The 72089-nt window shown below is 37.4% G+C and overlaps 1 protein-coding gene across 1 annotated transcript; it reads right to left on the bottom strand.

Annotated features, from left to right (window-relative positions):
- Positions 1 to 19416: 19416 nt before the first annotated feature.
- PI15 (peptidase inhibitor 15) lies at positions 19417 to 54823 on the bottom strand. The gene is made up of 6 exons (XM_043483653.1): positions 54647 to 54823; positions 53782 to 54094; positions 29729 to 29847; positions 28599 to 28731; positions 28363 to 28478; positions 19417 to 25549 (listed from the first exon to the last, which is right to left on the bottom strand). Exons 2-6 carry the CDS (start codon positions 54052 to 54054, stop codon positions 25414 to 25416), a joined length of 777 nt encoding a protein of 258 aa, XP_043339588.1. The 5' UTR covers positions 54055 to 54094; positions 54647 to 54823; the 3' UTR covers positions 19417 to 25413.
- Between the last annotated feature and the right edge of the window lie 17266 nt (positions 54824 to 72089).

Raw genomic sequence — 72089 nt, 5'->3', positions numbered from 1 at the left:
AGAATACTGTTTAAAACATGAAAAAAGTTGTCACACTTTTTTAGATAAATCGCACCAATACTTCTTACAGTTCAAGTTCACTAAATTCATTAATGGTGATCTTGTTTTTAAAAATTTTGCCTCCTAGAACCTATAAAAACAATAAAATGCAATAGTCAAAATTTTCACTATTATATATGAGCAAACATGCATCCAGATGACAAAACCTCAGTCCAATTTATGGCTCATTTTTGAGCCATACCTACCATCTGAACCAATATGGAAGCCATTGCTAATTGTAGCAATACTTTGGAAAACATTTTTCAAGAACAAGATTTAAATGTTGAATGAAATAATCTAAGTTAAAAAAAAAAATGTGTCCGGTAGCTCTATGTAAAGTAACTATGTCATAATGGTAGTTAAGTACTATTTTTCACTGTTCCTTCTCAGCTGTGATAATGGAATTATCATAGCATATTTAGTATATATTTTAGTTATCTTTTTGGTGTATGTAAATTGGCTCAAACAGTAAAAAATCTGCCTGCAGTGCAGGAGACCCAGGTTTGATCCCTGGGTTGGGAAGATCCCTTGGAGAGGGGAGTGGCAACCCACTCCAGTATTCTTGCCTGGAGAATTCCGTGGACAGAGACGCCTCGTAGGTTACAGTCCATGGAGTTGCAAAGAGCTGGACAAGAGTGTGCGACTACTGACACTGCTAAACTTCTATTAGATTCTATCCTTGTAAAGTGCAGGGCGTGGGCGCTCAGTCACTTCATTGTGTCCCATTCTGTGCTACCTGATTTACTGTAGTCTACCAGGCTCCACTGTTCATGGGATTCTCCAGGCAAGAATACTGGAGTGGATTGCTGTTTCCTTCTCCTTTGGATCTTCCCAACCCAGGGATTGAACCTGCATCTTCTGCAGCTCTTGCATTGCAGAATTCTTAACCACTGAACCATCAAGCAAGTCCCTTATGCTTGCTGTGCATGTGTGCAGAATTGCTTCAGTCTTGTTCGACTCTTTGTGCCCCATGGACGCAGTCCATGGGATTTTCCAAGCAAGAATACTGAAGTCGGTAGCCTTTTCCTTCTCCGTGGAAGCTCCCCAATGAGATGAGTGTAGAAACGAGGTGCATTTCCACACTTAGGGAAGAACTTGCATTGATTATAGTCTGACACCATTGATCCCAATTTTTCCTGGGTCAGGAGTAGAAGTTCATTTGACAGTGGATCATATTCTATGTAGTGACTTAGGTCCACTGCAATGTGACATTGAATTTAAGTTCAAGCTGAAGTGTAACAAAGAATTTGAATTTCAAAAAATCAACAAGATCATCAAATATTGAATCAGTATAGAGCTATTTGAGAAAAGGCAGATTAAACAGTGTTCTGAGGTTTTTCTGAATATCTACATTTCTCCAATTTCCCTCAAAGAAGCAAGTATAACATGGATGTTTCTGTTTGAAATTTCTGATGGTCTTGCAGTATGTCAATCTTCACTCAATATATATCAATATCTATCTGTCTGAAACTTAGTGTCCATTCTCATTAAATTTGCTATCCTGGGGAGGAAATAGACAAAAAAAAAGTTAACTAACAAATTACTAAAATAGTAGTAAATTGTGCTGTGAAGGAAAAATAAGAGCAAATATAGAAAGTAGGCAGAAACAGCTTTAGAAAGCATGGCCAAGAAAGGTCTAGTTGACGAGGTACTGTTTAAGTGGGGTTCTGAACGATAAATGGTAATTCATGCAAAAGTCTGGGAAAAGAGTTCCAAGCTGAGGAGAATAGGTAAAGAGTTGAGGATGGAAAGTCCTGAAAAAACTTTTTGGACTATTGTTAGTTTAGGGTGTGATATGAGATGGGCAGATCTACCCAAGAAACAGCCAAAACCTCTTGAGAGATTTCTATGGGTCAGACACTTCTTGAAGTCCTTTGTGCATAACATTCTTAATCATCCCAGCAATTCTATGAGGTTGTTATTACCCTCATTTTATAGATAAGGAAACTGAGACACAATGAGGACAAATAGCTTCCCAAAGTCTCAAAGTTAGGTTCAAGGAAGGCTTTTGTCTTTAGAGTCCATGCTGCATACTGTGTGCTAACTTGCTTTAGTCATGTCTGACTCTTGGTGACCGTATGGACTGTAGCCCACCAGGCTCCTCTGTTCATGGGATTCACCAGGCAAGAATACTGGAGTGGGCTGCCATGCACTCCTCCAGGGGATCTTCCCAACCCAGGGATCAAACCTGCATCTCTTATGTCTTCTTTATTGGCTGTGAGGTTCTTTAACCACTAGCACCACTTGGGAGCGCTTTAGGCTATTTTGCATCCTCTATGGTCTGGGGCTTTCAGAAAGCTAATATGAAAATATCATAATCAAGTTTGTTTGGACAGTAATGGGATAGGTCAGAAGAGGATGTGATGGGAAGAACTAAATTCCATAGATGCCTCTCTCTCATATACCTCCCTCCCTTACTTAACTCCCTTCAGAACTGAGAGTAAAAATAATTGGAGCATCAGGGTTAGTCCATTAGTTCACTTGATACAAATACAAAGGGAGATATAAAGCCAGCATACCAATTAAAAGAGAAATACACAGGTATATACAGAAACTGTGAATATTTCACATTCTGGTGCTTAGAAGTCCGTCTATTTATTAGTGGTTGCTTGAGCCAAAAAGAGTACAGAATCAACCTGAGAGTTCAATTTTGACTGTATGCATGTGGTTTCACATATTTTTTTCCAATTGATGATAGCTATAGTCATAAAATGGCTAGAGTTCAGAGATAGGATGTTTTTCAGAGGGAGAATTAGAAGAACCAATCAGGAACCTAGTCAAAGGGGACCTAAGAGCAAAGGGACAACCCATGAGAATAGATGAGCTCAGATACTAGAGAACTGGACTACCAAGGTCCTAGACTAATCAGTAGTATTATGGAAGTTAACCTATTACAGGCCTAAGTTTCTTTATTGTCTTCTTGCCTAGGTAGAAGACCTCACACTTTGAGTATTAGTCTGTGTGTTAACTGACCAAATCTGAGAATCATGAAGTTTTTAAAGACTAAAGAGCAGTTAACAGTCAGTATAGGGTACCAATGAAGAGGTTAGTCAATGTGTAAACATATTTTGAGACCCAGCATGTGCCAGGTAATGGATTACTTCCTTTGTGGGTATCTCCTCAGATAAGCCAGTGGAGGGACAAAGGTATCCTTTAGACTCTTCTTGACTATTCCCCCCACCCCCCACCCCAAACTGGGCTCTTATAAATAGGAAGATAAGTAGGCACAGAAAATACTTTACTTGCAAATAAACTACAACATTGTACACAACCTGTGCTTTCTGTTAGTTAGATACTCCTGAATGGATCTAAGCCAAAATTTTCAGAGTATAGAACAGTGAAAGAACCAAGATACATAAGAGCATTTGATATTGCCAGAACAAGAGCTCATCACGATGTCTCATACATCTTTCTCTTAACTCATCTCAACTCATATTCCAGAAATCTCCAGTCTGTTCTGCTATCACCTTGTCCTGCCGTAGGGGTTGAATCTATGTGGAAAAAAGGACAATACATTCAAGAAGACAGCTTTTCCCACTTATTCTCATAGAGAAAATAAGTGTGGCTGACCCCTCTGGAAACACTGCCCTGATTCTTCTCTATCCACAACATCCAAAGAGGCTATGTTTTGTGCTGTTATAAGCTAAAATTGCCGAAAGTGCCACAAAGATGTCCCTGAGATAGTTGAATGTGCAAAAAGACAGACTATGAGGACAGGATATTATTTGTAGTGTGTGGAAAATCTCATGTATGTACTCCTTAGGAACAATTTGCCAAGACTGACAATAACACCAAATGAAAAATGGAGATTGGGATAATCAAAACAATACTCCACTAAGGGCCTGAGCTTCACTTCAGCATCACATTTAAGCTTGGAAACAGAGCAAATCATTTATGCACTGAAACCCTTTTCCAGTCACTGTTTGAATAAAGTAAATGTCTCCTTAAAGAATACGAAGAGCTCATGGAATTTTAGAGAGTAAATTTTGTCCAGTTTTCCATTGACTGATACAGAAAGTGAGGAAAAGGGGGCTAATATATTAAAATCAAGTGAGCCCACAGACATAGTTGCCATGGGAGGCTGAGGGAAAGTCCCTTGCTCTTTATGTTCTCAAATAATTAAGGGACTACCAATTTGAATGCAGACAAGCATTATATGCAGGGAAAAGAAAGTGAAAACTTTCCCCCTCTAAGCTAGAAGCTGGTTTTCTACCTTTTGAAAAATTACTGAGTATGAACAGGCACTAAGACCTCTGCTCAGGAACCAGCCAAACTGCCGGCCGTGGTTAGTAGAAATGCTTATTTGTTCTGGGAAGCAAAACTAGTGGGAGGAAAAAAGGCAACTTTTAAACAAAATACTAAAAAGAAACAGATCTGAGGAATCTGGTAAAACTGAAAGTTTAAGTCCAAAAAAGATAATAATGACTGAATGGAAAATAATCTTCATACTATCATATTTTAATTTCAAACATTGGAAATTCTTTTATGGTCTAAGATTGCTGCCATTGTAGTGTATGATTGTGTTCCATAGACAGCTGTTTCTTGGGGTTTTTTCTTCTCTTAACCTCAGGTTAACTGATCACAGCAAAAGAATTAGTTGAGGGAATTTACTTCAAAGATCATTGTTTCGAATGAGAGGCTGTCAATTCATAATGGTCTCCTTTTGGCTTCCAGTGGCAGAAGATCCTGTTATAAAGTAAGGAAGAAAGCTAAGCATAGGCATGAAGTGTCAGTTGCTCAGTTGTGTCCAACTCTTTGCAGCCCCGTGGACTGTAGCCTGCCAGGCTCCTCTGTCCATGGAATTCTCCAGGCAGGAATATCAGAGTGGGTGTCATTCCCTTCTTCAGAAGATCTTCCTGGCCGAGGGCTTGAACTCAGGTCTCCCTCATTGCAGACAGATTAACTGTCTCTGCCACCAGGGAAGTCCAAGCACAGGCAGGGCTACTTTCTAATATCAGCAGCTGAGCCCTGCTCACGAGCGTCTGTCTCAGCTACTGATGGGGTCTTACTAATGAACACACTGGCTACGTTTTAGGGGAAATATCAGTGTAAATATGTGTCCACTCATAATCCATGTCCAAAAGTGCCATGTTGTTCTCGTTTTGGAAAATCCAGGTGGGAAAAAGATATATACTATGAATTAAAACTAAAAAGATAGACTTTCTAGCCTGTTGCTCATACCTGATGGTGATTCCTTGGTTGGATGTTTTAAAACACCACGATGTGGTTATATATGTTAAGCATGAATTTTAATTTTTATCTAAAGCTCTCTCAATCCTCTATAGAAACCTCACAGACATTTTTTTTTTTGTCAAAGTGAAAACCATAGTTGAAAGCATAATTAAAATTAGATCCACATTTTAAAGTGAATTAATGTTTTATAACTTGAAGTAATGGCAATAAGGGCTTCCCTGGTAAAGAATCTGCCTGCAGTGTAGGAGACCCAGGTTCAATCCAAGGGTCTGGAAGATCCGCTGGAAAAGAGAATGGCTACCCACTCCAGTATTCTTGCTAATAGTAATAAAGGTATCTTGTGTGATTTCCTTTCATTGTTTCACGAACTATTTGCTTTATCAAAGTATTTATTTGATACTCATCAATATAAAATGTAATATCTCTAGTGCCTGTGCGCCTGTGTGCTGTGTGTCTTACACTTTGCAATCGTATGGACTGTAGCCCACCAGGCTCCTCTGTTCATGGGATTTTCCAGGCTCAAGAACACTGGACAGGGTTGCCAGTTCCTTCTCCATGGAATCTTTCCCACCCAGGGAACGCACCAGAATCTCCTGCATCTCCTGATTGGCGGGTGGAGTGTCTCTAAGGCAAGCCTCAAATTCAACTCTTTCTTTAAGAAAGGGTGAGTCTGAGATAACCGGTAGAAAAATTATATTTCATCATGAAACAACAACAATAAGGTATTCTAGAAAGAATGTTAACCCATTTGGTAGAATGGGAGTAATTATAATAGCTTTTTATTATAAAAATCTTACCTTACACATTTTTTGACTTTAATATTCCCCAACTTTGTCTACCCTTTGCCCAACAGCAGACGTCCAGTTAGTCTTTTGGAATATCAATATAGCATTTAGCCAAAAAAACCTAAAACCACCTAAATTTTATGCTGTTGTACTTAAATTAGGTATTATTTCCATTTCTATGTTCTTATTGAAATTTGGTTAGTTTCAGCATTTACAGTTGTAGATTGGGCAACTGTTTCTACTCTCAGAATTTTAGAATCAAAAAATATGTTCAAAAGAACTGAAACCAAATTTTAGTTATGTGCTAAAGGTTTTTAAACTGACACAGATGCACTTTAATTATCATATTAAAGTATTGTGTATTGGGATTTTTTTCTCTACCATCAGTCCATGAAAGCTCAAATTACTGGAACATATAGTACTCTTTTAACCAGTGGAGAAAATCTCTCCTTGACAAGACTATTAAAAATTTGATGAGCTCTCTAAAAGGGAAAAGTGTGAACAGTAGAATTACCTACCAATATTGAAATGGAGAATGTAGGCAAGTTTTGGTAATTTCATAAATGTTTTACAAAATTCAAATTGTAAAAATGGAAAATTTAGTTTGACTTAGGAGGAGGAAAGTCAAAATGTAAAAGACATTTTATTCTACAAATAATATGAGTATGTAAGAAGTTAAATTATACCCAGTGCCTAGTTTCAGGGAAGGATCAAAAACATATCAATGCATGAGTATTTGATGATTTACTGTCAGATGGTGGATCCAAAAGCAAGATCATTTCTCTTGATGCAGTTTTGGGTGAACACATGCAAAATCCATCTAAGACATAGTTCCTTGATTTTCTTCACATGCTTTCACATCTATAATCACTTGCATGTTTTTACTTATGATAATTATTGCTATTATTTATAGCCAGTTATTTGATCTTTATTAGGAATAATGCCATTGTTCAATATTTATCAACTTTCCACTAATTCATGTCAAGAAATCTGTATACAAAATTGAGTAGTGGTTGAGAACAAGTCTGGAGTTAGCTTGTCTGGGGGTTCAAATCCTGGCTTTTCCACTTACTGGCTGACGATCCCCTTGCTCATGTTGTGTAACGATTGGTTCAAACCCTATTCAGATTATGCAGAGTTACAACTCTGTTTCTAATAGTGTGGTAAAAGACATGCTTTGAAAACCCCTCATACTTGAAATTATTAAAATCCTGCATAGAATGTTTATTTGTCTTAATTCATTACTGAGCTGACACAAAAGGAAAAAATATGAGGAATGTTATAATAAAAGAGGAAGCAGGTTGTCTCATAGGGGACTCCACATAAAGCTGGACCCTATAGGTCGGTGTAAGAAAGAAGTGAGAAATGAACCCACCACACAGGAGGGGACAGCTGAAAAACTTGCCTGACTTGATCTTGGCACTAGGTGGTAAGCAAATAAAATCCTCCTTGAGAATTTGTAACCACAACCTAGCCCTTACATGACAGATGTTTCTAGTCCAAATCCACTCTGTCTTTGTGGTCTGAAAAATCTGAATCAAGGAACTTTATTTAAAGTAGTTTCAGATTGGTAGTATCCCTGTGGGACTAACTGGAGTAAAGAAACTCATCTTAGTGGGACTGGGCTTCAGCCCAGGCGTCAGTAATCTGCAGATAACCTTCCTGGTTGTGTGAGGTGGGGGGAAGGGAAAGAGAGCTTTGGCAACATCACTGCAAAAGCAAACCAGTACGAAATTCAGATATTCGAATTAGCAGGTATAGAGTCTAAGATAACTACATTTAATTTCTTTAAGAAATAAAAGCCTATAAATATATAAATGGAATAAAATGTTATAAACAGTGACTAAGCAACTTTGAATAAAAACCAATTACATCTTGAAAAACAAAAATACAAAATATATCATCATTTTTTAGTATTATGTCTGTCTTTTTCTAATTGATTTCTGGATATAAAAACTTTCAGAAGTGCATTATAGACTGTTTCTTCCAGTTCATGCTTTGCCTTTTCTTTTTTTAATAATTGAAGTTGATTTACAATATTATATTAGTTTCAGGTATAAAACATAGTGGTTCAATATTTTAGATTATACTCCATTTAAAGTTTTTACAATATAATAGCTGTATTTCCCTATGCTATACAATATATCCCCATAAGTTATATATTTGATACCTAGTAGTTTGTACCCCTAAATCCCCAATAGCTATTTTGCCCCTCCCTCATTTCCTGTCTCCACTGGTAATCACTAGTTGTTCTCCATAAGTCTCTTTCTGTTTTGTTATATATGTGTGTGTTAGTCACTCAGTCATGTCTGACTCTTTGTGACCCCATGGACTGTAGCCCATCGGGCTCCTCTGTCCATGGAATTCTCCAGGCAAGAATACCAGAGTGGGTTGCCATTTCCTTCTCCAGGGGATCTTTCCAATCTAGGGATTGAAGCCCTGTCTCCTGCATTGCCGACAGATTCTTTACCATCTGAGCCATCTTGTTTTGTATCTATCTATCTATCTATATATGTTTGTTTTATTTTTTAGTTCCCACATATAAATGATAACGTACCATATTTGTCTTCCTTTGTCTGACATTTCACTAAGCATAGTATCTTCCAGGTCCTTCTGTGCTGTTTGTTGCAAGTGGGAAAATTTCATTCTTTTTTACAGTTGAGTGTTATTCCATATTAAATACATACATATATATTGAATAATAATATATAATAATTGAATAATAACTGAATAATATGTTATATATTTTTAATATATATTTAATTCTTTATTCATTCATTTATTGATGGACCCTTGGCTTGTTTCTATATCTTGGCTATTATAAATAATGCATTAGGGTGCATGTATCTTTTCAAAGTAGTGTTTTTGCTTTTTTGAGATGTATACCCGGGGTGGAATCACTGGATCATACGGTAGTTCTATTTTTAGCTTTTTGAGGAACTTCCATGGTGGATTCATCAATTTGTTGTACATTGCCATCAATAGTGTACAAAGGTTCCCATTCTCTACATCCTTCCCAACATTTGTTATTTGTAGACTTCTTGCTGATAGCCATCCTGACAGCTGTGAAGTGGTATCTCATGGCTTTGATTTTCAGGCCTCTAATCGTTAGTCATGTCGAGCATCTTTTCATGTGCTTTTAGCCATCTGTATGTCTTCCTTGGAAAAGATGTCTATCCAAGGCTTTTGTCCATTTTTTAGTTGGATTGCTTGGTTTTTGATATTAAATTGTATGAGCTATTTATAATTTTGGTTTTAAACTTTTGATATCATTTGTAAATATTTTCTCCCATTTCATAGGTTAACTTTTCATCTTGTCGGTGATTCCATTGTGATGCAAAATATTTTAAGTTTAATTATGTCCCACTTGTTTAACTTTTATTTCTTTTGCTTTACAAGACAGATCCAAAAAAAATCTGACTGTGGTTTATGTCAGAGTGTTCTGCATATGTTCTCCTCTAGGAGCTTACTAGTTTCAGTCCTTACATTTAGGTCTTTAATCCATTTTGAATTTATTTTCTATGTGGTATGAGGAAGTGTTCTAATGCCATTCTTTCATGTGTAGCTGTCCACCTTTTCCAGCACAATTTATAGAAGAGACTGTCTTTGTGTTTTGCCTTTTCATTCTCTTGATGCCATCTTTTGATAAGTAGGTCTTACTTTTAATGAAATTCAGTTTATTAATCTATCATTTTAGGTTTAACATTTATTGTGCCATGTTTAAGAAATGTTTGTCTACCCCAAAGTCATGAGGGATACTGTCTTAGATTTCCTTCTAGAAAGTTTATTGTTATACTTTCCACTTATGTATCTGTGAATCTATCTCAAATAATTTTTGTATATTGTGTAAGGTCGGGTTTAGTATGTTTTCAAATGGATTTCAGTTTGACAAGGAGCCACTTATAGAAAATATCAACCTTTCCCTAGTGAACTACAGTGGTGCCTATGTCATAAATCAGGAACCATACATGTAGGAATTTATTTCTGGACACTCCATTCATTTTGATTTGTGTATCCTTATGCCAAAATCACTCTGACTTTAGAGTAGTTGTAAAATTAGTCCTGAGATTTGGTAACGTATTTCCTCCATGTCATTGCTCTTGCATGCATTCAAGATTTTCTTGAGTATTCTGCATTTTTTTCTTTTTCATATAAATTTTCAATTCAGCTGATAGACTTTCACAGAAAAACACACTGGAACTTTAATAGGGATTGCATTGAATTTGTAGATAAATTTGGAGGGTATCGGCATCTTTAAAACATTAAGTTTTCCAATACATGAAAAAGATATGTACATTTCAATCAATGATTGAATCAAACTTTGTTCAACATTTGTTTTTTGTATTTTTTTTTTACAGTAAAGGTCTTACACATGTTTCATTAAATATATAGCTACATACTAGTATTTTGGTACAATTATAAGTAACTTTTTAAAATTGCATTTAGTTTTTGTTGCTAATAAGAAATTCTCACTGGCATTAATATATATTATAATATGTTACATTATACTATAATGGTATTTAATGGTATGTTGTTGTTGTTGTCCTCAATGGTATTTAAATACTACAGTTGAATAGGATCTAGTTGTTTACATTATGAAGTTATATTTTGCCAAAAATCATTAAATTTACTTAAGGGGACCAACTCTTACATTACAATCAATTTCTAAATTTTTACTAAATAAAAATAAACCTGTAGCTGATTCAGCTTTAAAAATACCTCTTAGTAAACATAAAGTATAGCAGGGATCACATATGGTTGTAAGAGCTGAACATTAAGAAGGCAGAATGCCAGGGAATTGATGCCTTTGAACTGTGATACTGGAGAAGATCCCTGAGAGCCCCTTGGACAGCAAGGAGATCAAACCAGTCAATCCTAAGGGAAATCAACCTTGAGTACTCAATGGAACGACTGATGCTGTAGCTGAAGCTCCAGTATTTTGGTCATCTAATGTGAACAGATGGCTCATTGGAAAAGTTCCTGATGCTGGGGAAGATTGAGGGCAGAAGGAGAAGAGGGCATCAGAGGATGAGATGGCTGGATGGCATCGCTGATGCAATGGACATGACCTTTGGCAAACTTCGGGAGATGGTGAGGGACAGGGAGGCCCGGTGTGCTGCCGTCCATGGGGTTGCAAAGAGTCAGACATGACTGGGTGACTGAACAACACAGCATTGAACCATTTTTAATATTCACAATTCTATGTCAGTTATTCAAACTCTTAGTGTTTCTCTTCAACTTTATTCTGAAATATCTTTCAGAAAATTGCCACCCACTTGCCAGTACACCTGAAGAATGAATTAATTGCATTACTTTCTCAAAGGTTGGGAAATCGAAAATCATTCACATAGTCTCTGTAACATACGCTATCACTTCTGTATTTAATATAAGTAATGCAAAGGAAACACTAATTGTTCCTCTGATATAAGTCTTCTAAGTTCCTCTAAGTTTTCAACAGAAGTGTGCTGCTACAGATAGTTACGAGAGTGGCCTCTGTTGGTCGCTCATGTGGCTGCAGATCTGTGACTACAGCAGAAATCCTGTGGCAGTTGACTGGACCACAGCCTTGCCTAAAAGCATTGACTACTGCGTGAGTGAATGCAGAGGTGACCCTAGCATAGACCTTGGAGTGAAATGAAAAGGTTTTTAGAAGGTTTATAAATATACAGCAAGGGAGGGTAGGAGGTAAGTGCAACAACAGAAATACAGATCAAGTGCTATTGGTGCTCAATAGAGACAGTACAGGTTTCAACTGTGGGAAACCAAAGATCTCCAAACGAGGTAAAATTAAAGCCATGTGAGAAGAGTTTTTGTTATGAAGGACACACATGTAACACATATGCATACACATCCAGACAATGTAAATCACCTAAGACCAGAAAGAAATGTTGGCAAGTGTTGGTTAGGGTATGAGTGATGTCCGTCAGAAAAGTCGTGTAAAACATAGCAGGAGAAAACTGTAAATATAAGCCTTCTCCTCTGCATAAGAGAAGTTAAGTGAAGGAAATGTTGTTTGCATTTATTTGATAATAGGCAAGATGCAAAGGAAAGTATTCTAACAAGGGAGTTACATGTCAAGGCTGGCCTCAGAAAGACTCATTTAGTAATAAATGTAATTTTATAAACTCGGTTAAGAACTTCATTATTTCTCAACTGAACCATTGAACATCCCATTCTGTACTCTCCTTGGCCATTCTGTACTTCTCTTCTGGCCTCAGAACCCAAGGATAAGAGTTTTAAAAAATGGAATGAATTATTGTTTTGGATGCAGCAGAAAGGTTGAAGAAAATAAATGCTAGCTATTTTTCAATAACTGTATCACAGAAATCTTCCCCAGGCAGTTTTGTCTGATGAAGAACAACAAACATCATTATTGTATTTCCTCACGTTTCACCTCCTCAGTGAGATCTTTCCTGACCATCATATCTAAAAACACCTCCATCCTCTCCCTCCTTCCTCTGTTTATTTTTCTTAATAATAATTATCTCCACTGGGATTTTAATTATGTATTTAGTGGTTTGTTTATTTTTCCCCTTGTCACTGCAATGTAAGCTTCTGGTGGGTGGTACTTAGTCTGAAATTTATTTTAATAGTACCTGACATGTAAAATGTGCCTGATAAATATTTGTGGACTAAATGTATTAATAGACCTCAAGGATTAAGTCTAGGCTTTTCCTGGTGACTCAGATGGTAAAAGAATCTGCCTGCAATGCAGGAGACTTGGGTTCGATCCCTGGGTTGGGAAGGTCCCATGGAGAAGGGACTGACTACCTACTCCAGTATTCTTGCCTGAAGAATTCCATGGACAGAGGAGCCTGGTGGGCTACAATACATGGGGTTGCAAAGAGTTGAACACGACTGCCGGACTAACACTTTTCTTTCAAGGATTAAGTGGATAACCAGGATCTGAAGTCAGTGAATATAAATGGCAAATTTATGATTCTGAGTAGTGAGGGTCTAAAAAGTGATAAGACAGTGACTATTTGTTGTGTTATCCTGGGCTTGGAAGAAGGACAAAAATACAAGAGAAAGAAAGGATGAATGACAGAACTGGGTCTTAATGAAAATGGTCTCTCTGACTCTGTATGGCCTATTCAAACATAGTAGCCAGAGAAGTCCTTCTGAATGTGTCAGATTATAACACTGTCAATGACTTTCCATTTCATTCAGAATAAAAACTAAAGCCCTTGCAATGGTCTGGCCCACCTAACCAGGGATTCCATGACCTCTTTGCCCTCCTTCCAATACTGCTTTCTTTCCTCACTCCACTGAATCTGTGGACACAGCAGGCCTCAGGGCTCCCTTCTTCTTCTGCCTGGAAACTTTTCACCCAGAGGTCCACATGGTATGTGCCCAGGAATAGATTCCACATGGCTATCTCCCTCAAATCTTTCACATCTTTGCTTAAATGTTACCATAGTTGGGCCTTTCCAGACCCCATATGTGAAACTGAGTCCCCTCCCTTCCCACAGTTTCCATGCCTCATCCTGCCTGCTCTTTTCTCCATAGCATCTATTAACCTCTGATAGCATTCCATGTCTTATGTATTTGCTCATTATTGATCTTCCTCTCCAGAATGTAAACTCCGTGAGGCATGAATTTTTATCTTTTGTTCAGTGCATAGCTCCCAAAGAGTATGATACATAGTTGAAAATAAAATATACCATGAAGAAAATGTGTGACTGTGCATAATTACAACAATATACAAGAATGCGCAGCCTTTATGGGAGTTTGATGCATCAGTCAGACTTGTTTGGTTTTGATTTTCCACTCATGAATGTCTCTATCAATGATTCTTACTTAGTGGTATTACTCCACCCTTACGCCTCCAGGAAGGTGCTTAAGAATGTATACAGGTAATTTGCTTGTCACATTTTGTGGAAACTGGAGAAGATTCTATAAGGCATTTTGTGTTTTGAGGATTCAGGCATGATAAATACCTATTGGGAATGGGAGTCCGTCACAACAAAATATTTTCCCACCCAAATGTCAACATCATTCCTATTGAGAAGCACCACTGAAAAGATCATGTTTCCTTATCCATAAAGATAACAAAGGTCTACCTGTTACTATTATGAGGCTACTTATTAATAACTAGAAAAATATTAAAAATACATAGACATTATATTTTATTTTAGGAATTATTTATAATTTACCTGACAGCATTAATATAAATATTATTTATATCATAATTATACTATGTAATATGATTTGTCATTTTGTTTTCCATCTCCAAAAAGGTATCTCATGTTCTTAGACTTTTTTTTCTATGTGACTGTTTAAATTGGTTTACTGTCTTAAGTTCATGAATCTAGTTGAAATAGAATTCTTACTTCCTCTGTGTTATGTGTTCAGCACCTCACTAAAGCTACAGGGAAAAGACCCAGATTTCAAACATAGCAATCAATTCTATTATTTCCTGATTTGATTCAAATGGAATCAGTGAGCAAATGCAGCCCTTCACATACTTCTCAGTTTTTCTTTTTTTTCTCTCTGGCCTATTCTCATTCTTCAGCACAAATGGTGGAGGAAAGGCTGAAGAACTCCTTGCTCTTCTCTCAAAACCTGCATAATTTGCCTCATTCTTCTTCAAATAAAAATGAAGTCTTATCTATTTCTGCAGTGTAGTGGTTGCCACATTCATTTGACATATGAGGGTGAAATCAGGGGCCAACATAAAAATGTCTCTTGAAGCAATCCATGTCTTCAGTTCAGTTCAGTTCAGTCGCTCAGTCATGTCTGACTCTTTGCGACCCCATGAATCGCAGCACACCAGGCCTCCCTGTGCCTCACCAACTCCCGGAGATTACTCAAACTCATGTCCATTGAGTGGGTGATGCCATCCAGCCATCTCATCCTCTGTCGTCCCCTTCTCATCTTGCCTCCAATCCCTCCCAGCATCAGGGTCTTTTCCAATGAGTGACCTCTTTGCATGAGGTGGCCAAAGTATTGGAATTTCAGCTTCAGCATCAGTCCTTCCAGTGACACCCAGGACTGATCTCCTTTAGGATGGATGGACTAGTTGGATCTCCTTGCAGTCCAAGGGACTCTCAAGACTCTTCTCCAACACCACAGTTCCAAAGCATCAATTTTTCAGTACTCAGCTTTCTTCACAGTCCAACTCTCACATCCATACATGACCACTGGAAAAACCATAGCCTTGACCAGACGTACCTTTGTTGGCAAAGTAAAATGTCTCTGCTTTTTAATATGCTGTCTAGCTTGGTCGTAACTTTCCTTCCAAGGAGTAAGCGTCTTTTAATTTCTTGGCTGCAATTACCATCTGCAGGGATTTTGGAGCCCCCAAAAATAAAACCTGACACTGTTTCCACTGTTTCCCCATCTATTTCCCATGAAGTGATGGGACCAGATGCCATGATCTTACTTTTCTGAATGTTGAGCTTTAAGCCAACTTTTTCACTCTCCTCTTTCACTTTCATCAAGAGGCTCTTTAGTCCCTCTTCACTTTCTGTCATAAGGGTGGTGTCATCTGCATACCTGAGGTTATTGATATTTCTCCCAGAAATCTTGATTCCAGCTTCTTCCAGCCCAGTATTTCTCATGATGTACTCTGCATAGAAGTTAAATAAGTAGGGTGACAATATACAGCCTTGACGTACTCCTTTTCCTATTTGGAACCAGTCTGTTTTTCCATGTCCAGTTCTAACTGTTGCTTCCTGACTGCATACAGGTTTCTCAAGAGGCAGTTCAGGTGTTCTGGTATTCCCATCTTTTTCAGAATTTTCCACAGTTTATTGTGATCCACACAGTCAAAGGCTTTGGCATAGTCAATGAAGCAGAAACATGTTTTTCTGGAACTCTCTTGCTTTTTCAATGATCCAGAAGATGTTGGCAATTTGATCTCTGGTTCCTCTGCCTTTTCTAAAACCAGCTTGAACATCTGGAAGTTCATGGTTCACATAGTGTTGAAGCCTGGCTTGGAGAATTTTGAGCATTACTTTACTAGCATGTGAGATGAGTGCAATTGTGCGGTAGTTTGAGCATTCTTTGGGATTGCCTTTCTTTGGGATTGGAATGAAAACTGACCTTTTCTAGTCCTGTGGCAACTGATGAGTTTTCCAAATTTGCTGGCATATTGAGTGCAGCACTTTCACAGCATCATCTTTCAGAATTTGAGATAGCTCAACTGGAATTCCATCACCTCCACTAGCTTTGTTCATAGTGATGCTTTCTAAGGCCCACTTGACTTCACATTCCAGGATTGCCAAATTCAGACTTAAATTGAAGAAAGTAGGGAAAACCACTAGACCATTCAGGTATGACCTAAATCAAATCCCTTATGACTATACGATGGACGTGAGAAATAGATTTAAGGGACTAGATCTGATAGACAGAGTGCCTGATGAACTATGGATGGGGTTCATGACATTGTACAGGAGACAGGGTTCAAGACCATTCCCATGGAAAAGAAATGCAAAAAGGCAAGATGGTTGTCTGAGGAGGCCTTACAAATAGCTGTGAAAAGAAGAGAAGCAAAAAGCAAAGGAGAAAAGGAAAGATATTTCCATTTGAATTCAGAGTTCCAAAGAATAGCAAGGAGAGATAAGAAAGCCTTCCTCAGCAATCAATGCAAAGAAATAGAGGAAAACAACAGAATGGGAAAGACTAGAGATCTCTTCAAGAAAATTAGAGATACCAAGGGAACATTTCATGCAAAGATGGGCACAAATAAGGACAGAAATGGTATGGACCTAACAGAAGCAGAAGATATTAAGAAGAGGTGGCAAGAATACACAGAAGAACTGTACAAAAAAGATCCATATCTTAAGTTAACCATTTAGACTGCATGGATCTGTTCCCCAAAAGACATTAATTTAATTCTGATTTTAGCTTCAGATTTTTTAAAGTCATTTAAGAGATAAAATATATTGCTTTTCTGAGACAATGGGGTTGATTAATTGCTTTTGTGGTAAACTAATAATGTTAGCACATACTCAGTAGGGATAGAGAACCCACAGATATTTTGTCATGTTTAAGAACACCATGAAAAAATTATAGTGATGGTTAAAATAATGATTTTTTTTGTTTATTCCTTATCAGGAAGAGTGTGCATGCAGTTCTTTACATAATTACTTCATTTAACCTTTACAACTGCATTCGTTCATTGGTCTGCCTAACAAATATTTATCGGACACTTACCTAGGGTCTGGACATACATCAATAAATATAGCAATAAACAAGCAAGTTTCCTTCCTTCAGGAGGCTTACATTCTGTTGGGAGAGATATGGAGGGCAGAAAAGTGTCAACTGGGAGGGGCCCCATATTGACGTGAGAGAGAAAGAAACCCTTGTGACTGTCTGGGAGAATAATGTCCCAGTCTGTTGGTAGAACAAGAGAAGAGTCTGAGGTGGGGATGAACTTGGCAAAAGGGAAGAAGAGAAGTCAGTGCAGAGTGAGCTGCAGGGAGAATAGGAGAGAAGGATGTTGGAGAATGAGGTAGAAGCCAGCCAAGTCAGAAGTGGTGATAAAGCACTGTGTTTTATTAAATGCCTGGGATGTCTTTGGAAGGTGTTGTGTAGGAAAGTCATTAGATGTTCTTTATTTTCAAAAAGAGCAATGCAGATGCCACATTGTGGTGGGCTATCAGAGAGAAAGGTAGAAGCAGAGAAACATGCTGAGAAGCTGCCAGCCTTTAGACCTGGTTCCTCCAAACTGTTTGGTTGTGCACCCTTATTTGTAGAAAGTTCTGGATCTTGCACTCCCACTATATACAATATAAATATACCGCATGCTAGTAGATACTAGACAGTTTTCTATGCACTAGTATGTGTGCACTATGAAATAGAGATAAGTAAAATATTTAACAAATGTAGGGACCAGAAATCAAATTGCCAACATTCGCTGTATCATGGAGAAAGCAAAGGAATTCCAGAAAAACATCTACTTCTGCTTTGTTGACTACACTAAAGCCTTTGACTGTGTGGATCACAACAAACTGTGGAAAATTCTTAAAGAGAATGGGAATGCCTGATCACCTTACCTGTCTCCTGAGAAACTTATATGTGGATCAAGAAGCAACAGAACTGAACATGGAACAACTGGTTCAAAATTGGGAAAGAGTACAACAAGGTTGTATACTGTCACTCTGCTTATTTATTAATAACTTATATGCAGAGTACATCATGTAAAATGCTGGGCTGGATGAATCATGAACCACAAGCTGCAATTAAGATTGCTGGGAGGAATAACCACCTCAGATATGCAGATTGTACCACTCTAATGGCAGAAAGTGAAGAGGACCTAAAGAGCCTCTTCATGAGGGTGAAAGAGGGAAGTGAAAAACCTGGCTTAAAATTCATCATTCAAAAAACTAAGATCATGGCATCTGGTCCCACCACTTCAAAGCAAATAGAAGGGGAAAAAGTGGAAGCAGTGACAGATTTTATTTTCTTAGACTCTGAAATCTCTGTGGATGTTGACTGTGACCATAAAATTAACACACTTGCTCCTTGGAAGGAAAGCTAGGACAAACCTAGAGAGCATACTAAAAAGCAGAAATATCACTTTGCTGACAGAGGTCCAAATAGTCAAAGCTATGGTTTTCCCAGTAGTCATATATGGATGTGAGTGTTGGACCATAAAGAAGGTTGAGTGCTGAAAAATTGATGCCTTCAAACTGTGGTGCTGGAGAAGACTCCTGAGAGTCCCTTGGACTGCAAGGAGATCAAACCAGTCAATCCTAAAGGAAATCAACCTGAATAATCATTGAAAGGACTGATGCTGAAACCTAAGCTCAAATATTTTGACCACCTGATGAGAAGAGCCAACTCATTGGAAAGAGTCTGATGCTGGGAAAGATTGAGGGCAAGAGGAGAAGGGGGCAGCAGAGGATGAGATGAGTAGATAGCGTCACTGACTTGATGAATCTGAGTTAGAGCAAACTCCGGGAGACAGTGAAGGGCAGGGAAGCCTGGCATGCTACAGTTGAGGCTGCAGACTTAGCAACTGAACATCAGTGGTGAACTGGCCTGGGAGCTCTCCCGTCTCACCAGAGGGAAAATTTGCCTGCTGCAAGGCAGAACCATCTGTAAAACACTGGCCTTCTTGGTCAACTAGTGACCAGACATGGTGCATCCCCCCGCAGGAATGCCTATGCTTTCTCTTCTTGCCCTCAGTATGAAACATGGAAATATTTATGTTCAACTACTGCAGTTTTTCTCAGCCAGAACTTCTTAACATAGTGTTGTTCTCCTCTTTCTCCATGAAAATGTCTTTTACATTGGGATCTCAAAATATTTTGTGGAATTAAATACAAAAAGAATGGAAGAAGGAAGGAAGGAGGCAGGGAAGGCAAGGAAGTTTACTATTGTAAAACTATTGAAAATCAGGAAATAATTAAATTCGTCATTATTAATTGAAATCTTAAACACAAAACAATTAATTATAATATTTTATTGAAGGAAAAATAATATAGTGGGGCTTAAAAAGCTACATTTGTTATGCTTTATAAAGTCAGAGGTTTACACAGGCTTTATGTATGTACATATTCATGACATTATATCACAACATCAAAGGCACCTTCTACTGCCACAGTATTAGGTAATGAATAAAAAATATGAAATTAATCTTTTAAAAAATCTAAAATGATACAATATTTTAGGATTATGTACATATTTGAAACATTCAGATATTTTTAAACACGTTCTATGTGCATCACAATTATCTCTAATTCTTAAAATATTATGGTACCAAAATTCTGTTTGTCAAATAACAAAGCACAAGATACTGTAATCTATAACCAAGCACCAGTTAAAATCAGTGTTAAATGCTCCATCAATTAGTTTGACTTCTAACACATGCAAAGTGAAGTGAGTGATTAATAATTTAGATAACCATTGCAAAACTTTTAGGGTCTCCATTTTTTTGTCTTTAATTAGTTGATTTCTTTTGAGAAAATGGGGAGAACTGGATGACTTTCATCAATGTTTTCCTAGTGGTTTTATGGAATCCTAGGGCTCTTAGAAGAAACTTCCAAGGCACTGGAGAAGGTTTAGTCCATGTTATGCATATTATATATCGGAGCTTTGTATAGGATTGAGATCATACAAAGGGTTTATTGCTTTAATATAAATTTGAAAATACTAATATGGGAAACTGCTTTAAAGTATATTTCATTTGGTTATGCTAACACAGTTTAAGAAATATCTTTGTCGAAACAGATTATCACACTTAGTCAGCTGCACAACTCAAGTGAAAAGTTATCTAAAAATGTTGCCTTCATTAGTTAACAAGGGATATAATCCTAAGTTTTTAGGTATATTTTTAAGTCCAGAAGGAATTTGAATGGAACAATAAAATGTAATCATTAGCTCAACAGTATGACCAAAGAGCATTATCAAATTATAGATCAACAAGTAAAAGTGGAGAGAGAATCTTTTGATATATGAAATTGTTTTAATATATAAAAATAAATGATCACTTCTGAAAGTGAAACACAGAGTTCTGTTCACTAGTTTTACCTATTATCATATTTATGATGTAAACACAATTAAAAATATATTTTATTAATACCTAGTTTAAAAAAAGAACACTGTAATAAGCACCTCAGGACTAGAATGCCATAAAAAATTATTATTATTTAGGAAAATGGATGTCAATATATATGTATTACTCTCCTAGAAAATTATGTAAATAGAATCAAGCATCTTTAATGCCATCAGAGTTACAGAGTATCCAAGAATTTAATATTATGCAACTTAAATTTTAATTGAACTGAAGAAATGGTTTTATTGGCAGGCCAAGTTGCCATCAAGAATTTGTTCTTATGACCACCAGAGGGCGCCAGTGCCTGAAGCACGCTTGGTGTAGGTGTAATCTAACCTTTAGTTGATAACTTGAATTTTACATTCCAAGGTTAAAAATGCTTTTTAAAAAGATGGATAACTTCTAAGAAATATATTTACATTCTTTAACACCCAAATAATGTTGGATTATTATATAAAAACAGAGCGCACTGGCTTATTTTGTTTAAGATTCATTTAACAGGACGTTATTAATATTTCTAAATCAGGAATTGAAAGGACAACATTTGTAACTATGAATAAAAAGAAACTTCTTAACCTACTAACACTAACAATTCATTTAGCACCACATATATAGCACCAGAGTAGATACTGATAGTTCACACTTATTAAAAACTTGAATTGCAAAGAAACTTCAAAATTAAAGCAAGTATATGGTGGTTGTAATGACTTTTCAGCACCATTAACCAGTGAACTGTGTAACTTTCTAAGTTGTTGACTGACCTCTCATAAGTCAAAGTTAGAAGATGAAATAATTTTTAAAAATTATTTTGCATGTGTTTAAATGTCTTCCCTCACACATATAACAATACAAAAATATGCAAGTATAAAACAAAGATATTAGACGTTGATAGAAATCTAATTTTACTCTCCCTAAACACTTCCGTGGGAAACAGCTTCCTCCCATCCAAGATTGGCGTCCTATGCTCCTGTAGAACATTGGGAATGTTGTTATACAAGGGGAGAAAACAGACCCCGGTGTAAGCATGACTGTTCCTTCCTGAACACACTCAGATGATCTGTTTAACTTATGTGTTCACTTAATAAGCAGGATGTGAACACAGAACACTTGAACTGGCCTAAATATGTTTTCGATTGCTTATGTAGATAAGTTGATCTAACACAAGCATATACTAATGAGAAAAATATATATTGCTTCAATTCAAATATTCTGAGTAAATTATAATGATTGAATTTTCCCTACTGTTTGGTCAGCTCTGTGCTAAAACTTCATGGAACTTTCAAATGAGTATTTCCACAAAAGTTTCAGATGAACTGCCAAGTGAACTTGGTAGGGAAGTCCTAACGGACTGCGGAAGTGATGCTTCTTAGACTACTGGACAGGAAAAAAAACAACAAAACATGATAACAATGAAAATTGTTTCTGCCACATTTTAAAAGCAAACTTACCTACCATAACCAGGAACATTAAGAGTGTGCCTACACAACTCAAATACAATTCTGTAAAGGAATCCATCAGTTTAACAGCTCAACTCGTAATTTTTCCAGTCTTTTGATGACATGGAAGCCAAAAAAACTGATGTTATGACAGATTTTTTAAAAATTTTTCTACTGAATAAAGGATGTAATGAAAAATCCATACCAAAAATAAATATCAATGCTGTAGAATATGTATGCCAATCACCATTTCGAATGAAACGTATTGAAATGAAAACCTCCATACTATTTAAAGCTGCTCTTATGAAATAGCTTATGCCCAGACCCTTTTTCCCTCTGGGAGTTACAGTGAGAAATAGCTATCCTAGCACCATTGTTGCATGCTGTGAAAAGTATGACACTCTGGGTTGATTCAAGCAAATGTTCATTTGCTTTAGCCTAGCAAATAAAACATTTCACATGGCCACTTTATATTACTAACTTTAAGAAGCACAGATAGAATAACAAATATACCCGTTACATTTTCAGCTGAGTTGTTAAGTTATAAATAAACTTATATTTGGAAAGGACTGTTGTGTACAAGTTTATGAGTATGTGGTTCCTAGTCTTAATCTGTTATATTTGGTGCTTTATCTGGATTGTTGATGCACTCAAAGCTTTGTATCTAAGACATTTTTGTCTTAATGAAACATGGAAAGGTGAGGTTCTTCTAATTCTTGCAATACTAGACTGTTGTGTTAATTCTAAAAACCCATTCATATAAAAACTTATTACACTATAGCCATTATATATAAGAAGCTGGTATAAACACACAAAGATAAGACAGAATTTCTGCCAAAGAGGAGCTCATGAAAGACTTAATTTTATCGCAAATAAAACTTCACAACATTAATGATAATTTTAATATTCATGATTTTCTACTAATATGGTAATTTTACCTTCAAATGAACTTCTGTGAATCATGTGGCAAATATCATCATTCTTTTTGAGACCTGAGAAATCAAGCCACGCAGGTAAACCAGCAATAGGATGGAACTGATCATAGCCTTTTTTTGGTTTAATAGTTATTTTACTACTTCTGTAGAACTAGTTTAGGAAACTCAAGAAATACTATCTAGATAAAGCAAACAAATATCCCACTAATGAGCTTTCTCTCCAATTGCCTGTATATATTAGCTAAAAGCTGATTTGAGACCTGACTCTTCCTGTTGTTTCTGTTCTTCACATTAGTCTCCAAAAATACTTATTTTTAATAAAATCTATATATGTTACCACAAAAGCAAAGTCGTTTGATAGGAAAACATTTGGTCAGATTCAGTGTGTGAAAGAAATCTGGCCAATTATTTGTCATCATGAAAACCTGAACTCCAGATGCTGGATAATCCCCCATTGGATTTAATTAACTATCTGTCATCTTTCAATGAATCTACACTAAGCAACTGCAAATGTGTATGGAATTTTAAACAAGTAGCTTCCTTCTGTTATTTGTACTCTGGAACTAACTGTGTTTACTGATTCTGTAATTCTACTGCAGCATTTTATAACTTGAACCACACACGCACATGCATGCACATGTAAAATGTAATGTGTTAAGTGTCTTGATCCATGTGTTGAATTTCTCCTCTCTGAAAGTGATTTGGAAATAAGCATTTCCAAAATCACATGAGTGAAATTTTCACAGTGACTTTGACTTGCTTTCCACCATGCTTCACTTTTGGGGCTTCCCAGGTGGTTCAATGGTAAAGAATCCACCTGCCAATGCAGGAGACACAGGAGATGCAAGTTCAATCCCTAAGTCAGGAAGATCCCCTGAAAAAGGAAATGGCAGCCCACTCCAGTATTCTTGCCTGGAGAATCCTATGGACAGAGGAGGCCGGTGGGCTACAGTCCATAGCGTTGCAAAGAGTCAGACAGTACTGAAGCGACTGAGCATGCACACATGCAAACTTAATGGAGAACTGAAAAATATTCTTCTACTTAGATATGGTAATAAAATTTGGTAATTAGTGCTTAGAAAATCATCTGAAGAGGCCCCCTTTCACAAAATCATAGCTGTTTGTGGTGTGTACATGAGATTTTCCACATGATGCTCAAGGACCACCATGCTGAATAGACTGATTCTCATCAAATAAGGACAAGCAGAACGATGGAGAGCAGAAGATATCCTTGGAACCTGCACTGTTTCTTTCTGGTATCCCTCACCTCCTGCTCACAGGCTTCAAGGTATATTAAACCTTCAGGATATGCCTTTCTGAGGCTCTCCGTGTGTGTGTGTGTGTGTGTGTGTGTGTGCGCGTGCTTGTGTGGTAATGCTATTTCCGTGGGTTTGCATGCCTGTCTCCTGAATCTTACTTCTCTTGGACCTTGTCAGTTCACTTAGGTCTTGCTTTCCACCTCCCAAAACAACTATTTACACTCACAGTTGTTCATTCTTCCCTGCCTCATTTAGTTCCAAGCACTATAGCTACATTTCATGCTAACCAGGAGAACCTACATATTACATGGCATGGCCTATCACCTATTCCGCCTACATGTGAACATCGTTGGGTTCCCTTCCTCAAATTTACATGAAAAATCAACTTGTTAACAAATAACATTTTTACAGCAAGATATTGAGTTGGCCAAAAAGTTCACTTGTTTCCCCGTAACATCACAGAAAAACCCGAACAAACTTTTTGGACAACCCAATAATTAGGCTGCATTATTTCCTGAATATTTTTGTGAGCTTCTTGAAGACAGGAATTATGTCTTATTATCCTTGCATGATCAGAACATAACTAGCAGAGTTCCTTGCCCATCATAACCACTCCACACATGATTACTGGTTCAATAAAAGAGGTTAAGCAAAATAAATGCGTTCAACCTTACAAAAATTGAGAATATCTTTTGGTGGACCCAAATAAAACAAAATATTTCCAGAATGAAATCTGTGGTTCTTAATTAAATTATTATATCTAGGTATCATGGAGTTTTATTAGTAGTTTGCAAATGATCAGTTTGGGGTTATTAAAGAAATGGGTGCAGGAGATGTCCTACAACCTAACATATTGTTTAGAATAAGATTTTAAAAAAATTCCTCCAAGATAACTACAAAATCATATTATCTATGTATTACATCATCTATGTATGTGTATTTATAGGCCAAATATATGTTCTATTTGTTAGAAACATAACATAATTTCTTTGGAAAACAAGCTTTGGAATTGGATGCATCAACTAAGTCAATACTACATACACAGTATTTTAATTTAGACTTAGAGGTCAGAAAATAGACATGGATGTTTGATTACCTTAAAGGATTAAACAAACATACAAGATAAACACTAATCTTTACAATGAATAATAAAAGGAAAACAAGATTATGATAAAATATGTATAATATGTGCAAAACTCAATATATATATATGCCTATGATTCCCAGAAACCATTGTATTTCCTGGAGGAAAAGATAAGCTTATTTAAACCAATACAGGTAGTTTGACGTTACACCTGGAAAGCAGAGATTGTCAGTACAAGACCCTCCATAACTTGGAGGGCAAGCTGAACATGGTACTCCTACTTTATATGGTGCTTCTCCGATCCAGTTGCCCCTAGGAAAAAAAGAAGACAGCGTAAGTGTTACTTGCTCATTTTTTAAAGTTTGATTGTCCTTAAGCACATGATCACACATTGACGTGTGATGACTTTCAGAAGTGTGTCATTTTTAGAAAAGCACTGAAAGTTACATCCATTTCTTATTTCTATAGCAATTTATTCTATATATCTTATTTTTAAAATTCTTTCTTTCTGAGTAAGTTACTATCATGTTAATTTACAATAATTTACAAAGCATGGCGACATTATTTGTCAACCCACATCTGACTTGATGCTCTATCCATCACCACCGCTGCCTCTTTCCTACTGCAGCCTTCCAGAACACATACGCTGTGTCCTCTTAAATGTACTTTTTAAAAAGTCATGCTAATACTATTATAAAGATGGTAAAATATATACAAATACATGCATATATACACACATATATAGGTGTGTATGTGCTCAGTCGCTCAGTTGTGTCCAGTTCTTTAGGACCCCATGGACTGTAGCCCGCTAGGCTCCTCAGTCCATGAGATTTTCCAGGCAAGAAAGCTGGAATAGGTTGTCATTTCCTTCTCCAGGGGACCGTCCCGATCAAGGGATCAAACCCTCCTCTCTTACGTCTCTTGCATTGGCAGGCGGGTTCTTCACCACTAGTGCCACCTGGGAAGCCCATATACGGTATATATACAATTCGGGGAGGCTTAGAAATGGTGACATGAGCAAGAAGTTGTCATAAGCACAAAAAACAGGTTCTAAGTGTTCAAAGGATTTCTTTCTAAAGTTGAATAGATTCTCAATATTCATAAAATGAGACACAGAAAACTCAGTAAGAGAATAATGGCTTACAGAAGCAATCATTAAAGATGATTCCAAAACATTTTCCCACATGTAAACTCACAGTTATAATTTTTAGCAATACTGTTAATTTTTTAAAATAATGCTGAACATTTAACTGAATGTTGTCAATATTTTCCTTCATCTTGATGGCCATAATGATACACCAAATTCAGCATTTAGGATAAAAACAGTCACAACGTCTTACTGTTACTAAGCTCTTTTAGCTATGACAGAGGAAGCAATGAATTTATTTTCCATAGCATGGTGACTAGTAACTACAGTGCTAACAGATAACCACAGAGCCAGAAGTGTGAAGGAAATTGAATGGTCAGGAGAAAATGTGGTGTGTTGATAGTAAAAAGTCAGGGTTGAAGATAAAACAACAGTGGAAAAGCTAAAATACTGAGCCATTGGGGAAGCCCCATATTCAATAGTAAATCAGTCAATGGATAAACATATTATTCGTCCTTTTAATTTTTATCCTTTCAGGCTAATTCATTTTCATTCTCTCATTTCTCTCTCTTTCCCTCCACCACCTCCCCCTGCCCCTCCACCACCCAATCCTGTGTTTCATTTTTCCCTGAAAAACAGGGAGGCTTGAGATAACTTCATGCTGGTATTCAACTATCAGTCAGAATTTTTAAACTTTCTCCACTGCCTGTTTCAAAAAATAGTTCTCTGTTACAGCAAATACACCATACTAACACAATATCTTAATCTCTTAGACATAAAACAATCAGACATCTCATCAATAATATTGCAAAAATCCCATCATTGGCCAAAAACAGAACAGCCAAATGAATGTAATAAAAGCCTCTTTCACTATTTGAGTACTGCCTGGCCTATTTATGTCAGAAAGAAGAGTTAGAGTCTTAATAGGAAAATATAAGGTGCATAACTGAAAATATCAAACAAATGCACAGTTTTAATGCTTTTCATGATGCAGTCACATTTTACTTTCCAAATATTACTATTCTAATAACTGTGGAGAGGGGACCATTGGGAAAATCGCTATTTTTCTAACTTTGCAAAAACACTGCCCCTGGCATACGACCATATGAATGAGTAATGCAGTTATTTGTGAAACGTTTTCTCATTCCCTCCCCATACTGGCAAAGCTGGAGAAAAATCTTTGTTTGGGACTTACTTTGGAAGACACCAGGCGTGTCATAAATCCTTTGCACATTTTAGTATTTACTCCAAAAGGGAAAAGACTCATGTATAAATAATGGAACACTTTATCCAAAAAGTCATTGTTATCAAAAAGGCATTTTATCAAATGTTAACAAATGTTTGTTTATCCTCATAAAGAATGCTCACAAATATAAAATACAACTATATTGTATAATATTTGATCAATTTTCACAATATGAAATATATAATTTTATGTGTGCCACAGGATGAAATTACTGAATTTTTTTGTACTGAAGTTTAGATCATGGCACAGCTTTCATTAAAAAGATGTCATTGCATTTAAATTTTCCCTTCTGATTCTCTATGCCTCCTTAACCACCTATGGAAAAAAAATAAATTGTGATTTTAATTCTACCCTTAAAAGAAAGAAGAAGGGCTTGTTTTCTTTTCCTAGTGAAAAAGTTAAGCCAACATTCTAGGAATGATTGATGAGAATACTGTGGTGTTGATAAATTCCCTAGAAGATCCTTGCCTGAGACTTTTATATAAGCTATCAAAAGCCTGGAAATACATGTTTATTTTATAATTTACCAGGTCTAAAGAAAGACGAGGAGGAGAATTTAGTGAATCTCCAAATCACAAATTGTCTTGCCCAAAATTTTAACCTAGAATCCTTGTGAAAAGAAATCTTTCAGCTTTTAACTTTTCAGATAATATAAGAAGACGGAAGATTTGAGGATCTGAGCTTGTTAGTTAAGTCTTACTCATATTATTTACCTGTCAAAAGTATCTATCAGACTGAAGATATTTAACATCATTAAAGATTCCAGGAAGTAGAAGCCAACCATATACTCACTTTGGGGCATAGTTGCACACCAAATAAACTGCACGGCGCCATACAGCTCCCCAGACGTTCATGTTTTGACAAGTATGAATTGCACATCCTATTCGATTGGAGGTGGCCCAAACCATCTGAGAAAGTAAACCGATATACCATTATTAGAATCAGGAGTTAAGAAAACGCAGGTTAACCAAAATAGAAAGAGCATTTTTTTAAAAAGAATGAATCAGAACTGAACAAGACAAAATAACCTGTGTATAATGTGTGCACATGGGGCCGAAACATCTCATAGGACATCGGGGATTGCAATCCTGGGGATATGGAAAGGCATAGTCTTTCACTTCATCATACCATGGCTTGACCAACTGGAGAATAGAGCGGTATCTAAATATCAAGAAACACAATGAGAAGTCACAGCACAGCAGTGGCAATGTATGGTGGACTCACATTAAATTACAAGTTAATTGTTCTTTTGCAGTCTATTGATGGCAGATCAAGAGCATATCCACTCCCTCATAATTACCATCACCACCCAGCAGAATCCTCTATTCCTCCCAGTAGAGCCAAGCATGAAAACGTTCAGGCCTGGAGCAACTGATCCTGTATTTGTTAGTATGAGTCTGGTTGTTTCAAAAAGAGAAATGCAAATCTTTCCGGAAGTATCATCTTTACCTTGTTTTACCAATGTCAGAAATGTCTTTCATTGGAATCTTATATGTAATTAAAAATTAGATATTAAAAAAAAACCTCTGATACTAGACTCAGAGTGTTTTTTCCCCTTAAAGTTGTATCATTTTAATTTAATGAGAATACACCTGATTTTTCTCCCCTATATGGAAGGGAATGAATCTTTGAATGTTGGATGATGACCTCTCACAGTGTAGAAAAATTATCCTGTTACTGGAAGCAGCTTCATTCACAGTTGTATATACTTGCATATACATATAAGTGCATATGTATATATACATAATGTGTAAATACATTGAATTTGTATAACACATATATAGGAATATGCAAACATGGGAAAGCTGCATACACAATAATGGCTTCTGCCACGATCAAGGGATTTTTCTGAGCTCGAAGAGATAGGATAAGGATACAACCTGATTCTTTCAAAGATTCTGTGAGATTAGTGTAGAATAGATTAAGGGATGGTGTTCCAAGGGTGAAAGAGAAAACTGGGGGTTTTTTGGCTCTTTTAAAAATTTAAATAATTTTTGAAGACATCTAAAACAGTCATAGGCCAATTATCAGTGGCTGACATATAGGGAGTTCTCAATAAATACTTGTAGATATTACTTGAAATTGGTGCTACTAACACTTGGAGTCCACAGGCAATAAAGTTATCTGGATAAACGGTATCAGTGAAACTATCTCTTACCTTCCAGTTCGTACAGATAGATTTTGACCCAAAAATCTCAATAAGTAAGAAGGTCCATGGTCCCAAATGCAGGTAGCTGCCCAAGCCTCTGCAGACTTTGCAAGATTTTCATCCCAAACCTGTATAAGGGGAAAAAACCCTTCAGCTTACTGGGTTTGCTATTAACAAACAAAAAGAGGCAAGAAAGGATGCTACCATTTCCTAAAGTTCTTTCTCTTCTACTTCCTGACTGAAAGAAAGCAAGATTAGGTCATTGTTATTTAAAGTTCTACAATACAGTATGGTTATTCCTCAAAATCTTTATTGTTTTAACAGTGTCATCTAGACCCAAAGTCCAGACATCAATTTTAGTAAAGGATGGGTTAACCAAAATATTGTATCTAGATGTAACTTGGAGACACCTCCTACTGACAACTAAAGTTTGAGTCTGCCAGAGTCAAACGACTTCCCTGGAGTTTATTCAGAGCTATTAATATACCTCAAAAATTAATATGATCAAATTTATTCAAATAATGAACCAAAACTGACAATGTATAATATTATAACTTTTATTGAGGTATAATTGATATGTAACAATTATAAGTTTCAAGGGTACAACTTAATAATTTTTATATATGTATATATTGTGAAATTATCATCACAAGAAGTCTAATTAACATTCATCACCACACACAGTTCAAATTTTTATTCTTGTGAAGAGAGCTTTTAAATTCTATGTTTTAGCAACACTCAAATATATAATACAATACTATAACTATAGTCACCATACTGTATATTACATCCCCAGGAATTATTTTATAGCTGAAAGTTTGTACCTTCCACCCACACCCAACCTCATCTCTGGCAACCACCTATCTGTTCTCTAGATCTATGAATTCAGTGTTGTTTTTGTTGTTGCTGTTTTTAGATTTCATATATATGTGATACCATGTGTTGTCTTTTTCTGATTTATTTCACTTAGCATAATGCCTTTAAGTTCCATCGATGCTGTCACAATGGCAAGACTTCCTTGTTTCTTATAGCTGAATAATATTCCATTTATCCACTTATCTGTTGATGATAATTTAGGCTACTTCCATATCTTGGCTATTGTAAACAGTGCCACTGTGAACACTGAGGTGAATGTATCTTTTTGAGTTAGTATTTTAGTTTCCTTCAGATGAATACCTAGAAGAAGAATTACTATATCATACAGTAGTTCTATTTTTATTTTTGGGGAGACATTCTATACTGTTTTCTACAGTGTTGGCACCAATTTCCATTTCCATCTACAGTGCACAAGATTCCCTTTCTCCATATCCTCTCCAACATTTTTTATTTCTTGAGTCTTTGACAATAGCCATCCTAACAGACATAAGATGACATCCCATTGTAGTTTGGATTTGCATTTATGCCAACTTTTAAAGGTCAAACTACATCTAAGTATAATATGATATAATTTGATATGTTGTGTCATTTGAATATTTTATAGTAATAATAATATTAGAATTGCCATGAACTGGAAACATAGAAGTATTTAATATAACAATGTATTTAACTAATAGGAAATTAATTTAGTGACTTTGAAATTAAACAGGAAAAAAAAATAACTGATGAACCCTTCAAGAGACACTTTCATCCTAGGAAACCATGGCACCCACCCTCAAAAAAGACTTGTTAGTTGTTCAAAAATTGTCTTAAATTAGAAAAATGAAGTTATGTTACATAAATCTATCTAAAATTATACTAAAATATATTCACTCACAAAGTTACATAAATCAGAACTATGGAGAAAGGATCTGGACTAATTCTATGGTGACAGTGGCCAAATCTCCACTGTCTATGTAGAAAGAAAGATCATTCAGAAAGAACTTTCTTTTAATTATATAGAATATAATCTGCCCATTTGAGGATTAAGTTAAATATGGCAAGATATCACATAATACCCTTTTAATACTTTGGCCACCTGATGGGAAGAGCCAACTTATTGGAAAAGATGCTGATGCTGGAAAAGATTGCTGGCAGGAGGAGAGGGGGGCAACAAAGGATGACATGATTGGATGGCATCATCGACTCAATGGACATGAGTTTGAGCAAACTCTGAGAGATAAAGAAGGACAGGGAATCTTGGTGTGCTGCCATTCATTGGGTGGCAAAGAGTCAGACATGATTTAGTGACTGAAAAACAACCTTTTAATAGATGAGTAAGCATGTTACAGAGTACCTGATGAACTATGGACGGAGGTTCGTGACATTGTACTGAAGGCAGTGATCAAGACCATCCCCAAGAAAAAGAAGTGCAAAAAGCCAAAATGGCTGTCTGAGAAGGCCTTACAAATAGGTGTGAAAAGAAGAGAAGCAAAAAACAAAGGAGAAAAAGAAAGATATACCTATTTGAATGTAGAGTTCCAATGAACAGCAAGGAGAGATAAGAAAGCCTTCCTCAGTAATCAGTGCAAAGAAATAAGAGGAAAATAACAGAATGGGAAAGACCAGAAATCACTTCAAGAAAATTAGAGATACCAAGGGAACATTTTATGCAAAGATGGGCTCAATAAAGGACAGAAATGGTATGGACCTAACAGAAGCAAAAGATACTAAGAAGAAGTAGCAAGAATACACGGAAGAACTGTACAAAAGTGATCTTCATGACCCAGATAATCACGATGGTGTGATCACTCACCTGGAGTCAGATATCCTGAAATGTGAAGTCAAGTGGGCCTTAGGAAGCATCACTAGGGACAAAGCTAGTGGAGGTGATGGAATTCCAACTGAGCTATTTCAAATCCTAAAAGATGATGCTGTGACAGTGCTGCACTCAATATGCCAACAAATTTGGAAAACTCACCAGTGGCCACAGAACTGGAAAAGGTCAGTTTTCATTCCAATCCCAAAGAAAGGCAATGCCAAAGAATGCTCAAATTACTACACAATTGTACTTATCTCACACACTAGTAAAGTAATGCTCAAAATTCTCCAAGCCAGGCTTCAGGAACCGTGAACTTCCTGATGCTCAAGCTGGATTTAGAAAAGGCAGAGGAACCAGAGATCAAATTGCCAACATCAGCTGGATCATCAAAAAAGCAAGAGAGTTCCAGAAAAACATCTATTTCTGCTTTATTGACTATGCCAAAGCCTTTGACTGTGTGGATCACAGCAAACTGTGGAAAATTCTGAAAGAGATGGGAATACCAGACCACCTGACCTGCCTCTTGAGAAACCTATATGCAGATCAGGAAGCAACAGTTAGAACTGGACATGGAACAACAGACTGGTTCCAGTTGGGAAAGGAGTACGTCAAGGCTGTATACTGTCACCCTGCTTATTTAACTTATATGCAGAGTAAGTACATCATGAGAAACGCTGGGCTCGAAGAAGCACAATCTGGAATCAAGATTGCTGGGAGAAATATCAATAACATCAAATATACAGATGACACCACCCTTATGGAAGAAAGAGAAGAAGAACTAAAGAGCCTCTTGATGAAAGTGAAAGAGGAGAGTGAAAAAGTTGGCTTAAAGCTCAACATTCAGAAAACTAGAATCATGGCATCCGGTTCCATCACTTCATAGCAAATAGATGTGGAAACAGTGGAAGCATTGTCAGCCTTTATTTTTTTGGGCTCCAAAATCACTGCATATGGTGACTGCAGCCATGAAATTAAAAGATGCTTACTCCTTGGAAGGAAAGTTATGACGAGCCTAAAAAGCGTATTAAAAAGCAGAGCCATTACTTTGTCAACAAAGGTCTGTCTAGTCAAGGCTATGGTTTTTCCAGTAGTCATGTATGGATGTGAGAGTTGGACTATAAAGAAAGCTGAGGGCAGAAGAATTGATGCTTTCAAACTGTAGTGCTGGAGAAGACTCTTGAGAGTCCCTTGGACTGCAAGGAGATCCAACCAGTCCATCCTAAAGGAGATCAGTCCTGGGTATTCAATGGAAGGACTGATGTTGAAGCTGAAACTCCAGTACTTTGGCCACCTGATACAAAGAACTGACTAATTTGAAAAGACCCTTTTGCTGGGAAAGATTGAAGGCAGGAAGAGATGGGGATGACAGAGGATGAGATGGTTGGATGGCATCACTGACTCAATGGACATGAATTTGGGTAGACTCCGGGAGCTGGTGATGAACGGGGAGCCCTCGCATGCTGTAGTCCATCGGGTCACAAAGAGCCAGACATAACTGAGTGACTGAACTGAACTGAATCAATGTTAAGGGCTACCTAGGTGGTTAGTTGCTAAAGAATATGTCTGCCAATGCTGGAGATGCAGGTTCAATCCCTGGGTCAGGAAGATGCCCTGGAAAAGTAAATGCCAACCCAATCCCGCATTCTTGCCTGGGAAATCCTAAGGACAGAGGAGCCTGACAGGCTATAGCCCATGGGGTTGTGAAAGAATTGAACACAATTTAGTGACTAAACACATACATACAATCAGTGTTAAATATGGTATATTAAATGGAACACATTCATTCTATAATATTTTAATAAAAAGTTAGTGTCTGTTTCTTTATGTACTTGGTTTTTCTTTGAATTGATATAACAGTCTTTTACAATTACAAAAAAACATTTTGTATTATGTTTTTCACAGTTATTTAACTCTGTAAAATATTATAAGGACCCTGATGCTGGGAAAGATTGAAGGCAGGAGAAGGGGACGACAGAGGATGAGATGGTTGGACGGCATCACCGATGCAATGGACATGAGTTTGAGTAGGCTTCAGAAATTGGTGATGGACAGGGAAACCTGGTGTGCTGCAGTCCATGGGGTCGCAAAGAGTTGGACGTGACTGAGCAACTGAGCTGAAACGAACTGAACTGATAAATTATTACTTCAAACTTCTTTGTTTTATCTGCAAAAATCTGCACAAAAGTATCAATAATATAAAATAAATTTATATTGGATATCATAGTATTCTAGGACTGAAATTAACTTTTAACAGTATTTTGTTTCTCTAATAAAGGATTTGAGTATTCCTCTGATATTTTTAATGAAATATGAATTTATATATGGATTACAGTTCATCAAAACAGCACACATGCAAAACAGCACAATTACCTCATAAATGAATTTTAAATGGAATGGCATCAACAAATTATGTCCCTTGAACTAATTATAATCACTTTGGGGGAAAAAGAAACACATCTAAGTATTATTTACACATTGAAGTATAGTGCACTCAGAATAATAACTGCCAAAAACACCATTTTTCTGTTTTTATACAGTCATTTGAGAAATAATCTTTCTTACAGTCTTCCTTTTTAAAGATTTTTCTTTCATGTGGACAAATTTTTTTAGTCTTTATTGAATTTATTGTAATATTGCTTCTGTGTTATGTTGGAATTTTTTTGGCCTTGAGTTATGTGGAAGCCTAATTCCCTGAGCAGAGACTGAACCCTTGCCCACTATAGTGTGGAAGGTGAAGTCTTAACCACTGGACTGCCAGGGAAGTCCCTTTCTTATAGTCTTGTTCTGCATAGCACAAATAATACTGAAAAAGAAAATATCCTGCATTCTAACTTTTAAGTCTACTGTTATGACCATCTGCAACTGAGGACATATCAGTTATTCTGTCTCCCAGTTAACTCATCTATAAATAAGGAGATTAAATGAAGCCATCTCTATAGTCTCTTTCCTCTTCAGCATTTTATGATTTAAATACCTGAGTAGCCCCAGCATCAGGACCAAGAAGATTTATTATATTGGGCTATGAATTGTTCAGTTCTAGCCTTTTCCACACCACAGGGAGAATAAAGCTAGATTCTTCACAAAATATTAAAATATTTAAGGTAGTAAACAAACAAATTTAATTTAGCATATAATAATTCTATGTGCTAACTCACATACTTAAAATGTATTGTGTATATCAAAGAGATAAACCAAAGAGTTCATGCTTCAAAAATATCATACATGAGCACCATTTTAAAATTATTATAAAGGATTTTAATAGGAAGACCGTGTATTTGGCATTATTGATGCCTACATTTTACATGTTTCTATGTACAGATATCATAATTAAAATTTTTGAGATTATAGTTGTGAGGGAAGAGGGATAACCATGTTTTTTCATGTTTGCTTTTAGGGAACTGATGGGAGGAATTTCTATCTGACCCTAAAGGAAGTTGCTGGGAAGCCTCGCAGACTGGCCAGGTCCCACACATAAAATGAGGTCGCTTTGCCCTCCCATGGGAGATCAATCATCTTTCTGAGGCCCACTGCTGAGATGCCCACCTCTCAGACTCATCCTGTAGAGAAATGAAGATCCAGGTCTTCAACTTAGGAACTACATATCTACTGTATTTTGTTGTCTCTTTGTCTGTTGGTTACAACTCCCAGGAGAATATGGGTAAGCAATGTATCCCTTCAATCTACATTGGCACTTAAATTTATTAATATGATTAGAGGTCTTTGAGTTTTGAAAACAGCAAATCAAGATAGCCTCTTTCCTATCCAGAAGCTCTAAACTGCGATTAATGTTGTCGGTTTAATCATGTGAAAGAATTCTAACAACTTATACAAGTTTCAGGAATGAAGTTGTAATCACCTAAACATTTGAGTAATATGTACATTTCTGGATGCTAAATGGGTAATCAATCTGCTGAATTTCATTAAGCATCTGTGATATTTATTTGAAATAATTTTAGTATCATACCCTACAAATGTTGCAAAAGAAAAGTCACAAGTGTGCACTTTTTTAACATTCTGTGAAATAACTAGCAAATATGCAACATGTGATATTCAGGTGTTAAACTAAACACCTGATATTTATTTAGCTTTTATGGAGCCAGCCTCAAATTCTGTATTTCTAGGTCTTGTCCCTCTGAAAGTGAATGTGTCAGTCTCTTGGCATTGTCTGACTCTTTGTGACCCATGGACTGTAGACCACCAGGCTCCTCTGTCCATGGAATTCTCCAGGCGAGAATACTGAAGTGGGTTGCCATGCCCTCCTCTGGGGGATCTTCCTGATCCAGGGATTAAACTTGGGTCTCCCACATTGCAGGCATTTTCTTTCCCATCTGTGCCACCAGGAGAGCCCTTTGTCCCTCTTAATGGATAAAATAATGTCATAGATAACTGAGTTGCCAACAATTAAAATCTTATCTTGCCTTCTAAAAATGAGGCAAAAATTGAGAAAATTATGCATGGAGACACAAAAACATTTACAGGAGCTAGTAGAAGTTAGATATTATGATTAAATAGTTCACAAAGTAAAGATGGCTTAAAACGGTGTCAGAGCATGCATAAGCCTGTATATACAGGCACTACTGCCCTGCGTGGTTTTCTTCCACTCTTTGTGTTACAAGCCATTTAGTTGGTCAGCTTGTAAATTGATTGATATAACTTTGAACTAAAATGTTTACCATAAGCTACTGTGCTTATAAGTAAATTTAGCACCTTGTCTGTGGAAACCACATAGTCTGATTAAGCCATGAGAGACATCCAGAATTCAAATTGATGTTATTTAATTGCTAGAAGAGTGTGGCTCCAAGAGATAGGAGGGACATGAAAAAAATGCAGAACCTCATTAGTCCAGGGGTCTTCAGAGCTTGGGTCAAAGAAATACAAAATTGAGTCAAAGAATGTCTCAGCATGAGACACTGACTTTCATAAATAGAAGAATTAGAGAATGATGTGATCCAGCCCAAAGATGGGGTTGTTTTATAAGCAATTTCCTAAAGTTTTGGTACTCATGACACAGTGGCCACCAGGACATCCAAAGCTCCCTCCTCAAACCCCAGTCACTATTGCTGTACGATAAGAAATGTAGACCAACTGAAAGACAACCCTAAAAACTACTTCAGAATGTACACCCGACACTGTTGGAGATGACATACTGGTTTTTTTTTTTTCAAGTGGGTAACATATTTTAATTCCAAGCATAAGAATTAAATGTAGAAGCATTTGAAAGAATTAAATATAAGTTGCTAAAAAGAATAAATATTTCTGGGTAAGGAACCTATACATATTTGATATTATTTATAGTGATTAAAAGAATGTGGCAACAGGTTATTAAAGCAACTAGTTAGCCTTGTAATTGCAATATAAAATGTGTTTATGAATAATTATTTATATTTGTGGTTTTAAGTTAAAAATTGTAAGAATATCTTGATATAATTTTTAAACAGTATTTCAAAATTTAGAACTTAAAAGTCACTGAATGTCCTAGCTTCTTAAGACTTTTAAATATATGGAAATGATTTTCAGTAAACCAAGTGAAATACTAAAGGTCAAATATGTTAAATCTATAAATGTAGCTTAAAATTTAAATTAATTAGATTTGTAAATAGTAACAGACACTAAACAAGTGTGATTGCCAAAACTTGCTAGATTTATGCATAGAACAAAAATATGTATAAGTGAAGCTAAAGTAGAAAACCACAAATACTACATTTTAAAATGACCTCTTAAAAAAATCTGTTCTGCACATGGAAACCATCTTCAAAGACATAAAATAATAAAAATAAAAATATCACACTGAATTTTTGAAGACATATTTCTACATCGGTTATTGTCAAGGATACTATGGTAGCAACAACACTGGAAATAATATGGCATGTCCTACAGATACTTGTTTTCTTGGACTTTTAAGCAGTCATTTCTCATATATTTAGGTAAAACATAAAGGCAGTTTAGATAGACAAGCTTTTGGTGTTTAAAAATAATTCAGCTGAGGTTCTTTGTTCTTTTCCTGGGTTAGATTGGGAAAGGAGAGGTGACTTACAGAAGTGAGGAAGAGCCATTGAAAAGATATTAAGTGATGAAAAAATTATTTCCCCTGAGGGCGGTCAAAAGTTTTTAAAAAACACTTCCTGGGCATGGTTGTGGTTCTGTTTTGAATTGATGGGTTTATTCCCCTTAGGTGGAAATGCTTGGGAGGTGGCCAAAAGGAAACTGAGACCCAGTGTTAAGAATGAGCCGTGGTAAACCCGGAGGGGGTGGAGGGGCAGAAGAAGAGAAAAGGCTTTCACATGGGGAATTTTTGGCACTAGTCAGATTAATTAAATGCTATTAAACTGATTGAACTTTAAAAGAGAAGTAGTTAAAGGAGCTTGATTAAAAAAAAATTCCCTCAAGCCTCAAAAATGAACACAGATAGGGGATGGTATCATAACACAAAATATCAAAGTGGGGTCCTGAGTGTTTTTTAAGTGTTTAAACAAGGATAACAAGGACTTTCCTCAGGTAAGATGAGTGCTACCTTTCACATAGGTTGGGAAAGTAAATTTTTATAAAGAGATGATGTAAAAGTATACTTTTTTAGAAGAACTCAGAGGCGATCATTGGCAGCAGCATAAATTTCTTAAAAACTAACAAAAAAGGCCTTTTCTTGACCCCTCTTCATCTTCATGTTCCAATGTATCATTCCTCTTCTTCCTCTTACAATGAAATTTCTTGAGTGTTGTCTTAACAGAGAATCCTCGATTTTTGCTCTTCCACACTCAAGCCCACACCTGCAGGCAGGTTTCCCTCTATGTCCACTCTACTCAAACTGATCTCATCAATATCATCAATGGTCATTTCCCAGTCACCATCTTACTTGGTTAATCAGCAGCTTTTAGACTCTCTAACCACCTGCTCCTTCTGGACTCACTTCCATTCCTTGGTTTCATGACCCCACACTTGCCTCGTTTTTCTCTGACTGCTGTGTCTCCATATCTTTGCTGCTTCTTCCTCATCTCCCTAACCTGTACGTGCTAAAGGATTCCCAGGGCTCAAGCCATGTCTCTGTCTCTCTCTCTGTCTGTCTCTGTCTCTCTCCACCACTCTTCCCTGTTTCATCTATATTCACTGCTTAGCGAATCACATCCAGTATCATGCATTTAAATACTATTTATAAGCTAGTAGTAGTATTCCAAATTATATCGTTATACTTCTCCACTGAATTCCAAACTAATCTATCCATCTACCCACTTTAAATCTTTACTTAACAAGTCCAAAATTGAGTTCCAATATTCTCAGTCCTACCCCTACTCCCTACTCCCTAACCAGCCCAGGCAGTCCTCCTCCCATCAGTGAATGGTATAACCCTATTTCTTCCAGTTCAGGGGTCACCAAATCTGAACCATTGCTTGCTTATATATTATCTATGCTGTTTTTGTGTTACAGTGGCAGCATAGACCGCAAGGCCTGCAAAGCTAAACATATTTATCATCCAGTCCTTTACAGAAAAAGTTTACCAACTGCTCTTGTAGTTGCTCAGGCCAAAAAATCCATAGTTGTCTTTACTCTTTGTTTGCTTAATAATCTTTATATGCTCTGTCAGCACATCTTATTGATCTTACCATCAAGATCCTGTCTATCCAGATTATACCCACGGATCATCACCATTATTGGCACCACCTTGAGTGAAGCCACCATCATTTTGTTATCTGAACTATTGAAAAAGACTCCTAGCTCAGAAAATGTTTCATACACATAAGGCCTTAATATATAAATTAATGAAGGCATGGATAAAATAAAAATATTCAGAATTTGAGGTAAGACTACCTAAACAGGATTGGTGATTAGGAAATAAAGGAAAGAATTTTTCAGTGCTTTAATTTATGCATGGCTCAATCTATACTTCAGTCAAGTGCTTTGAAAATGCCTAAGTGTTATTTAAATGTAATCAACCTCAATGATTGGTTTCAGGGTTGTTCTAGTAATGAAAATGAGTAAAGAAATATTGGGTATAAGATGAAAAAGTACAACTGTTGCTTGACATCTGGACAATTATTTGAAAGAGAGAAAGACTTGGAAATGAGTGAATTTTCCTATATCCAAAGATGCTATTCTTTTTAACCGATTGCTGACACGTAGAGAGAGGGCACGTCTGTAAATGTTGCAGCTTTCCAGGATAATGTAGAAATCCTGATGTGTATGTGAAATGTACCCACCTCTGTGCTGCACTTAGTCACTAAGTTGTGTCCAACTCTGGGATCCCATGGACTGTTGCCCAACAGACTCCTCTGTCCATGGGGATTTTCCAGGCAAGGATAATGGAGTGGGTTGCCATGCCTTCCTCCAGGTGATCTTCCCACCCAGGGATTGAACCCAGGCCTCCCACGTTGCAGGTGGATTCTTGTTGCCAAATAGCTTTTTTAAATGCAAAATTCTCTGCAGTTCAACACTTGCAGAGCAAGTTAAACATGACTACTAATTGGAATGGTTGATGGGCCTATAGTTTGTGAACTCCAGTGGGAGTTATCATTGTCACCAACACACTTCTGTAGATAAGTGATCTTAGTACACATGAATGGTGGCAAGAAACAATGACCTTGGAGACACCTTGGCCCGAAACCTCCTTATACCAAACTTCCCAGATGGGGATGCTATTTTTTATCAACAGTGGAAAATGTAAGAAATGCAAATTTCCAGATCAACCAATAGTATTGGTTGCTCAGTCATGTCCAACTTTTTGCAACTTCATGGACTGTAGTCCACTAGGCTCCTCTGTCCATGGGATTTCCCAGGCAAGAATACTGGAGTGGGTTGCCATTTCCTTCTCCAGGGAATCTTCCCGACCCAGGAAATGAAACCAGATCTTCCACATTGCAGACAGATGCTGTACCGTCTGAGGCAAAATTCATTAATCTAGGCAGCCGGTAATTGAGTATTTATTGGGAGGCACTGGGTATTGTGAATTCAACAGTCAGCAAGACTGATACGGACTCTGCCTTATAGTTTAGGGAAGAGATAGGCAAGTTAAAGAATTACTTGTTGTTTAGTTTCTAAGTTGTGTCCAACTCTTTGCAACCCCATGGACTGTAGCCTGCCAGGCTCCTCTGTCCGTGGAATTCTCCAGGCAAGAATATTAGAGTGGGTTGCCATTTCCTATTCCAGGGGATCTTCCCGACCCAGAGATTGAATCGGCATCTCCTGCGTCTCATGCATTGGCAGACAGATTCTTTACCACTAAGCCACCTGGGAAGCCCTACCAAACAAATAAGTGAAAAATCATAAATTACAATACATTATATAAATTAATTAGTATGTAATATAATACATTACCCATTATGCATATACAATGTATGTTATAAAGCCACTTCCAAAAAATGTGCTTCTTAGAAGTCTGCTTCTTTAGAAGCATCCTTAGTCAATCGTATATATTCCCAATTAAGTGTCATTCCACACTGCAGACTTGTAGCTCACCCACAATGACCATAGGATGTCTTGTGAAAATGAGTACTGAGTGACTATTCAAGTGAAATTTTGTGATAATATAGAAATTATCACTGGAATAATTCTTTCAGTTTAACATGTTCATTCTTCCAGTATATAGTCTCTTAATAAATAAATGGATATTTGAGCCACAAAATCTTTTTCTCAGCTCAGTTTTATGTCCTAAATCATGATCTCAGATACTTTCTCTCACCTGGGAAATCACTCCAGGGTCTCCAATGGAAACTTTTTGAGAAAGCAGATGCCCAGCCCAATCCTGGACCCAGTGAATCAACATTTCTGAGTTGGAGACCTTGAATGTGTGCTTACAAAGTTGTCTGTGTTCTTCCAATTAGAAATAATAGTTTAAAGCTTATTCAGTGGAGTGTCATTCTGATTGCAGAGGACTTTGGGCCTCCTCTTTTCTATCCCACTCCTACTCACCACACCCTGCTCCCGCACCCCCATACTCACACCACAGAAGAGGTTTGAGAAAAAGGGGGCATTTCTAGAAGTTGGTTTTCACTTAAAAGGACTTAGAACAGTGTCCTTCCTCTCTTTGAAACCCCATGGACTATACAGTCCATGGAATTCTCCAGGCCACAGTACTAGAGTGGATAGCCTTTCCCTTCTCTGGGGGATCTTCCCAACCCAGGGATCGAACCCAGGTCTCCCACATTGCAGGTGGATTCTTTACCAACTGAGCCACAAGGGAAGCCCAAGAATGCTGGAGTGAGTAGCCTATCCCTTCTCTAGCGGATCTTCCTCACCCAGGAATCGAACTGGGGTCTCTTGCATTGCAGGTGGATTCTTTACCAACTGGGCTATGAGGGAGGCCCTCCTTCCTCTCAGCTCTTGTACATTATTGATCCAAGATTTGATAAAAAATAAACATAGCCTTTCATCAGGAAAATGACTGGTTGTCACTGGTACTGACTGCTAAGCTCTGTGAGGTGGTTTGCTCTGTATCTTCATGAAAGGCAGAGTTACGAATGAGAGAGGTAATGAAACCACCCTGTTTGCTGAATAAGACAGCATCATTCATTCTGAGCATGACCGCTCCAGGAGGAGGGAACACATAGTCCGTGGTGACACAGATATGAACAGAGAGAACAGATGAGGCTCATGGGGCTTATTCAGAAATCAAAGGGAGCTCTAACTGCCTTTATTAAATGATATATCAGAAGTGACACACACATAACATTCTGAGAATCCGAAATCTTAGAGAAAGAACAGATAAAAAAATTTTAAAGTAAGGCAATCCTTTTCCGTGATAATAATGTTGACTCTGTATTTAAAATGCACATTTGATCTACAAGCAGCTTGGTTCATGAGAATATGAGATGACTCAGCAGGAGCATGTTCTACCTCACCTGCCAGCCTAACGTAAAAGGATGCAGCCACAGAAGTAGAATGAATGAAGACTAACTTGTCATCGCTCCTCTGTGCAGGTCGGGCCATGTCACTTCCATGCACCTCACTGCCAGAAGGGCACACAACATTGTAAAGCAACTATACTCCAATAAAAACTAATTTAAAGATAAGTAAACAAAAAGAAAGTCGGCCGTCATGAAAAAGGCCATCTATTTATTTAGACATGTTTATTATGCAAATAGATACATCTCTTACAGAAAAAATAGAGAACACACATGTTGGAACCCAACCAAGGACAACAGCCTAGTAAAAGGCATTCCTTACTCAGAGCCAAGCTGCTTGCAGACCCCAAGATGATCTAACTGGCAGCATTCCTGTGTGTATGTGTAACATAAGGGGTGGAGGGGAGTGGGGGAGACTTGATTTTCCATTTCCTTAATGGTACAACTTCTTACCTTTTCCAGGATTTTCAGAAGGCAAATATCTTTATGCCATCTTCCCTATGCTGGCCATACTCTGCGTGAAAGAGGTAGTATGTATAGGTATTTAGCACAAAAAGGCTGGAGGGTTAGAAAGAGCTGGGTGATTGGGGGTCAAGGTCTAATGCATGAATGCTCATAGCCTTCAAAGACTTGAAACACTATCATAATACAGAGTTTTCCTATGTGGCTGCCAAGGTTAGGAAGAGTACAGGAAGCAAGATTTGAATCCACATGAAGAAATACTTTCTAATATTCAGTGATGTCCTCAGATAAAATGCATGTGGAGACATTCCCGAGCCAGTGGGCTCAAGAGCAGGAGATGAACACATGGAGGGGAGTGTGTACTGTAGAGTCTCTTAAAGCATGGGCTTTGCTGTCAGACAGGACTGCGCTCTCATCATTTTGATTTACTTGCTCTGTGACCTTGGGGAAGCTACTTATGCTCTCCAAACTTCAAATTTCCTGTCTCTAAATAAAGAAAATTGTTCCCATTTCACATGACTGCTGTGAAGGTTAGGCGAGATAGTGACTAAAAAGAATTTAGCACAGTTTTAGCAGGGCAGGTTGTACAGAACGGTAAATATTATTATCGGAAGACCAGACACTGGAAGAGCTGTGGTCTGTGAGCTAGAAAGCTGCCTAAAATGGGAGATAATGTGAGGTGCATTTTCAATCACAATATCTGGCAGCCTAAAGTTTAAGAGACATCAGACTTTAAGTTTAGCAAGCAATCAGATAAGGTGAAAACAGATAAACCCTGAAGCAACTAACTAATCAGAAACAGAATTGTGTATAGATAATAAGGACCTTGCTTCCAGGAAAATAACATCAAACAGTGGAAGATAAAAATTAGAGAATGTTTCAGAGTTTTAAAATGTAATAACTCCCTTCCTTAAATCCCTCTTCAACATATGATTTATCTTTAAATTTTAAGACCACTTACTGATGGATTCTAGCAATGGTCCTCCTTTTGCAGGAAGTTAATACCTACCAGATATCATTTAATACTATACTTATATGCCAGGAAGATATTTTCATGTGTGGTTAATTTTTTTTTCTACCAACTCAGTGTTATAATCATCTAAAACCTGACTTCTTCATTGTTCAACTATCTTATGATACTCACGTAAACCCTGTATCTTGCTATTGTCCACTTAGTCAGAAGAATTCAAATGCCTTTCCGCCTACCTACTGCTTGCTGAAAACATGCTGTCCCTGGAATGCAGAGAGGCAGATTGAGAAGAACGCTCATATTTAATGAAATTATGAAATGTGAATTTGATGCATTTAGTAGGGTAAAAAAAAGATTGTGCCCTTAAGCAACATTTCTGGACTGTTTCAGTTGGGAGTATGTGATGTGAAATTTTAAGAGTCATGAAAAGTCTAGTCTAAACACACAACTTTGGGGGCATTCTTCCATATTTGTGTCAAAAAATATGCTTTTGGATGCTAAAATCTATCTGATTTTAGACACTATGGGTAACATGGACTGGAAACATTCAAATCATATCCCTCCAAACCTCAGTCCATGATGTATTTTATGCCAAACATTTCTCTTGACCACTTTAAACTGTTAGTCTTTATCTTCCCTGACTTCCTCCTACACCATTCTTTAGAAATTCTCATAGACAATTAAACATCTCGAGTCCATAACTATTTAATGGTCGTTGACGAACTATTAAATCGTTTTTAGATACATGAAATTCAGCACACCAGACCAGCCAGACTAGTCAACTTCTATTTTTCTGAAGTCCTTTGATTAATTTTCCCCCCAAACGTTATGCTGAGTAGGTCAGAAAGACTAGAGGCACCTGGCGCTATCTAGCCCTCTGAAACAGATTTGGATTCATGTTAATTTAAGTCTCAGCACTGATTCTAAAAAATAAAATAAATAAATAAATAAAGATACATGAAACTTTCTTGCAAAACTTCTTGAGTAGATTCCCAGACATAAAATCATCCATCCATGCTGTCTCCATGACACTACCCTACCCCCATTATGTAAAGTGGTCCATTCTGATTACCAAAGCATAATTCCCATCCCAAATTCTTTGTATTGAAAGAATGTTCCCTCCCACACACTAGCTACTATTTTCAACCTCTCTAGATGTGCACCCTGGATGACAAACCTTCAGCTACCTAATGACTACCAGAAACCTGCACTTTATTTTGTTTTCTCCAATTCAGGGAAATTTAATTGTCTTAGTCAAAAACAGAGGCATCCTCCGTGGCTGCCCCCCAATATAAATCCTCATGCCACTTCTTCATATAAATCCCTCACCTCTACTGATTCAAGGCCCAAATTCATTTTGTCCCTATGATCTTAAGCGTCACTAAGGCCAATTCTCTCTCACCCAGGTGATTATAATGGTCTCTTGACTATGCTGTTACTTCTGCCTCTCTCTAGTCCCTCTCTCAACCTAAAACAAGAATGACCCTTCTGAAAGGCAAATTAATTTCATAACTTAAAACCCTCAACCGTTTGCCTTGATCTTAGAATAAAATTCAAATTTCTGATTACCTTCCCAGCCCCATCAAATATCACTTTTTCTTTTATCCTCTACATCCAAGCCACACTGAATTTTATCCTTCAGTGTATGTGTACCTTCTCAGAACACCCTTCCTCACCTACCACCCACTCCTTTTTTCCAACTCCTGCCTGCACAACATTTATTTATTTTCATATTTAATATTTGAAATCATTTCCTCTTGGAAGTCTTCCCTGCCTCTCTAGCCCAGTCCAAGTTTGGGTTAGGTATGTGCCTTGTGATCCCAAAGTATCCTTTATTTACTCTACTTTAGCACTCAGCTCACTGCTTTGCCCACTTGCTTGTCTGTTTTCACAGTACTTCCTATAAAAATGTGTCTTTTTGCTCCCCATTGAATCCCTCAGCATGTCAGGCACATAAATAAATACTGTGGGATGAGGGACTGAATACTGAGTGCCTCCTGCCCTGCAGAGTGGAGTGCCGTACTTACACGCTGTTTACATGGGTTGCCCAGCAAGACTTAGATGTCATTTAGTTGTTCCACAGGTTCTGACTGAGTGTCCTCTGTGGGACAGAAATGACTCTAGGTTCTACAAACAGTCAAAAGGCAAAAGGAGAAGGGAGCGGCAGAGGATGAGGTGGTTAGGTAGAATCACCGACTCAATGGACATGAACCTGAGCAAACCCCAGGAGGTAGTGAAGGGCAGAGGAGACTGGCATGGGGTTGCAAAGAGTCAGACACAACTTAGCAACTGAACAACAACAACAAATAGCAGAAATATAATAAAATTATTTCCTATACCATGGCATGTAGTCAAATATTATTTGCCACCAGAAAAAGCAATGTTGAGTACTAGGAAATATGGTCCACACATATGTAGCCTATGTGTGATTCAAAGCTCTTCTACCAAGCACAGTGAGGCTCTGAATCACATCATGATAACGTTTTCACATTTGGCACTTCTTGGCACTTCTTGGAGCCTGTATTCAAAACAATCACAAACAAAAATGTCCTTGCCTTCAGCTGGCTACACAAGTAGAGAGCTGAACATTCATATATAAGCAGTACTAACTTAGAAATGCTATGCAACATGCACCTGGGGAGAAAATTCCTATAAAATGTGCCTGGTCTCCATTTGAAGCCAAGACACTTAAAAGGTTCTACATGTAGGAGAACAGGAATGTGGAGTTTCAAATGTGCTGGAGAAATGCCTTCCTGTCAGCAGTCTTTCTCACTTTCCTGTTGGCTGGCAACATTCTCAGGAGGCTTTCTAGTGGTCAGAAAAGCATTCATTGAAAAAAAAAAAATGGTTAGACACATCAAGTTACTCATGTTTATAAAAGGGAAATTGAGTTATCCTTCCCAAATGAGAGGAAATGTGCCATCTAGTACAGTATATGATTTCATTAAAAAAAAAAAAAGATAAGGATAGACATCGCAGATGTTTAGTCAACTGTTGAATAAAGGGAAAAAAGTCATTTATATTATCTACATTCTCTTCTACATGAAGCCCAAATAAACAAAACTTGAGTTTTTCCTTATTCTCAAGACATAAATTACTGTAGGCCAATACTTTATTGTGCTGTTTCTGAGGACAGATTAATCTCTTCTCCATTCACTCGTTTGAGTCATGCTTTCTGTAACTTTACCACCTGCTGTGACTTGGAAACTAGTATTTTTCTCTTCTCCAGAAAAATATAGGAAGACTTATTCCCTTAGCTCTGCAAGTAATATCTGCAGGCACCTAACAAACAAAATTGGCCATATTATCAATGGAGCGACCTTGGGTTCTTGAAATTACTTTATGCTTTTTTAGTTTTAAGGTTTTTAGCTCATATCCATCATTATCTTCACGCTGTCCCCTACCTGTCTTTCCACCATTCTCTACCATCTATTTAGACTGCTATCACATGAGTCTATGAACTACTCCCATTAGCTGTTCATACCTGTCAAAGCGTGTAGGTGTAGGTGTCTGGCTTCTCCTTTGCTGTTGTTTAGTCACTAAGTGATGTAGGATTCTTTTGCAACCCCATGGACTGTAGTCAGCCAGGCTCTTCTGTCCATGGGATTTTCCAAGCAAGAAGAATACTGGAGTGGGCTACCATCTCCTTCTCCAGGGGGTTTTCCTGACCCAGGGATCGAACCTGTGTATTCTGCCTTAGCAGGTGAATTCTTTACCACTGAGCCACCAGGGAAGCCCAGCTGCTCCTTACCTTTGCTAGAAGAATGGCCCCACTGATTCAATGGTTGCTAATTCTTGGCTGATCTTCACAGCCGATCTAGACTCCCTCAATTGCCAGGTGCCACCCTTCTCTGCACCTTTGATCCAGCTATAAGGCCTCCATGGCCTCTCTTATTGCTCTTATATTAAGTGATCCTCAGTCTGTTCTCAAAATCCTTGACAACATGGATAATGTGCTCTGCTTTTTCTCTCCTGGTGATTTTGTTCATGCATTGATTTACTTACTATAACAGTCAATCCTGCCCCTTCCTGAGCATCTATTTCAAATACCCTTCCTCCAAAGAGTCTTTCATGATTTTTCCAACTATAGATTACTTCTTTCTGTGACTTCTCCATGGTATTTTGGTATTTGTCTGTACTGTTTTATTACATCAATCTTACACAGCAGTGTCTTACGCTGTGTTATATTGCATCTTACAGTGTGCTTCGGGTTTTCTTTTTTTTTCTCCCTGCTTGTTTTTCCTGTTTTGTTTACACTTTAAATACAAAGATTTCTGTTATCTTTGGCTCTTATCCTCTCACAAAAGGACTTCACATTCAATTGACTTAAATTCAAGAAATATCTTACAAATTTTACTCCATGTGTGAGTCTTGTAATGTTATTCCTTTAAGGATGATTCGTATTCTGAGAAACTAGTGTGGTTTGTGGTTTAGAGTCACAGTTTAAGTTGCCCTTATGAAGAATGAAAAACAGCTGGTGTCCAAGAAGCTCTGGAAATTTGTCAAGAAACTAATTGTAGAATAGAAGCCAAGAGTTTGGCTTGCATATCTTAAACTCTATCTATTATTTTTTGACAGGATACAGTGTTTGGAAAACTAAATATTTCTAAGTATGTGTTTTTCACTAAAATCATGACCAATATACCCAAAGAAAATATTATACACTATAATATGAATGTCACCAGTCTCATGTTCAAATTGTGTCCACTTAATTGAATCAAGCATATATGAACATAATCAAGTACTTGAAGAAGATAAAATCAGTTAATTTTAAGGGGATTTCTTTTTTCAAATTTTGAAAAACTTTTGTATTTTAGATGCACAAGATAAAATATTATTATAAATGATGAGTGAACTTTAATTATAAATAATAATATCAAAATTGATCCAAGTTATAAACATATAACAATTCATAGGGATTTCAAATAAATTCACCAAATAATGCTTAATTTTTGTCTGTACACAAGAAATTTCCCAAGAAAAGAGATATACAAAGGTGAATAAACAGACTTAGCCACTCTGAAAGCTTAAAATTAGGAAGTTTGCAGGAAATATACAAGTAACTATAAATTGGATCTAATTTTGATGAGAGCAGTATGATAGACATAATAGGTTACAGTGACTCGAAGGAGAGATCAAATATGACTGTGAATATAGGAAGTGTCAATAAAGAACAAAACATTCTTAAAGAACACAGGAGATTTGGGTTTGATTCCTGGGTCAGGAAGATCCCCTGAAGAAGGAAATGGCAACTCACTCCAGTATTCTTGCCTGGAAAATCCCATGGACAGAGGAGCCTGGTAAGCTACAGTGTAGGGGTCACAAAGAGAAGGACACGGCTGAGCACGCACACACAAGTTAAGGAGAAGACAGTAGAAGGTGAGGAAATAGCATGGGAAAAGTCTTAGAAAAGTTGTGAAAGAAGGTGATTTCAGGTCAGGCTGGTGCAATTAGAAAAGAGCCTTGAGCTGCAGAACATCCTCTGTGAGGTTCCCACACTGCTATCACCCACTGAGGGGGACAGTTTGAACACAGAGCTGGGAGCAACAGTGAGATAAGTATCCTCAGTTTCTGAGGCCTATATTTGAGGTTAGGAATGGAACTTACTTTCAAATTGTTCACAATCCAAAGCAATGTTAAATGAATTAAAAGTAGCTGTGTTCAACTGAGATTTGTATTTTTCACCTGACCTGGGGGTTAAAGTCACTTACATTGCTGCTCTGACCTCAAAGTTGTACTTCCCTCAAAGTTTCTCTGAGTCTGCATGAGGGATCCCATGAATTATTTCAGCTGGGTCAATTTACTCCTAGAGACTTTTGTTGTCATTTAGTTGCTAAGTCATGTCTGATTCTTTTGCGACTCCATGGACTGTAGCCCACCAGGCTCCTCTGCTCATGGGATTTTCCAGGCAAGAATACTAAGTGGGCTGCCATTTCCTTCTCCAGGGGATCTTCCCAACCCAAGGATCAAGCCCATGTCTCCTGTGTTGGCAGTGGATTCTTTAACACTGAGCCACCTGGGAAGCCCCACAGAGATTTAGGAGTTCACTGAACTGACCATGTTTTCTAACTGAACTAATCTGCTCCCCTCCCCCCAACCTTAGGGGCTTTCCTCAGGTTCTTCCCTCTGTCTGGAAGAGTCTTCCCTCATCTATCCATGTGTCTCCCTCCCTCCCCTTACTCCAGGACATTCTAAGGGAGCCCTTCACTGATTACACTATGAAATATGCAAACTTCAACCTGCTTTATTTTTCTTCATAAACTTATCACTTTCTGACATACTATTTAATTTGTTGATCTTGTTTATTGTCTGAATCCTCACCCAGGGGACCAAGGATTATCTATTTTATTCACAAATTTATCCTGGATGTTTAGAATAGTGTCTCACATATAGTAAATGCTCAATAAACAGTAAGTGAATAAATACATGTGTGATGAACTATATGGAGTATTTACATGACAATTTGAGACAGTTACTTTACTTTATAGTATAGTACTATACTACTGTTTTTCATTCTTTACTAAGTGAAGAGGAAGTGGAAGTGTTAGTCTTTCAGTTGTGTCTGACTCTTTGTACCCCTTCGGTAGACTATAGCCCACCAGGTTCCTCTGTCCATGGAATTCTTCAGGTAAGAATACTGGAGTGGGTTGCCATTCCCTTCTCCAGAGGATCTTCCCAGTCCAGGGATCGAACCTGGGTCCCCTGCATTGCAGGCAGATTCTTTACCATCTGAGGCACCAGGGGCGCCCTTACTAAGTGGAGGAAGATTTATAAAGCATTTACCATACAACTAGCATTGTATCTGGTTCTTACAAAATAAATCATATATAGTGGCTCCCATAGTTCAAAAGCAAATAATAAGAAAGGGATGTCAAACAGAATATGAAAACTATATGATTTCAGCTGGCATCATTAAGGAGGAAACAGATATCCTAGCATCTCCAGCAGTTCCCCCAATGTAGTATTTGCTCAATCTAACAAATGGAAAGATGCCCCCCAATACAAGCATAGGCTTTGAAATTGCACAGACCTAAATTATAATTCCGGTGATACTATTCATTATCCAAACCACCTTTGCCTAGTCATTAACTTCTCTGGGCCCAAGTGATCTCATTTGTAAAATAAGGATCATAATCTTAACCTCATAGGGAGACTGTGAGCTATCAAATGAGATCATCTATGGAAACAATTAACCAAATCTTTGGCTTATAGAAGCAATTTAATAATTGCATGTGGAATCAATTTGTCATCAGTGGGGAAAAACATAACTGGAAAAATATGGCTTTTTAAAATGCATTTCCGCTGTGTTGTGATATTATTCATGATCATCTCTCTTCCCTCCATATTATTGAAATAATAAATTACACTACATATTGATTGGCTATTGTATAAATTGTTGTTCCCATTTTACAGAGAAGGAAGTTCAGTCTTATGTATATTAAGCAACTTGCACAAGGCCACAAAACAGGCAGCACAGTTAGGATTTCAACCAAGATGAGTTTCTCTCCAAAGCCAGTTCACTTGTCTTGATCCTCACCTTAGTCTGCACAGTGATGTAATCACCATCAAGTAGTACTCCCTAAACCTGCAGTCTGAAGAGCGTACCTTTTTGAGCTTGCACAGAATCTTATGTATCATAAAATGTATGATTCTTGAAAACACGTTTATTCCTCTCCTTTCTATATCTGGACGTCACTTCTAGAAACACCTGTTCAATGTGAGTAACTGCTCCTATTTTTAGATCTTGAACAGGTTTTCACTGGGCACTTTTCTCAGTAAGTTCTCAGGCACCCATAAAAACTAATGTTTCTTGAACATTATTTTTCTGTAGGATCTAGTCTAATTGTTCTACCCCTCAGCTATTCATTCCCCATAATAACCCCTTGCAGCAGATAATACTTTTATCCTCACGTTAGAGATGATGAAAATAAAACAGAATTAGGTAATGAACTCATTCAACTTATAATTCCAGGACTGAGGTTTGAACCCAAGCATTTAGATTCCAGGCTCCACAGTCTTAATTGTGAGACTATATTGCCCCTCACACACAAGGAATGATATCTTCTTTTCCACTTTCATTAAGAAATCCTAGAAAAATGCCTTTGAGTCTGAAATGGTACTTCTGTGAACCATGACTCTCTTACATTTGGCAAGTCTTTATTTTTCTTGTGACAGTGATATCTACAATTAAAAAGCTTAATTAAATAAAAGAAAGAAATTTAAAAACTGACAGAAATCTCTAAATTTAGGTCAGCACTTATAAAAAGTTGTTAGTGATACCACCTCCCCCACCCCAGCTTAGAAATACCATATTGGTGGTCTTCATTGCCTTAAACAGGCTCCAAGCTGTGCTCTTGGGAGGTGCTGGAAGTTTAACCATAACCTTGTATAAATTCAAAACCAAATATTAAGAAACTTTAAAAAGACATCTACTCTTTTAATATCAACTTAAAAAAAAACTTTCTAAGTAAAACAATTTAAACACAGCCTGTTTTTTGTTTTGTTTTGTTTTTTTAAGAGAGAGCAAAGAATGTGTTCAAGGCAAGTTGGAACAGTGCACAAATGTGCTGGCTTCACTGTTATCTGAACGACAAAGCATTAAATCACATGGAGGAAAAAGTCAGCATGTTCTCTGAGAATACAAATAGATTAGTGTCAGAAGCAGCTTTGTCCAAGAAAGGGAAGAGACACCTACCCAGAGAATAAATCATGTACACAAAACCTATAATTTAAAAAAAAAATTATTTTCAAGAAATATTTTAGTTGGTAAATATGACTATTAGACAAACAAAGCACAGAAAAAGTTCCCTGTGACTTTTTTTTTTTTGTAGGAGGAACTTTCAAATGTGATCAGTCATCATACCCCACTCTTTATCTCTTTCTCATATAAGACCTGTTTCATCAAGGGTTATGGAACTCACACAAAAATATTAGATACTTTCCCTCCCTTTTAATTCTATGATAGAAAAGTCTTTAATTTACCAGGCACTTCAGAACCTTCCCTAAGATAAAAGGTGCAAAAAGCTTCATATCCTTTAACACACAAACTCTTTAAAGCCTCTCAACGTACACTTTAAAATAAAGCGTCCTCCCTCAGAATTCAAAGAAAACACATTTCTCTTACCATATATTCCATGTTTGCTGCTGGTGGGAACACTTTGCCCCGAACTTGGTTATGATAATCAAGAATGGCGATCATGTCATTCTGCGAAATGTAGCGCTTCCGCCTGGTTTTGGGGATATCCGCAGAGTCTAGTTGTGCTTCCAGGGCTGCTTCAATATCAGTGAAATTATTGGTTGGCGGGGATGAGTCAGTGGAATTGAGTAAGACGACGGCACTGGCTTCACAGAGAAGGGAGAACAGGAGTGCACTGCTGACTGCAGAGATTGCTATCATTTTGAGAGGTGGAGAGGAAGAGGCCACCAGTTTACTTTGCCTTAAAGCAGAAAAGTAGAGTTAGGGTCTATGAAAGGGAAAAACAAAACAAAACAACAATAGGGCCAGAGGGTATGAATTTACAAAATCAGTGCTTGATTTGACTGTCTTCAAAAAATCCAAACAAATGTTGAAATCAAGCCTAGGAGACAAACTGTAGTGGTCTCTATACATTTTACTTGGTGTTATGAGGCAAACCCCTAAGAGGAACTTCCTATAGCTAGAGAAAAATAAACAGCATGACTACTCACCCTAAACTGAATGTGAGCCATTTACCCCAAATGCCTGAGTCACAGAATGCATTACTGCATATTTATTTTCAGAGGGAAAACTTAAGGAATTGAAACTCATCTTGAGAGTGAAAGGAAAACTGCATCACAGGTAATAACAGAGAATGTGCTGATAATGTCCCCCAAACATATATGGACACCAAGTAATAGAATAGATACAAAAAAAAGTTATAATAACCCAATCTCACTTCTAAAAAAGTAAAAATGTGAGCTACTTTAAAAGCAATGCATGCAAAATAAACTTGTTGAGCTAAATAGCTTACCTCTGCACAAAGCCAAAATGAATATAGTATTCTTCCAAAAATGTAAAGTTCTTTGCTAGGTTGTAGCATGAACTCTTGTGAGAGGAGTGTGTCTTATTACAAATCTCAGAGCAAAACTCTACAAGGTTTGAGTGCTGCTGGCTACAGGAGCAGCTAACAGCTTTTATATGTCACAGTCTGCAGCGGTCCAGAAAGGGCAGTCTTTCTTAGGGTCTCTCCTAGCCAAAATCAAAGGGGAGGGGTTTTGGATAGAAAAAACAGTGATTGGGTGGCAACCTTTTTATGTGGGTGGTGAGGAAATTGAGTCACACCCACAGCTTACCAAGTACAAACCATAAAAGACAAGCCTTTTTTTCTCTGGGCTTCCACCTTTTCTGAGTGGTTAATTTTCCTCATTTAATGCTTTCTAGTTCCTGGTTCCCATACAAAAAGGAGAAAAAAAAGGGGACTGTGAGTTCTTGAAAACACAGAAGGTTGAGTAACAAGCAGTACATTTCTTTTAGAAACAGTAAATGACATGGGAGCTGAAAAGAGCAAGCTGATATTAAATCAAAAGAACAGCTCACAGAGTTAATCTGGGTGGCCACAAATATGATTCAAAAGAGATGCCAGGCAAATCGGTAGTAGCCAAACTATAGCATATGATATTAGGATAATAGATGTTCAAGTGGTTGTACTTTTCTGTCTCCATGTGGCTTTATTCCTCTAATTTATATATTTAGTCTCTCTCTATCTCTTTCTCTTGTTTCACTCTCTCTCCCTTTTTTCCTTTCTCTACAGAGTGAGGCAACAAATTACCTGCCTTTTATCTATCTTGTATATAATACAGAAAGAGACGCTCATGACAAATGACAGCAGCCAAGATAACATCTGTTTCAGGTTTAGAAGCATATAGTTGAAATTTTAAGCTAAGAGTAGCTTAGCTTCTCAGGAAACATATTGGAGGGCACAGCTTAGAGGCCATGAAGAATTTAAAAGCAGCAGTAACTGCTGCCAACAGTCAGTAGTGCCTTCTTAGAAAGATGCCATTGGAGCAAAATCTGTCTGGCAAGACAAGGGCCAAGAATGTGACTATTAAGGCAATTTGTTTTAAAAAGACCCTCACAAATACCCCGTGTCATGATAACATTAACAAAATGTGGACCATTCTGTCCATGGCAACAGGAATCTTGTAAACCACACATTATTCAGTCAAGAAATTTGCTTAACATACACTGACCAGTCTACTTTGCCAACGTGTGTTGTCTCCTGCATGTTTCAGCAGGAGGAGTACTACGTGAATTTATATTTGTCAGAAATGATGGTCATGTGGTAAGAAGCACATAAGACTGTGAGCCAAGTTTCCTGGGCTGTACTCCCAGTTGGGTCTCTAACAGTATATGTGGCCTGATGCACATAGTTTAACTCTTCATGGGTGCATCTAAAAATGGGAGAGAAAAGGTGTGCATCCAACGGTGAGATGAACTTCAGCAAATTCCTTATGAGAGCAGTACAGTGTTAGAAACTGGAAGTGCTTCTGAAGTTCAGAATTCAGTGGTGAGACACAGTCTTTGATGTTAATAGCATGAGTCAAAGTTCAGGTTTTGCTCTATTTTGGTATTAAGATCCTAACTAAATTTGAGTAATTTGAGAAGACTTTAAGGTGCAGTACTAAAAGCAGTAAATAAGAATTAATATGGCAAAATTGAAAAGACAAGAACATCTAAAACGAGCACAGAAGGTGAGAGCGGGAATAGTATGATGCATCAGAGCAGCTTCAGGAAATGCTCATGACTGCTCCCAGCTGCAAGTTTAACAAGTGGAGCTGTCCAGCTAGGATCTCACCCCTACAGAAAATACTCGTGGCACCTTGACTGAATCTCAAAGATGCCGTGTTAAGGATTCCTAAATCAAATAGGAGGTTGAGCAACATATTCTCTGTGGGCCATCCAACTCAAAGATTTCCAAGAACTTTTGAGAAATTAGTACCACCACTGATTAGCCTATCCTTTTCAACATATCTCTTATAGCTATCTGGCAAAGAGGAGGATAAAGGACTTACAGTGCCTAAGTCCCCCGATGGCTCAGTGATAACCAATCCGCCGGCAGTGCGGGAGATACAGGAGTCATGGGTTCAGTTCCTCAGTGGAGAAGACCCCTGGGGGAGGAAATGGCAGCCCACTCCAGTATTCTTGCCTGGAAAATCCCACGGACAGAGGAGCCTGGTGGGCTACAGACCACAGGGTCACAAAGAGTCAGACACGACTGAGCATGTGTGCACCCACACAATGCCTAAGTAGCAGACAGGAGACTTTCTTTCTCCAGGGTGACTGAGTTCTTGCTTAGAATCTCATAAAAATCAATCATTGCTTTCAAGGTTACTTCTCTGTCATGTATACAAAGAGCTATTGTTCATCCATTGAAGTTTGACTTGAGGTACTTCTGCAGGGATAAAAATGTGTACTTTGAAAAACTTGTCTGAACCATGAATGGGTTTCCTATAAGAGAAAGCGGAAAGAGAAAGAGAAAGAAGGAATTTCTAAGATGGACCTAAGCATGCCCAATTACATGAGGACAGAGCTGATAGTTGCTTAATGCTGAGACCCTGAGGCATGTCAATGATTTCAGATGTCTTTCAACACTCATGAATTATATTGTGGAATTCAGACTATTAAGAGAACCCACAAGGCTATGGAATCATAAAAGAAGAGACCTGTGGGAGGAGAGTTAGAATTCTGCTTCCAAGCAGATGTTATTGCCAGAAGAAGTATTTGAAATGCTTTGGAAGTAATTTTAATTTTAAAATACTTGCAAAATTAAGAGGCATACGTCCAAGTTGTCAGTAAAAGAACTACTAATGAACAACTAACAATGAGGTGGGTCTTTATGGAGCTCTTCTTGAAAAAAGATCATTGATGTGTTTAGAAACCTTTAAGGGAATGCTTGCCAACACAGACAGAAATGGAATGCAGTTATATTACTGAGAATAAACACATAGACAATTGGCAGCAACTATTGTCTACCTTGAAACCTGTGCAAAAATGGTTGCTGTTTTAAAATTGAAATCAGATATATAACGTGTCCCCAAATGGCACAACTGCTTAAGCACTTTGAGTGAGTATGTGGGGGTACAGATACACATATGGCTTTAGTCCAAAACATTTCTAATCCAAATGTATTCCATGGACTAGTAGCATTGACATCACAGGGAGCTTGTTATTAATGCAGGATTTTGGACTCAGTTCAGGACCTGTTGAGTTAGAATCTGCACTTTATCGGGATCCTCAGATGACTCATAAACTCGAAGTCTCAGAAGTACTATCTAAATTGCTTTTTTTTCAGACACACAGAGGCTCAACCCACTATACACATGCCCACTGAATAAACTGTTTTAAAAATCCATTTATGTATAATAGTAACATGGGAGAATCAAAGATAGATATAGACAAATATGTTTAAAAAGGTGAACACAAGTCAGCTTCTAGTTTATCAGGAGAAAAAGTTGACTGGGAAAAACTAAGTAGAGTGTCTTCACAAAGAAATGATTTAGTAGTGGTCAGGGTCTTTTTAACATTCCTATACTAACCCTATTTGTTATTTAATACATATAATTTATCACAAGGTAGTTGAAATAACTGACTGCAGTGGACATGAGTTTTGTTAATTGTGACATGCCATGTAAATAGAAATTATAGCTTTATTCTGTCATCCCCAGGACAGAACCCCAGATCATCCTTTCCTTATTCATTCTCACCTTGCATTGTACATCCACTAGCTTTACAAAGCATGTGGATTTTTTATCCCTGAAAGGTCTTGCCGATATACTCCCCTTTTATCATTATTATGTCTGCTTGAAGTTATTTCCACAGTCTGTCCCTAGTATTACTCTAGTGTCACTCCTGTTGTTCATTATCAACTTTGCCTTCTTAAATAGTGAACTGAATCATTTCACCCATTTGCGTGCAACTCTCTCTTTGTTCTTATTGCCCATAGAATCAAGTTCAAGTGACTTGATCTGCCTCACCAGTATCTTGAGAATATAAATCAGTTTACGTTTTAAGCTCTATTTTCTTCAACCAATGGTTTCAATTTCTGTACCCTGCTCACACTTTATGTCCCAACTACACTTAACCACTGTTTTTTTTTTTTTCTGTTGGCTTCAGTAAGTTAATGCTGTGTGACTATGCTATGAATAATTATTTATACATAATATGGACAACGAATAGTGTTATCAAACGGAGGAAGAAAGAAGTGTGAATTTGTATGTTTATAGGGAAGGAGGTTGGGGCTTGAAGGAGAGCTAAACACTCACTTTCTATTACAGTAAGTATATAACATCAGCTACTGCAAAACAAGTTATTCCAAAGCTTAGATATTAAAACAACAGTAAATATTTATGGTCTCATACAGTTTCTGTGGGTCAGGAATTTGAGAGTAGCTTAGTTATTGTTCTAGCTCACGATTTCTCATAAAGTTTTAGTCAAAATGTTGGGACCAAATGTAGTCATATGTGGCTGGAAGACTTAAATGGGGCTGGAGGATTAACATCCAAAGGGGCTCATTCACTTGGCTGGCAGGTTGGTGCTGTTGGCAGGAGGCCAGCATATATGGACCTCACCACAGGGACCACTGCACAGAGCTGCCTGAATGTCCTCACAGCATTGAAGCTGGTTTCTGCATAGTGAGTGATCCCTGAGTGAGCAAGGTAGAAGCTCCAGTGTGTTTTACAACCTATCTATGGCACTCCCACACCAACATTTCCATGATGCCCTGCTGGTTACATGAGCCACTCAGACCTCTTCAAGGATGAAGGAGACTATACAAGACCCTGACCCAGTAGATGAGAATCATTGAGGGTTCTCTTGAAGGCTATCTACCACAGGAAAATTTTGGAGAATATCTATTTTTTTTTAAATCAAGGAGTATGTATATTAATTGAAAATATGGAGTAAACTATCAAGAAGAAACTGTTAAAAGTGGTAAATGTGGGAAGCAACCTAAATGTCCATCAACAGATGAATGGAAAAAGAAGTGGTTCGTATATACGATGGAATATTGCTCAGCCATACAAAGAGAATGAAATAATGCCATTTGCAGCAGCATAAACATGGAGATCATCATACTAAGTGAAGTAAGTCAGACAGAGAAAGACAAATATTACATTTTATCACTTATATGTGGAATCTAAAAAAAAATGGTACAGATGAATTTATTTACAAAACAGAAATAGACTCACAGACATAGAAAACTTACAGTTTTCAAACTTATGGTTACTGAAGGTGAAAGGTAGCAGGGTGGGGAGGGATAAATTAGGAGTTTGAGATTAACACATGAAAAGTGAGAGTGTTAGTCGCTCAGTCATGTCCAACTCTTTGGGATCCCATGGATAGTAGCCCACTGGGCTCCTCTGTCCATGGAATTCGCCAGGCAAGAATACTGGAGTGGATAGCCATTCCCTTCTCCAGGGAATCTTCCCAACCCAGGGACTGAACCCAGGTCTCTTACTTTGCAGGCAGATTCTTTACGGCTAAGCCACTAGGGGAGTCCACTATGTATTAAATAGATCATCAACAAGGACCTACCGTACAGCAGAGGGAACTCCACTCAGTATTCTGTAGTAACTGATATGGGAAAAGAATAAAAAAAGGATTGGATATATGTGTAACAGAACTACTTTGCTATATGCCTGTAACTAACATGACATAAATCAACTACACCACAATATAAAAGAAAAATTAAATTAAAAAATAATAAAAGAGGTGAAAGTGGTTGCTTCTGGGGAGCAGAAATATAGCGAAAGTGAAGTGCTGAGACTAATGTATTTTTATATTAACTTTATAGAACTATTAAATTTGTTTAAGTATATGCATTTATAACCTAAAGTGAATATTAATTGATTAATACAAATTAATTTGGTAAAGAGTGTAGATTAAAGTATATCTACTGAGCAAATAAACAGATGACAAAAGTGAAGATGGAGATCAAAGTGAAACCACATTTGTGTTTGCTGGGCTCTCTCACTGGATTTGGTTATGTTACAGGAGCTTCTAACTTACTGGACCCCTTTATCTTAATAATTCAGTAGTGCCACTCCTCAAATACCTCGCCTGTAGATCCTTGTCTACCTTCTTGTCTGAGTTTGAGGCTGTGTTTTTGTCTTTGTTTCAATGTAGAAAATGAGGCCCTGAAAAAACATATATGTAGTAGTTGCTACTGTGCATGTTTCATGGCCCTGGATAAAGAGGAGGCAACAGTAACTCTCATCTCAGGGACTGTGGTGTCATTTTAAAACAAAGTGTGTGGACACTACCCCTTGGTTTCTTTAGGGTCAGTACAAAAGGAAGGCACCCCTTCACTTTCTAATCAATCCTTAATATGGGTGCATAGTTTTCTCTACTTCCTCTAGATATCCTTCAGAAATCTTGAGTAATAATCTCAAGATTCTTAAGCCCAAAGTGTCTGGTGAATCAAGAAGAATCTCATAGCTTAGCTATACTACATCAATTTAGAGACTTGGGAAGCCACCTGGGAAGCCCTAGGGTGTGAGTATTGGTTATTTAATGAAAGAAAAAAATGACTTGAATGTTTGGATCACCCAGAAATTGTGTGCTTATCATATAGAGATGAAAAACTCTTAAACTTCTATTCTCTCTCTCTCTCTCTCTCTCTCTATATATATATATATATATATATATATGTATATATCTCCCTAATGTTTAAGATAAAGTTGATTCTAGAAAAAAAGAACAGCACAGTGACTCAGTGTCAGGACATTTATTTCCATGTGCCAAGAATATATCAAAATAAAGGCCAGAAGGTCTGTCTGTGCTGTGGGTCAAGTACACTGAGAGATTTTAATGTACTTATTCATGCCATCATTTCAAACTTTGCCTATAGTTGGCATTTGAAAGATGTTTGTTAAATTTGATAAACAAATGCTATATCAGCATGGTCTTTTTCTAATCCAGGACCTCAGCACACAGCCAGAAAAAACTTGCACTCTCCAAAAGCCATCTGCACTCTGGCCAGAGTCATCAATTCTGTTTGGTCTTTTCACTGTGAAGAAGGTCTGGATAAACTTTGTGGGAAAGTCTCCTTAGTTGCCCAGTAAAAATTTAGAAATGAGCTTATGAGATGGTGGTATCAGGATGCCTTGAGTCATTAGGCAAATTATATATCACAAAGCCCATCATCTGTCATTCACAGTGACCATGATTAGAGGTGTGCATGATTAGAGGCCCTTGTGAAGGGCAATGGTAAGAGTATTAAAATGTCTTGAGTATGTACCATTCCAGACATTTGATATAACCTTCTCAGACTATTTGGTAATCAACAGTCATGAAAAATTCTGTTGAGTAAAATTATGCATAATGGGTTAATATTTTGAAAATAACAAACAAATCATTATTATGCTTCCCATAAATCATGCTCTCACAAGAAAAACAAATATTGTATATTAACAGATATATGTGGAATCTAGAAAAATGGTACAGATGAACCTATTTCCAGGGCAGAAATAGAGATGCAGACATAGAGAACAGATATGTGGACACAGGAGTGAAGGGATGGAGGGGGTGGGGTGAACTGGGAGATTAGGATTGACATAGATACATTGCCACGTGTTAAACAGGGAGCAAGTGGGAACCTGCTCTATAACACAGGAGCTCAGCTCATTCCTCTGTGGTTACCTGGAGGGGTGGGATGGGGGAGTGGAGGAAGGTGCAAGAGGGAGGGGATGTATGTATACACGTAGCTGATTCACTCTGTTGTGCAGCAGAAACTAACACAGCATTGTAAAGCAATTATATTCCAATAAAAATAAATAAACCGTATCCTCACAAAGTTCGATTGCCACATGGCCCCAAGGAAGGGAATGGGTTAATGATGCCTCAGGGATGAAGATCTTATCACATAGCACAAGTCCCTTCTAGACAGAAGAGGAAGAAAAAGAAAGGATTCCTTGTTCCAGAGAATATAATAAGAAGAGAAACAGGAAGATAGATACAATAGCAGTAACTCATCATTCCAGGTGACAGTCTTAGAAAATGAAGCATGAGGGGCAAAGGCTGGATAGTTCATGTATACAAAGCAGAGAGAATCGAAAGTAGAAGGTCTTTAACTGACTTCTAAACAAGGTTTCTAGGAGGAGAACCACTGCAGGGTACCCCATACCATTATGCCATTCCCACAGCTGAATGGAGTGGTGGCATTGGCAACATGGCATATTTGAGCAGAGAAAAGAGCAGATACAGTATAGACCGAATCTCTCCCTGATCACAGGTATCTCAGAAAGCAATCTTCAGCATGCTTCAGTGGGGGAGAGGATTGGGGACAGAAAGGCAATAACAAAGAGTGAGGTAATCTTTGTAATAGAGGCTGCAGATGGAGGGAGGGCCCAAAGAAAGATTGGGGAAGAACAACTAATTGAAAGTCAGAAGCCCTGCAGTGCCAGTGAGAGCGGAAGCAGGGCATGCCAGCAAGGGAGGGCCACTGGATCCTCACTATCCTAAGTGAGAGACTCTGAGTTTCAGCACTGCAATTTCAAGAGCAGATGTTAACATAATGCCTACCTACAAGACACTACAGAGAGTGTTGACACTTGAGCAACTTAACATCCAGGGGTGATAGGCACAATTAAAAAGCTCTATCCTCATGAAATTATCCCAGATTTTCTCTACTCTCTAGTGTCATCTTGAGAAGGAGGGTGAAGGAGAAATCTGAACTATTGGATATTTGCTGTAGACAGCTTGAGTTGAGGTTCCCTCTTTTGGAATTTTTTTTTTTTTTCCTGTTCTTGGAATATTTTGTTCTTTTATTAATAAAAAAAAATTTTTTTTTAAATTGAACTAAGTTCATTTACAATATTGTGTTAGTTTCAGTATACAACAGTGACTCAGATAAGAAAGAATATCTTCACCTCCAAATCCCAGCTTCCCACATGGCGGTAGTGGTAAAGAAACTGCCTGCAGGAGACACAAGAGATGCGGGTTTGATCCCTGGGTTGGCAAGAGCCCCTGGAGGAGGAAATGGCAACCCACTCCAGTGTTCTGGAAAATGCCATGGACAGAGGAGCCTTCTGGGGTCACAAAGAGTCAGTTACTACTTAGAGCCAGAGCTTACATGCACATCAAAATCCAACTAGCTGTGTGTGGGGTCCTGAATTGTGATGTATCAACTTTCTGATACACTGTAGATGTTTACATAGAGTTGTTTGGAGGACCTATCTAGACTACCTAGGTGTTATCTCTGGATTAAGCCAAAGGGGAACAGAGAGCCACACTTTTGGACCACATTTCTTTTAGTGCTACAAGAGTGCCATCACTGACTTATGCATTGATACTGTGCCTCAGATGTAGGGGAGTGGTGCTGGTTCAGTAATTCCAGGGATATTGTTAAGGGTTTTCCACATCACTTAGTGTTTCCACTTAGAAGTCTGAGTATGAAAACTTTATTTCCTATAGGTAATAGGAAAAGCTTCATTTCTCTACCAGAATTTGTATCTTTTTCCTTTATGGCCATTTCCAACCCTAGAACTGATTGTGTTTTCTTTTCTGCTGTGCTTAACAGAACCGAGATAGTCAATTTCAGTGTCCAGTGTTGACTGCAGATTTGCATAACTACAAATTCATCTGATTTTATGTTCCTTACCTATTTGTGTTTTTGGTGGCCATGATTTTAAATTATTATTTTTCCTTTAATATTGTTCTGTTTCTTTCTCTTTTTTTCTACTTTTTATTTTATATTGGAATGTAGTTGACTAACAATGTTGTGATAATATCAGTTGGACAGCAATTATACATATATCTATTCTTTTTCAAATTCTTTTTCCATTAGGGTTTTTACATAATATTGGGCAGTTTCGTGTGTTATATGGCAGATTCTTGTTGGTTATCCTTTTGAAATATAGTGGTGTGTATATGTCAATCCTATTTTAAAATGTCATTGAATATTCTTTAATGACAACAAATGATAAAAATAATAATTGTCATGATATATTGAGACTTTCTATGATAGGAACTTTTCTAAGATAAAATTTAATTCTCCCAGAAGTAACTTAAATATGATTTCTCAGTTAGAATGGAAGGATGGATCCACACTCAAAGCTGGAACTTCTGGTTTCTATGGAAATATGTTTTTTCCTAGCAGTATACTCCATATTATGTGCTCCTTGAAAAGTACTAAAAGTAAATGAATAAATAAGTGACTGGGTGAATAAATGAGCAAATGGATAAAACTAAAGATGCAAACAGCTTTGGAAACTTTAAAAGATAGTTCTGCAAGTTGTAAACTATATCTTGAAAGAAAAATAAGAAATGCAAATCTTAATTTCTACCTAAAAATAAGGTACTTGTCAACTCAAAAAATTTAATTCTCACAACAAACGATAACCTTTGAGAAAGTTTCCACACATCTCTATTTCACTGCAAAGAAAATAGGCTTATTAGATTAGGTAATTTACTCAAGTATTAAGCTAGAAAATGTTAAAGTTGAGATACAAACCTATATTTTTCTGAAGACAAAGCATGATTTCTTAGTTGCTATAGTACGCAATCATTTCGGAGTAAAGTGAGATTTATATAAATACATATCATTTATGAAACAATTATTATAAATTTACTCAATTTTCAATCCTCTGTTGGGGCACTAAAGAACAATGGAAATATTAATAAAAACTCAATGACCCTGTGCTCTTAAATGTCTTCAATGTCAGTTGCAGAAATAAGACATACATACTGAATTATTTAAAATTATAGAAAAAAATTATCTGGAAAATTTTAAATGGAGAGAAATCTGCAAATTTTAACTGTGGATTTCTTATCAAAAGATGAAAATTAGGCTCAGTATAAAAGATGACTAAGAATAAATTGATGTCGGTGAAGACAGAGACTTCCACATTAAAAGAATAGAAATTAGACACAGATATAAAAATAAAAGATAGCACTCTTATAGGACAGAGCAATTACATGTAGTCAAGGAATAGGGTTTAACAAGTAGATCAGTAATAAAACTTAAATATCCCAGAAGTTCTAATCCTAGAAGCTTGGGAAAAAAAAAAACAAAAAAACTCTGCCCAAGAATTTGTTAAGAAAAATCCCATCTGGGGAGTAAAATGAAAAGCTTAATTTGCATGTGTTGAGTTTGAAATGCTATTCAGTTGGAAATATCATGCTGTGGAGTTGGAGACATAGTACTGGGAATTTGGTAATGGTCAGGATTTATGGCACTGGGACAAATGGGAGTAGGATTTAGAATATATTGCAGGTCAGGTTCTGTCCAGAAACCAATCAACACTAGAGAATTAGTTAATATGTGATTAAGTACCTTAGTATAACTTCTTAGTTCAGGCAAGGAAGCAGGAATAAAGTTTAATAAGTCAATATAAATGAGAGGAAGAAGTCGAAATAAATCTAGGGGGAAAATGCAAAATCAGAATATACAATCTCAGGTGTGAGGCCCTATTATATGTTGCTAGCTATAGATGGGTGGTCAAATAACAGTGTGTTCATTTGGAACTAAATGAAGACTGAGTCCCATGAGACTTAGTAGGCTATCATTATATTAAAATTATTACTAACCTTCAAAAATATTCTTAGGAGACTAGAAATAAATATAATCTTCAAAAGCTAGATGTGAGTGAAATCCATGAAAATATATTAGCTCTTTAAGGTAGTGATGGTAAAGGGAACAAATATACAGCTCAGAAAACAGTCCTTGGAAAATGACAGGTGTTAGGAAGTAAAAGGAAGAAAGTCAAAGAGTAGAGATGAGGAATGGTTAAGACAAGAAGAAGAAGGAACTATCCTGGGATGCTTTTAACTCTGGTTATAGACATTATGTTTCACCCTAAATTATCTGCATTTAAAGATTACATGAACATGAGTAAGTATAAGCTATAATGTTGCTGTTGTTTAGTCACCAAGTCATGTCCGACTCTTTGCAACCCCATGGATAGTAGAGCACAAGGCTCCTCTGTCCATGGGATTCTCCAGGCAAGAATACTGGAGTGGGTTGCCATTTCCTTCTCCAGGGGGTCTTCCCAACCCAGGGATTGAATCTGCATCTCCTGCATTAACAGGTGGATTATCTACTGCTGAGTCACTAGGGAAGCCCATAAGCTATACAATCTAATGCAATAGAAAACAAAGGCCTTGACTAATTTGAAGATATCATTGGGTAGGGCTAGATTTCCATGAACATATAGAGACTGATTATAGTATATTTTGAAGAAATTTTAAGGCTTTACTTATCACTTAATCTCCCCACTCTCTACTTCAGGGTAACCTCTTGGCTGTTAATACCCAAACTAGGGTTGCTAACAAACTAGGTAACAAGTGTGAGGCGAATGTCTCCATAGGCCCATGGTAACATGCATTTATGATACCTAAAAACAACATTTAACCTTCTTTCCCAATCAGCACACTCATACAGTAGGTTGATTTTGTTATATAATCCTTGAAAGATGTATATTTTCTGCCATGAGGACCCCTCAACCCCCACTGCATCCTACCCCTAGCTTGTAATTTGCATATTCCTAATTTTCTCAGAACGGAGGCTCTCAAACTTTAGCGATATTATAGAATCACCCAAAAGGCAGGTTAAACCACAGAATATTGGGACAGAGTTTCAGGATATTATAGAATCACCCAGAAGGTAGGTTAAAACACAGAATATTGGGACAGAGTTTCTTAGAACAACTGGAATAGGCTCAAAAATTTGCTTTTCTAATATATTCTCAAGTCATAGTGATTCTGCCTTTTGGGGGAACCACTGACTTAGAAGATTGTAGGTATTTGTATAATTAGAGTTGCTAGTTAATTTCATGTTGAGCTTTCTCACAGGGTAATGAGGTAAGGGGAGGACTGTCTCTGGTTCATCTCTGCACTCCCACTGGGCTGGCACCCCACCCAGTACAATAACAAACATGGATTGAATGGACCAATTCAGCCTCTCTATTTATAAATTTTGATTACTCCATCTTAGACACTCATGATATGGATGCTCAAATACATGCTTAACTACCTCACTTAAGGTTTTCCTAATGCCTATATAACTAGCCCATTGTTTACCAGAACTTTATAAATATTCTTATTTATTATTATTGTTAATTTCACAAATACTCCTATCTTATTATTCACCTATTTAAAATTACAAAAGTCCTTTACTCTAAGATATAAATCTGTCTTTCTCCTTCATACTATCTATTCCTATTCACCATTAGCATTTTGTTAGTAAAGCCAGTTGCTTCCTTATGAAATGATGCCTGTGTTCATTGCAGGTTTGCTCAGAATTTGTCCCCAGTGGCATAAACTCACTCCCTCCTCACCTCTGCAAATCCTCTCTATGGGCTTTCTAGAGTACTTCAACAAATTGTCTCAGATACTTCCAGAGACAAGATAAAGAAGTACAAGCTAACATTTACCTCACCTGTAACTGATGCCATTTTTATTCTGTATTAGATCATCTCTTTCATTATTCCTTCTGTGTCTAACATACATTAGTCTTCTAACTACCACACAATCATAAATTCCTTATGGACAAGTACTATATCATCTGTAGCCCCAGAATACCTAGAAAAATAATTTGTACTTAACAAATACTTTTTGGCTGTTGAATTGTTTAGACACATGAAAGTCAAGGAGCTTACCCAGTACCTCTGTGGTTTCAACAAATACTTTTTGGCTGTTGAATTGTTGAATTGTTTAGACACATGAAAGTCAAGGAGCTTAGCCAGTGCCTCCGTGGTAAAGAATCCATCTGCAATATAGGAGACACAGTTTCCATCCCTGGGTTGAGAAGATCCCCTGGAGGAGGGCATGGCAGCCCACTCCAGTGTTCCTGCCTGGAGAGTCCCATGGACAGAGGAGCCTGGTGGGCTATAGCCTATACAGTGCTAAAGGTCAGACACTACTGAAGTGACTGAGCACTTAGTACATGAAAGTCAAGAAGAATATGTCTTACCTTAATGAAAATTACAGATCTTAATATGAATGGGAAAAAAAAACTATAAAATATTTTAAATTGTGATGAATATACACCCTTAAAAACTAAGTAAAAGTTATCTTTCTTTTTTAAGTGACTGCCCTTTAATATTTGAAATGAAATTGTCTTGCACAAACTACTATGTGCAATCTCTATCTCTGACTAACAGTAACTAAAACAAAAAGAACAATTTCCCAACTTTGTGATGGGAAAATTATCCATAATACCCACTTTTTCTGCAATTTTCTGTTGTTTATTAAACAGGTTTTTTTGATGTGTACATACTCCGACTACAGTATAACGTCAGCCATGTAATCTCTTAACTCCTCCAAGTTCATGTTCTTGGCCTAGGGCCACATCTTCAAGCCAAATTTTCAAAGATCTGAAAAGTAACAAGTGGTACTGAGAGTTGGAAAGCCCTGTGACACAGAAGATTATATTTTACTGTTCCAGAAAGTGGTGGGAATTAATTAGTAAGACAGGCAGCAAGGCTTCTGCCTTTTTATCTCTTCCTCTTCAAACTCTAAAAAATCTCAACATTGTACAATGTTCACATTTACCACAAGTTCTCCGTATATTGTGAGGGGAAAAACTAGACAATACAGTGGGCAGTTGAGAGCATACAGTCTAGAAATACAGAGCCACACTCCAGGAGACATCCTGCTGTATGACTTCCCAGCTCTAGGATTGTCAGCCAAATACCTAATCTTTCCGAAGACTTTCTCCTTAAGGAGGGATAATAATCTACCTTACAGTGTTGTTATGAGAATTAAAAAAAGAAACCTAATGAAAGCATTTAACACAAAATTTTATACACATGCACACACACATATCCCATAGCACATTTAGGGCATTTCTGCTTATGCCCAAGAACCTTGAGAAGAGGACAGACGTGGTGGGGGTGGGCAGGTGGAGATGACAAGGGAGGAAAGAAGGGAGAAAACCCAAACTGTTGATTAAAGGAAAAAAGAATCATCTCAACAGTTTTTTTTTCTAATTTCTTCAAATAGTATGGAGTTGAGAAGACAATAATAAAGGATGTAATAGAATTAAAGCTTGAGTTGAATGTGTGTGACTATAAAGTGTGAATTTAGTGCAAGAAAAGAAAGAAGGTCAAAAGGATACAGTGATAACTAAGGAACACAGTCTCCCACAGCTGTTCATAAGAGCAATTCTCAGCCTCCGAATGAGGTACTCAGACCAGCTGCCAATGAAGCATGTGCCAAATCTCAAAAAAGACTGAGATGGGAAAGGTAAAGATAGAAATAATAGGGAGAAAGTGAGCAGGAATGTGTAGTAATGGGCAGTGATACAATTCATCAGGATGTCTGGGAAAAGCCTGGATGAACACATGAGAAAAGACTTGATGTTACACTATCTCAGCACATTGAGTAACAGCTAGGACAGGACAGACTCAGATGTCCTTTGGATTTTCCCCTTGTTCCATTTTCCCATCATAGTGATGGCCTGTGTGCTAACAGAATATCTGTGCATCATTTGAGCTACATGAGTCCATTGAATGATGCACTTGTTCAGAAAGAGATACATGTGACTGTCCAAATGTTTGGGCCAACTTTAGAGGGCGCCAAGCAAGATCCACTTCAACAGATCATAATTTATACTGGCAGCTGGACAAACAAAAGCAGAGTGACGCATGAACCAGCTTAAGAAAATTGCCAATCCTCCACCAACTGCCTGTTACATTACTCTTAAACGTTTCTAAATAGGTCAGTTAGAATAACATCATGCGGGCCATAGTAAGTCAGAAGAAAATAAATGTCACTTTTAGCAAGTTGAATTCTATCTCTAACTGCCTTCCCTTTGGTCCTTTTATTTAACCATCATCTGGCAAAGGGTAGAAAACAAAATTGTCATGGCTTTGTAGTGGTCAGCACTTCCAGCGATTCACATTTCAACATGGCCCAGTGACAACTGTGGGTCTTTTCCAGGTGGTTTTTGGCATTACCTACATGGTTGGTCACACGATGTATTTTGCCTTGGAGACTGGAAGAATAATAACAATGACCCCATCTCTCGGAGAACCACAGCCTCACTCTGGCAGAGATTCTGAGGCAAAAGCTCTGACATTGTGAGCTCTAGGATAGTAAGGAGTTCCAGAGTCTTGGGTCACCCAACCTCTCCTTCCTCAATATTCAAAGGACAAGATAATCCCTGGAAGCATCCCAAATTAGTTCTTCTGGCTGAGGTTGGGTCTCATGTTAGAAGTGATCTCGAATAAGATTTTAGCCAAATGAAGTTCAGTTGATGGTTAAGCACATCTGGAAATACAAGCAGAGGAAATCTGTCAGCATGATAGCTCAAAAAGGGCAGCTGACTTCTTTTTGCTTGTCTGTGATATTGGGGGCAGAAAATTATCAGGGTCCATCTTTGAGGTAAGGAAATGGAAAAGCTGAAAAGGAGGAAAGAAGACTTGAAGTGGCGTTTTCTTTTTCTTTTGATATATTAAGATGGTGTGTGGTAATCATGCCCTCCTTTCAATGTGGGAAGACAGGGCTCTTTAACCATTCCTGAATACCACTAACTCAAAAGTTTTACCAACAGTTGTTAAGTGCCAGTTTTCACAGTGTAAACTTCCTTATTCTGTATTCTATATTTTGGCTAAAAATTCATATGTAAACAAGAGCTAATATAAACCTACAGAATTAATTTAAAACTATGCCTTGGGCCCCCATTGCCTTACCTATAGTAAAGCAAACAATATCAATAGTGCAATAGACTAGGAATAATTTGTCCTTCACAGAGCCTTTTAGGTCAAGCCAAACTTATTAATGCATCTGCTTTTCAATAGAAAAGCTGTTCTTTACTATATTTCTGATCAAAAGCTTAATGAATATTGAGGTTTGGATACCTTTGAAAAGTATGATTTTGAACAGTAATTGGAAGCCTTCAGCAAACATGCATTGATAGTCTTCTATGAATCATAAATAATTACTGACCACTCGGGGTACCCTTGTGGATAGACCCAGGCTATTCTTTTAAGACACTTATACTCTAATAAAGCAAAAGGTCGTAACACTGTAGTCAAGAGTCAAGCAGAGGTCAGTTTATGAAACGGTAAAAGTACTAACATAATGTTACCAAAAATATGAATGATAATTTCTGACTAGCACAGTAGGGATATTTCATAAGAAAGAAGAATTTGATCTGAATCTTGAGAGAAAAGTAGGATTACAATAAGTAAGGGTATAGACCAATGGCATTAACAAAGGTAAGAGGCTTTAAAGAAGTTGCAGTGTTCTGGGCATAGAAAATAGAATTGTGTGATTAGAATGTAAGGTGTATAGAAAAGGAGAAGGTGGGAAGCTGAAGCTGGAAAGTTGTAACAGGTCCAAATCACAGAGGAACTTTGTTTCACTAAGACTTTTGAACTTTATTCTCTGCTAAATGAGGAGCCACTGATGATTTTGAGGAAATGGTATGATGACAATAATGTTAAAAGAAGATAACTCATGTGACAACATGA

The sequence above is a fragment of the Cervus canadensis genome, chromosome 12 (assembly GCF_019320065.1).
Source record: "Cervus canadensis isolate Bull #8, Minnesota chromosome 12, ASM1932006v1, whole genome shotgun sequence".
NCBI classification, from domain to species: Eukaryota; Metazoa; Chordata; class Mammalia; order Artiodactyla; family Cervidae; genus Cervus; species Cervus canadensis.
This window is presented reverse-complemented; position numbering and strand designations above follow the sequence as displayed.

Excerpts from the sequence above, each read along its gene's own strand:
- PI15 (XM_043483653.1), bottom strand. The coding sequence starts at position 54,054 with ATGATAGCAATCTCTGCAGTCAGCAGTGCACTCCTGTTCTCCCTTCTC. Across the intron at positions 29,848-53,781 it reads CAGCAAACATGGAATATATG|GTTTGGGATGAAAATCTTGC; the intron begins GTAAGAGAAATG and ends CCCCTTATACAG. Across the intron at positions 28,732-29,728 it reads CTATCTGTACGAACTGGAAG|ATACCGCTCTATTCTCCAGT; the intron begins GTAAGAGATAGT and ends CTTGATATTTAG.